We start from the raw sequence: 54,459 nt of genomic DNA, 5'->3' as shown, positions 1-54,459 counted from the left end.
CCCCACCTGGCTGGGCCCTTCCTTTGCTGACAGCTCTGCCTCCTGCCTGCCCCTGCCTGCCCACACAGAGCCTTGGGCTGCTCCAGGCTCCTGCTGGGGGACGTGCTGCACCACAGTCCTGCCCTGGGAGAGAAATTTCACTCTCTTCATGTTGCATCTGTGCCTCTCCAGCTGCCCTTGGTGCCATTATTCCTTTCTTTGGCTGTTTCACACAAAGAAGAAAAGCTCCAGCCTCTCTGAAACCACCCTTCCATCCCTCCCAGGCTATTCCTGTTCTGTCCTGTCTCCACACAACTGACCACAGAGCCCTCAGCCTCTACCTGCTGTTTATGTGATGAGGCCTCCAAACCCCATCCTAGGAGATTTTTGGGTCCTCTCCAAGAGTTGTGAAATGGAAAAAAGTGATCAAAGTCATTTTCTCCCAAGTCCTGCTACGACAGAAGAAATGTCAATATTTGTAAACTTAATGAGGGTGGATTTACATTTGTTAGGAGAAGTAAGTATTTTACAATTATGAAAGTGGCAAAAAATGGCAAGTGTTTTTCCAGAGAAGTGGATTCCCCATCCCAGGAATTGTCCAAGAGCAGGAGCGTTGTCCAACCTGACCCAGTGAAACCCTCTCATTCCCAGTGACAGAATTCCTGTAGTGTGGGGTCTCTGATGTGCTGGGTGCCCTCACAAGGCTTCTGGCCAGAATGTCTGCTGAGGGTAGCCAGGCTGCTGCAGGGGCAGTGACCTCACAGCCATCACCATGGCAGCCCTGTCCCCTGGGCCTGGCTCTCCCTTTCCTCTGTCCCTGCCTTGGCTCTGCTGGCATGAAGAGTTTTGTCATTAATATCTTGTCCCCAAAGTGCTGGGGCCAATGGCTTCCCAGTCAGGCTCCTGGAGCAGAAGTGGCTTTTCAGAGCCCAGCCAGGAATGAGCCCTGAGGCAGCAGCTCTGCAGTGGTGGCCACCAGGCCGGGCTGCCAAGGGAGGCTTCTGGCCATGGCCTGCAAGCAGCTGCTGCTGCCAAGGTGCCTTTGGTGCCTCAGGCTCTCCCTGGCACAGCTCCCAGCACGGCACTCTGCCCTTGTGCCCGAGCCTTTCCCTGTGCTGGGGCTGGCCTGGGGCTTTTCCTGCAGCGGGACCTGCCCTGCTGATGGCACAGGAAAGGCAGTTCCTGCTGGAGCAGGAGGCTCTGCCTGCAATGGCCTCCAACAACTCCAGCGAGGCCCTGTTGACTTCAAAACTGCTTCCTAGAGCACTGTATTCTAATAATTGTTATAGCTCCTGAACTGTGGAGGAAATAACTCTGGTTAAGTTCTTTCTTCTAATCATGATTAGAATCAATCAGAGTAATATTTATATAAATCTATCGGGTATCCCATCATTAATTCTGTGGGACAAATTGGGTTAAAGGTTCAATTCCACCTCTCCAATCCTTTACACCTTTGACAAAGTCTGGGGCTGGGATTGGATGCAGCCGCTCCCAGTCTCCTCTCTTTGAAGGAATTTTAGAAGTCTGGGAGCCCTGCAGGGGTTTGAGGATCCATGGTGGCTGTTCAGTGTCATTTCTCCACCTCATGATTTAGCAGGAGTTTTTCCAATAAAGAAATAAAGCCTTTGCCTGAAGCTCCCTCTGTGTTGCAGAGAAAAAAAAATGTGGGCCTTTGCCGGGGATCGAGCCATTTGTCAGTGAGGGGAGACTCAGACACTCAATATGAGTGATAAGCAAATTCCGTTTATTGAAGAGAGCATCAGACACTTATACAGCGAGTAATAAGCTTATGAATATTCTGTAAGCTAAGCAATCTATTGGTTAAACTGTACCATCAACTCTTCCTCATTCCTTAGGGGTTACATCTCTTTTTTCTCATGTCTCTTTCACTGCTTGTTATCCTACCACAGCTAGGCCCAAGGACACTGTTATCTTGCAGGTGCCAGACTTGGAATTAGCTATGGTTTTGTACTTTTCTATTCTCTAGCAGCTAGATTCCCAACATCTCCCCTGTTTTTATTTTTTAAAGAAAAAAGGAAAAGTTCTATGGGCTAACTGTCACACTCTTTGTAACACAAAAATAGGTAATTCTAACAATTATTACACTATAAGCAATATTCTCAGCTAGCAAGGCCTAAATGCCTATCATAAAAGCATAAATCTATCTAACATTACTTAAACTTAATAGCACTTAAAACACTTAAACTTAAAGTATTTAAATTTAACAGAACTTAACCTTAATAGAACTTAACTGACTTTAAATTTTATACAACTTAAACCCAATATAATTCAAACTTAACAGAATCTAACTTAACTTAAACCTAATATAATTTAATCTTAACAGAAAACTTAACAAAACTTAACCTCAACAGTATTTAACATCTAATGGCACTTAATACACAACTCAACTTAAACTACTTAGTAACAAATAAAACTTACTATAAAAATAGAATATAGCATTCACTATAACTTACTTACAGGCCTGATTCTAAAATACTAAACTAAAACAACTTTCTTCACGTGTTTGCTGCAGCATTTTTATACTTGAATGCACTTATACATAAGAAGTTTGTTTAAGGTATACCTGTAAAAGATTCTTTTAAATTCAGTGTTTGCTTTTACCTTTACCACATTTAAACAAAGCTTAAAAAACACAAAAACATACTCAATACTCATTACATCTTACTTATACAATTACCTTAACACAAATTTAACATTTTCAAATTTTTCAAAACATAATTTCAGAGTTTGATGTTCTACCGATTAAAGACTGTGCTTCTAGTATTTAGAGTCTATGTCAATACCGGTGACCCCAAGACGGCACAACGAATACTTGTGAGCCAAATCGGCCGAAATTTGACTCCCGCATTCACTTATGCTAATTTCTCTTTCACAGTCTCTGCTAAGAAAAACAAAAGGGTTCTTCTAACTTAGGTGATAAACGCTGGCGCAATAGTATTTGGTGTTGTTTGTTTACCATCACTGGTCTCTTAATTGCAGCAGGAATCTTTTCCCTTTGTTGACAAGAGTTACAATTATTACGGCTGTAAAGGTCTCACACCGAAGCCCTTGCCCGCTGCGGGTCAGAGGGAGAAGCACTCCGCTGGAAAAAGCGCTCCGGTCCCGCGGCGCCTGTGTCGGAGGGGGCACCCCCCCGCGTTGGGCTCTTTGCTGCGTGCACTGCAGACTCCGCTGCACCCGTGGCCGCGTGGGTCGCTTTCCCCGCAGCCGCCGTTGCTCCCCCCGCGGCCGCCGTCGCTCCCGCCGCTGCGCCCATGCCGAGATTGGAGTGGCACAGCCCTGCAGGCGTCCTGAGCCACGGCTGCTGCCGCCATCGCAGCAGGGTCACTGATATATTGTGCATATGTATGCTTGCAGCAATCTCGGGAATTCTCTTCCCAAGTCAACAGTCTATAGTCCCCGCTTTTCTAAAAAGCATTTAAAAGGATTATATGCCGTTTGTCCCTGTATTAACTTTTAACTTGCCATTCATTTAGCACGCTGCAGCCTTTCCAAGCCTTTCCAGGATTTCGACGGCATTTGGTCAGCTGGGCTCTCCTGTGAGGTCGCCAGGGCACTGAAGTCCACTCTTTCGCCTTTCTCTAGGTCTCCTGTATAGGGTCGCCTAAGGCAGGGCCGCTTTTTGTGCCTCCCGGGCTGCGTCGGGACTGACACCCAAATACTGCACCCACCGTGACTTGCAGGGGTCCATAGGGTCGCTGTTCGGGCACCATTTGTCGCAGAAACAAGGCCTTTGTCGGGGATGAGCCATTTGTCAGGGAGGGGAGACTCAGACACTCAATATGAGTGATAAGCAAATTCCGTATATTGAAGAGAGCATCAGACACTTATACAACGAGTAATAAGCTTGTGAATATTCTGTAAGCTAAGCAATCTATTGGTTAAACTATACCATCAACTCTTCCTCATTCCTTAGGGGTTACATCTCTCTTTTCTCATGTCTTTTTCACTGTTATTATACCACAGCTAGTCCCAAGGAAACACTATCTACACAGGTGCAGGACTTGGAATTAGCCATGGTTTTGTACTTTTCCATTTTCTAGCAGCTAAATTCCCAACAACACTCAGTGCCATGGTCAGGGTGACAAGGTAGTATTGGGTCCCAGGTTGGACTTGATGCTCTCCAAGGCCTTTTCCAGCCTGGTTGATTCTCTGATGATTGTGACACTGCAGGGCACTGGGGAAGCAAGGGGCCATTGTGACACTGAAGGCCTGGTGGCACTAAGAGGACCAGGGTGACACTGTGTATGACATGGCAGCACAAAACCAAGGGGCCATTGTGACACTGTGGGGCTGAATTGAAGCAAGGAGTCCATGGTGACAGTCTGGGTCCTGGTAGAACCACAGAGGCCACTGTGACACTGCATGGCCTTGTGGAACCAAGGGGCCTTTGTGCCACTGGAGAACCAAGGAGACCCTTGGGAGAGCTTGGGGGCAATGGAATCAAGGGGCCATTGCTCCATTTCATGGACTCTGGGAAATGAGGGAACAATTGTGACACTGTGGTGCGCCATGGAACCAAGGGTCCCTGGTGACACTGCAGGATCTTGTGTCACCAAGGTTCCATTGTGGCACTGCAGCACCAAGGAATTCATTGTGGAACTATGAGGCCTCATGGAACCAAGAGGCCACTGTGACCCTGCAGGCCCTTGTGGGACCATGCAGAGAATTGTGACAGAGCAGGACCTGGTGTCAGGATGGGGCCATTGTGACACTGCAGGGCACCATGGAACCCAGGGGCCAGTGCTGCTCCTCAGGGACTCCTGGAATGAAGGAAACATGTTGGACATCGTGGTGGCCCTTGGGACCGAGATGCCATTGTGACATTTGTGAACCAAGGAGAGCATTGCTGCACTGCCAGACCTCACAGAACCAAGGATCCATTGTGACACTGCAGGGCTTTGGGGGACGACGGCGCCATTATGACACTGCAGGGCCCAAGGATCCAAGGGACTTTGTGACATCAAGAGGCTCTATGGAACCAAAGGGACATTGTGACACTGGGAGGCCTCATGGAAACATGGAGACCATTGGGACACTCTGGGGCCCAATGGAACCATGGAGACACCAAGTTGTCTGGGAGTGTGGATCTGCTGGAGGGTAGGAGGGCTCTGCACAGGGCCCTGGACAGGCTGGATCCAGGGCCCAAATCCAACAAGGTGAGGTTGAACAACTCCAACTACCGGGTCCTGCACTTTGGCCACAACAACCCCTGCAGCACTACAGGCTGGGCACAGAGTGGCTGGACAGCAGCCAGGCAGAAAGGGACCTGCAGGGACTGATGGACAGCAGGCTGGACATGAGCCAGCAGTGTGCCCAGGTGGGCAATAAGGCCAATGGCTCCTGGCCTGGATCAGGAATGGTGTGGCCAGAAGGAGCAGGGCAGTGTTTCTTCCCCTGTGCTCAGCACTGGTTGGGCAGCCCCTCAAATGCTGTTTGCAGCTCTGAGCCCCAAATTTAGGAAGGACTTTGAGGGGCAGGAGCATGTCCAGAGAAGGGCAACAAGGCTGGTGATGGGTCTGGAACACAAGTCCTGTGAGGAGATGCTGAGGGAGCAGCTGAGGTTGTTTATCCAGGAGAAGAGGACGTCCAGGGCAGACAAGGCGGTGTCAGGACACAGATTGGACTTGATGATCTCCAAAGACTTTTCCAACCTTGCTGATTCTGGGATTCTCTGGAACGAGCCTTGGAGCAGTCACAGGAGGAGCCCTGGCCTTCCCCTTCAGAAGCTCCAGCAGCCCAGGTCCCTCAGCTTCTCCTGCCAGCTCCAAAGCCCATCCTGTCAGTCCTGCTGAGCCTCTGCAGCTCCTCTTCATTGCCCAGAACAGGGAGCCCCAGAGCCAGACACAGCAGCCCAGATGTGCCCCCCTGTTCTGGGGTGCTTCTGGCAAGGGAGCAGCACCAGGCACTGCAGGAGCCTGCAGACAATTCCTGCAGCATTTGCAGGATGATCCTGCTGCCCAAGGGACATTCCCATGGTGCCAAGTAAGGAACTGCAATGGGGAGTGGGGCCAGAGAGGAAAGGGCAAACAGGGGTGGGCTGTTTGCCGGACAGAGGAAAGGCTTGGGCAATAGGAAGAAATCTAGTAGTAAAGAAAGCAAAGGTGAAGCAAAGGAAATGCTCAGGGCACTTTGGGGCTGGCTGCAAGGCAGGCCTGGCTCTGAGCAACAGCGTCTGCAGTGGGACAGGAAACTCCCAGCTGATGGGAACAAACTTTCTGGCTGACTGCAGAGGCCAGGACAAAGCTGAGTGGTTTCGCTGGTGTCCCCCAGCCCTTGCTGGCCCCAGGGACTGATGGCATTTGTGCTCCCTCAGGTTCATGTCCCCACAGCAACAGCATGGGGGTGCTCCCCCTGCTGTGGGCAATGCAAACAGGGGCTGCTGAGCCAGTGCTGCCATGTCTGTGCCTGCAAGGATGGGGCACCTGTGTGAGCTGGGGGAGAGGCCAGGGCTGCAGAGGGGGGATGTTGTTGGCAGCTCCATGAGGACGCTCTGGGACGCTGCTCTGGGCTGTGCAGCGCACTGGGGATGGATCAGCCCCTGCTCTGCTGCTCCTTCCCGTCTCCCCCAGGGCCCTTGCAGAGCCCCAGCCATGCTGTTTGCCCCCAGCCTGCCCACGGCCAGCCTGGGGCTGCTCACGGGGTTTTTCTGTGCTGAGCATTGGCCTGGGTGTGTTCTTGAGAGAGCCTGGGCAAGGAGCCTGGAGCCCCCAGGGCCTGGCCTGAGGCGTCAGCGCTGCCCCAGCAGTGCCCATGGCCTGTCCCTGCTGCAGCCCCGGCACTGCCACCCCCAGGGCTGTGCCCGGCCCCGAGAGCACTCAGGCTCTGCAGCAACACCAGGGCCACCAGGGCAGCGGGGCAGGGCCACGGCAGCAGCACTGGCAACACCAAGTGCTGCTACTGCTGCTGGGCACAGCTGCTGGGTCAGCACTGATCTGCCCCCAGCTCTGAACACAGACATTGCCACTGCAGCTCCAGAGAAGGCAACAAAAGGGCATCTCTGCAGAAAACTCTGCTGGGAAATTCTTCAGTTTTTTCAAAGCCACAGAGAGCACAGCCCCTCATTGAAACAGTCTGTGGCCACAGGGAAGATGGAGAGAAAAAAATGAGACATGGCACGAAAAATGACTTTTTTTTTTTGACAAAATTTAAAAATTAAAACAGAGGAAAAGAAATTCCAAACTGAAAGAAACAAGAAGTTTCAAAGATTATTGTTACTACGAGTGACTTGCAGAAACTGGCCAGCATTTTAATGCTTCTGAAAGCATCCAGTCATCAGTTTCCTCACTGCAGCCTTCAGCTCCTGATTCCTCAGGCTGTAGACGAGGGGGTTCAGGGCTGGAGCCACCACCGAGTAAAGAACTGACAGGGCCAAATCCAGAGATGGGGAAGAGATGGAGGAAGGTTTCAGGTGAGCAGTTGCTGCAGTGCTGATGAACAGGGAGACCACAGCCAGGTGAGGGAGGCAGGTGGAAAAGGCTTTGTGCCGTCCATGCTCAGAGGGGATCCTCAGCACAGCCCTGAAGATCTGCACATAGGAGAAAACAATGAACACAAAACAACCAAATGATAAACAGGCACTAACAACAATGAGCCCCAGTTCCCTGAAATAGGATTTGGCACAGGAAAGCTTGAGGATCTGTGGGATTTCACAGAAGAACTGGCCCAGGACATTGCCCTGGCACAGGGGCAAGGAAAATGTATTGGCTGTGTGCAGCAGAGCATGGAGAAAGCCACTGGCCCAGGCAGCTGCTGCCATGTGGGCACAAGCTCTGCTGCCCAGCAGGGTCCCGTAGTGCAGGGGTTTGCAGATGGACACGTAGCGGTCATAGCACATGACTGTCAGGAGGGAAAACTCTGCTGAGATGAAGAACATAAAGAAAAAGAGTTGTGTGGCACATCCTGAGTAGGAGATGTTCCTGGTGTCCCAGAGGGAATTGTGCATGGCTTTTGGGACAGTGGTGCAGATGGAGCCCAGGTCGCTGAGGGCCAGGTTGAGCAGGAAGAAGAACATGGGCGTGTGCAGGTGGTGGCCGCAGGCTACGGCGCTGATGATGAGGCCGTTGCCCAGGAGGGCAGCCAGGGAGATGCCCAGCAAGAGGCAGAAGTGCAGGAGCTGCAGCTGCCACGTGTCTGCCAATGGCAGCAGGAGGAAGTGCTTTATGAAGCTGCTGTTGGACATTTCTTCTGTCTTGGCATGGGGACCTGCAGAAAAAGTAATCATGGAATAGTTGGGTTTGGAGAGGACTTGAAATATCCCAGCACAGCTTGGGGGCACTTTCTCCCCACTGCCTGCCCATCCCTGGGGGCTCAGCTCTGCCCTGTAGACCCCTCCCAGCTCAGGCACTGCTCAGGGGCAGCTCTGGCTCTGCAGGTTCTGATAGGAATGTCAGAGCAACCCTGAGGAGGCTGGAAAAGCAACACTGATGCTGCCTCTAAGGGGCCTGGTGCTGATTTCTGTCACTGCCTGATTTGTTTAGATCAGAGATTTTTTTTTTATTTGCCTCAAGCTGAACTGAAATGAGTATTTATGGTCAATATCCCATTCAGGTAACCCAAAACAATAGATTAAAAAGCAGGACTTTGCCTTTCCTGCAGCCCCTGCCTTGCTCTGCTCCCTGTATAATCTACTGATTATGTTCTGCTGTTTAATGCCACGCTGCGAGCAGTCCTGAACAATGCAGCATCCTTACCACACCATGAGAACACTTCCAAGCCTTACCAGCTGTCTCCTCCCACCCACATCTTGTCCCCCAGTGCTGGGAGCAGCTGCCAGGGCTGGTTGAGAGCTGTCCCTGGCAGGCAGCAGAATCCCTGCCCTAGCACAGCACCTTGGGCTGCAGGACCCTGCTCTGTACGACAGCCCTGGGCACCCCTGGCTGCTCTGCACAAGAGACAATCAGAGAATGTACTCACAGGGTCTGTAGGCATTGGGATGTTCCAGCTTTAGGAGATCACTCCAGGAGCTGCAGCTGCATTGTCCTGCAGCCAGAGGTTCCTGTGCCAAGGGCTGGCAGTGATTCTGCCCCAGGCCCCAGGTACTGAGACTGCCCCAGGAAGGGCTGTCTCAGCACCTTCCTAGCCCTGACTGATTGAAGCTCTCTGTGCCTCTGTGCTGTGCCCGGGCTGGCTGCAGGCAGTGCCCCAGCCCTGCTGGGCTGGCAGAAAAGCTGCTCATCAAGAGAAATGTGCTTTTGAAGCTCTTCTTGGTTACCAGGAGCTGTCTCTGTGCCAGGAGCCCAGCCCAGCTCAGCAGCACAGACACAGCACCAGGACTTTAATGAGCCTCTGGGGCTTTGTGCTCAGGCCCTGAACATCAGTCCCTGAGAGGGAGCTGAAGAAACCTCTCCAGAACTCCAAGTCAGAATCCAACTCCAAAGTTTCTTGGACTTTTAATGGGTCCCACTGAGGGACACAACTGAGAAAGTGTCCCCAGGCCCCAGGCAGAGCAGAGAACTGCAGGCAGTGATGACAGGTGGGGACAAAGAGGAGCCAAGTCTTGGTGCCCTGGGCCACAGCAGGGTCTGTGCCACCAAGGACTGTGAGGAGACACCTTGTCCTGAGGCCGTGAGGCCTCCTGGCACAGCCCCAGCCAGGCTGGGCACTCTCAGCCCCTTGTCCTGCCCTCAGCATCTCCCCCTAGCCCACATCCCAGTAGCCTCAAGGATCTGCTGGAAGGAGTCCCTGGGGAGCCTTGCTCAGGAATGGCCCTGGGGGCTCCTGAATGCTCCCAGGGACTGCAGGATTTTCAAAGGACTTTGGCTTTGGCTTTGGCCTTGGAGTCTCTGAGAGGTTTGGGCAATCATGGTCTGAAATTATCTGCTTTAATGAGTCCTTTGAGAGCTTTTGTCAGTAACAATACTCAGTGGGCTCATTAATGCTTCAAGGTACTTCAGTTATTTTAAGGTACTTGGTGTTTCACTTTTCATACAAACTCTATGAGAAGTTTGTGCAATCATGGCCCCAATTATCTACTTTAATGAGTCCCTTGATAGCTCTGTACTGACACTCAGTGGGGCACATTAATACTTTGAGATACTCAAGATTTTTAATGTACTTTGGATTTTCCTTTCCACACTGAGTCTCTGAGAGCATTTAGTGCCATCCTGGCCTCCAATTCTTTCCTCCAAGCAGTCCAGGAGTAGCCTGTGTTGGGAATGACCTCAGTGGGACCCATTTATGCCTCGAGACACTTTGGGTGTTTCTTCTGACTTTGACTCCTGGAAACATTTGTGCAGCCTCTTCTCAGGCCCTGAGGTTGTAGGGCTCAGCTCCAAATGCACCACAGGGCTCATTAGGATCAAGCAAGTCCTGACAAACTATGGTTCTGCCTTTATTTCCATCTGCTCTTGTGGAGTTCATCAGAAATGTTTCTGTAGTGGTTTTGGTTCACCATTTTGAGATTTCTCAAAATCAGTTTCGGTTCAGTGTTGGCTAATTACTAGTGCACTCACTAGAATGCCCTTACTCATTTCTTGCTGCAAGATAGGATTAGGAGAAAGGAAAAGCAGGCTCAAAGCTTTAAAAGGGTATAAATTAGAGCTTATAAGTAGTAATTAAAGAACGAGAAATAAGAATCAGAACAAAACTTTCAGAACACTTCGCCCCTCCATACAACCTTCTCTTTCTTACTGAGAATACAAAGAGACAAACCCCAAACAATTCAGTCACTTTACCACCTCTAGAATAGCCTTTTTTCAGTTCACTTAAGGAGAGAAGCTCCTCTTGTTAATGTTATGGAGACTTCCATCTAAGAAAACAGTTCTCTTGTGGCTTTTTATTTCCACTAATAGCAGCGACCCAGAAAAATCTGTAATTGTGAAGTCCCTCCAACTTCTACACAGCTTTTCCCACAGTTGTCTTTATGGGCCATGTCAACTAACAGGGTATTAGTTTAAAGATAAGCTGTTTAAGAGCAAAAGTTCTCTTCATCTATCTCTGAAATCATCTTCATCTGACTATGACAGAGCTGTCAATCACACAGCAGGGGCAGTGCTAACCCAGGTCTTATTGACTGAGCTGTCAATCACACATCAGGCACTGTTGGTACCTATGTGTGTGTCTTTCTACAGATTTGTGTCTTGCTGTTGTTTTCTATTTCTTCTTCAAATCCTACTTACCTGTAACATTTTTGAGTAAATTAACATCTTCAGAATTAAAGGTTTTAAGGTTAAATGGGCTAAGTTATTCAAGTTTATGTTATGATGAGAGGTTTATGTTGAAATAGATGTTGTATTAAAACCTTTGCCAAATTTCCTGGATTGTCTATATTTTGTCAGTAAAATTTTGTGCCATTTTGACCTCTGAGCTCAGTTGGTTAGAGCATGGTACTGGTATTACTGAGGCTATGGGTTCAATCCCTGTGTGGGCCATTCATTTAAGAGCTGGACTTGATGATCCTTGTGGGTCCCTTCCTAGCAAGAATATTCTTTGCATCTGCCCATGTTGACAATATCTGGTTGGTGTTTCTCCTGTGCACCAAACTCAAGTCAAGGAACTTTTGGTCACCCCCAGCATTTCAGTGTTCTGGGTACACACTACAAGCTCACAATAGCCTCTCGTTTTCATGAAGCTCCACAGTGTCACACTGGCCCCTTGCTTCCATGGGCCCCAACAGTGCCACAATGATCTCCTTGGTTCCACAACTTCCCACAGTGTCCCACTGGCCCCTTGGTTCCATGAGGATCTGCAGTGTCACACAGGTTGATGCCATTTGTCCTTGCTGCCCCTCACATCCCAGTGCCCCACAAACAGCCCCGAGCCACCCATGAGGGACAGGCCCTGCTGTCCCAGGCTGGGCTCAGGGCTTGGCCTTTCTGCTTCCCCCAACCCGCCCAGGCCTTGCTCAGAGTTGCAGTTCCCTGCTCAGAGCTTGTGGCTGCCTGCAATCCTGGCCTCAAGGATCTGCTCTCAGCAGTCCCTGGGGAGCCTTTGGCAGTCCCTGCCCTCAGGGGGGCCCAGTGATGCTCCAGGGGACTTGGAGTTTTGCTTCTGATTTCTTGAGCAGCTTCTTCAGCCTTCTCTCAGTGCCTGAGGGTCCTGGACTCAGCCCTAAATCTACTTTGTGGCTCAATAAAATACAGAAAGCCCTCATGGTCTCCTTCTTCCTTCAGTTCGCCAGGGCTTGTGCAGCTGATTGGAGTCAGTTTGGAGTTCCATTAATAATGATTTCAAAGTGCACTTCATGACTTGCTTTCTTTAATCAAGTGAGTATTTTTAATTTTCAGTTTAAAGAAGAGCTGATAGAAGCATTCCTCAGGTGATCCTAATGCTGAATGTCTCCTTAGGAGGTCTGGGCACAGAGAAGAATGAGCCCCTTGAAGGCTGACCCTGTTTGGACAAGCTGCTCCTCACCCCCAGCCTCACCATGTCTGACATGGCCCACCTGGCACTGACATCCCTGTGCCCTGCAGCAGAACCTTGTCCCCTGAGCTGTGCAGCTCCATGTCCCAGCCCAGTTCACCATGTCCCACCTGCTCTCCTCAGGGCTCTACCTGCACACAGGCTCAGGAGAAGTTTTCCTTTTGGGAAGGATGGAATGGAAAAGCCTGAGCTGGTTTCCTGAACAACAAACCCCACTCAGGAACCACCTGCTCAGTCCAGGCTGCCTGGAATGGTGTCACCTTTTCCCAAGGGACAGTGTGAGCAGAAATGATCTCTGGAAGCAGAATTCTCTGAGTCTTGCAGATGAATTTTCTGTCCTTGTCCTTTCCCTGGATCTCTGTTGCTGATGGAAGCTGCTGGTACCATCCTCACCTTTAACCTCTCTCTTGAATGCAAACAGATGTTCCCAGCTGTGTTAAGCAGGATTTGCTAAATGTTTCTATAAAAATGTTGTGTTCCTCATGGAGTAAAGGGGCCATTTTGGCACTGAGAGGGTGACGTAGAAGCAAGGAATCAATTGTGACCCTGGGGTCCCATGGAACCAAGGAGTCATGGTGACCCAGCAGGGCCAGGTGGATCCAGTGGTCCATTGTGACACTGTGGATCCAAGGAGACCATGGTGACCCAGCAGGGCTGCATGGAGCCAATGGTCCATGGTGACACTGCCCATCCAAGGAGGCCATTGTGACGCTGTGGAAGCTCATGGAGCGAGGGAGGCCATTGTGACACTGAAGAACTTCATGGCACCAAATATCCATGGTGACACAACAGGGCATCATGGGAACCAAGGAACCGCTGCTGGCAGTAGGGAAACACATGGAACCAGGGGCCGTTGTGGCACTGCATAACCAACAGAGCTGCTGGACCTTGTCCCCTGGCCCTGCACAGCTCCTTGGGAGGCACGGCAGGAGCAGCGCCCTGGGAGCCTCGGGAATGGCTCTCTGGGATCCACGGCACACACTGCCAGGGGCTGGAATTCCAGTTCTCAGCTATGAAAATATGTTCCTGCCCTGGAAGGCAAAGCTCTCAAGAAGGAGCCAAAAGCCAAGTGGAACAAGATCCTACAGTGACATTTCACTGCCAGCCTTCATTACTTCACACGTTACATGTTGTAGGTCATGGATTGGGAATTAAATCAGGGCAAGGTGTTTGGTGGGAGCGGCCTTAGGTCAAGAGCAGAGAGGGACAGAGCAGGCAAAGAGAGGCAGGTGAGAAAGGAGGGCACAAACACAATCAGCTGAGAAGGTGGCACTCTGAAAACAGAACTGCAACTGACTGAAAATGAATGGGACAGAAAGAAATAATTTGGCACCTTTTATTTCCTATCAAAATACAATTTCTTCCCTTTCTCACAAACCTCCTCCCAGTGTCATTCAGCAGGGCTGTCAGAAAGTCCTTCATTCTGAGTGGATGTTCCAGGCTGGAGCCACAATGAAACAGGGAATGGGGATTTTTCTGCTCCTGGGGAGTTTGACATCCTCAGCTGAGGAGAGGAGGAGGCACCAGAAGAAAACGGCAGCTGGGCTTCACTGTTCCTCAGGAATTAGGGTGGGGGGGACTCTCCCATCCTGTCTGTAGCCGCTCCCACAGGGATATGAGGGCTGATCCCAGAGCCCTAAATGGTCACTGTCAGGGCTACCCTCAGGGAATGCTCATCTGGTATTGAGGGGCAGGGTGGGAGCACCTGGATCTTGGGACACCCAGCGGCCCCTCATGTTTGGAGGTGCCTGAGGAGGGCTGGGATGATGCCAGGGACATCCTGCAGTGACATCCCCCCTGTCCTGCTCTGGGTGAGCTCAGTCCCAAACCTGACCCTGGTCTCAATCTCACTCCATGTTTAGGCACACTCACTGTTCTGTATTTTATCTCATCTCAGTGCCAGATTCATCTAGCCCCAGACCCAACCCCAACTCCAGCCCTAAAGCCAATCCCATGTCTCGCCTTAACCTCAATCCCAGCTCTAATCCAAATCGCAGCCCCAGCTCCAAACCCAGCCCCAGTTCCAGCCCCTTCCTAAATCCTCGGCCCCAAGCCAAATCCCAGGTTCAGCCCTTCTGGGGGTTTGGGGGTGTCTCTGTCCCTCTGACCCCGATGATGTTTGGGTGGGGTCACAGCAGGGCTGAGAGGGACAGAGACCCCCCTGGCCTCCCCAGATGTGAGAAGGTCAGAGAGCCCCCCCAGCCCCGAGCACCCTCAGCGGTGAGAGGGACACAGAGCCCCTGGTCCCCAGCCCTGCACAGGCATTGCCTGAGGCCAGAGGGACGGAGACCCCCGAGCATCCCCCAGGGTGAGGAGACAGAGACCCCCGAGCATCCCCTGCGCTGAGAGGGACAGAGACTGCCCTGAGCACCCCCCAGCACAGGGGTGAGAGGGAGGGAGACCGCCCAGGCATTCCCTGGGGTGAGAATGATGGAGACCCCCTGGGGAATGGCCTGGGGTGACAGGGGCAGGGACACCCCTGGGGAACGGCCTGGGGTGACAGGCACAGCCCCTGGGGAATGGTCTGGGGTGACAGGGACAGGGACAACCCTCCCAAGCTCCTCTCCCAAGCATAACCCAGGGCGAGAGGCACAGGGACCCCTTAAGCATCCTCTGTGCACTGGAAAAAATAAACTTGGTAGAAATCAAACTTAACTCTGCATAAAATACTTTGATGAATATTAGATTTTCCCTCAATGTAGGTGCCAGGGGTCACGCACAGTAGGGACGGACGGAGACGAGATCTCTTTGAAGCTAAGTCGTATAACTTGTAGTTTATTACAAAGGGCGTGGGTGCAGGGCCCTGTTGCGAGCTGCCAGCCGCAGCTCAGAGCAGGGCCGAGAGAAGAGAGGCTTAAAGTGTAAGAGAGTCAACGGCAAAGGTTTAAGTGCGGAGAGCATGTAGAAAGGAGGGGGTGAAGAAGTGCAGAGGTGAGTGCGAAAAAAGAAGAGAAGAGGAAGAGGAAGAGCGGAGGAAGGGCAGTGGAAGAGCGAGGAAAGAGAACAGAGAGAGAGAAGTGGAAGAGAGTGAAGTTCCCGTTACAACACAATAAATCATCTTCAGTGTTGAATATTCAGATTCTCTTCAGCCAATCTACTACAGCATGCATATCCTATAACATTTCCATACAACCTATACGAATCACTAAATTACCATACTGTTTTACATTTTAAACTCTAAATCTTACTCTTTGGGCCCTATCTGCCAAGCTGCAGGGTCTGCTCTGGCCCTTGGACCTGCCTGCTTGCAGAGGGTATTGTTTCATCGAGAGGGGATTACCTTCGGCTGGCCACACCATTGTTTTCCAGTTGTTCAGTAACTAAGGGATCTCAAAACTTGCTTCCATTTCAATCTCGCTTATAGTTTCTATATTCTCAAAATCTTTTGCCAGGCAATCATATTTATAAGGTTTTCCTGTTCCATCCTCACCAACACCTGAAGTCACATGTGATGCAAACACAAACAAATTCTAAACATGAAGAAACTGACAAGAGAATCAGTGATGGGGCAGTTCCAAGTTTCATTGGTTTCTGCACAGCTCCAGCTCAGCTGCTGGCAGGTTTCAATAAAAGAAAGAGGAAATTAGGCCAAATACAGATTATTAAAAGGAAAGGGAAACTCTGTGTAGCTGTCAAAATGTGACAGGGATGAAGAAAATAACGATTCTCACATTTGGCAAAGAACCCAAGCCTGGGAATTCAGGAGTTATTCCAGAATTGGCTACTTGAGCTGGGCTTCTTGTGGGACTTTTAGCAGCCTTGTGTTCCTCACCTTGGAGTAAATGAACCTTATCAGTCTTGCTGGTAACATTTCCCCCTTTCCTCCAGTGATTTTAACAAACTTTTCAAGGAAAGACAACAAAATATTTTCTTTTTGACTGGTCACTGACAACAGCCATTTTCCTCATCAGTTCTCCCATAAGTTGCTCAGAGGAAGCTGTGTCCAATTTTCCAAGAGTTCCTCCAGAGAGAACCACAACCTCCTCAGAGGAAGGATCCATGCTGTTGTCAAAGGCACTTGTCATCAGACAAGAGTGCCCTGAACCCGCTGTGCCAAAATAATGTCACAATCTGGTTAAGAAAATTGTTAGACAGAATCCTCTGCCTCAATTAAGGTGCTAACAAGACCAAATCCAAAATTGATTTTATTGAACAGTAAATGTGAGGTAGAGAGAGAGATGGAAAGAAAGAGAAAAGGGGGGAGAGCAAGGGAGTGACAGGGACAGAGACCTCCCCTGGAGCAGGGCAAGTGTGACATTGTCCCCTGTGTGTGTGGCCTTCCCAGGATGGATGTTTTACACCTGAGCCAGTTTGGGTAAGGGGGGTGGTGTTCACCCCCTGAGCAGGGATTACCCCACTGTTTCAGGTTGCCATGCAAGATGTAACCAAATGCATGTTTTCAATCCCCATCTTCATCAACTGCTATAAAAAGGCAGGGCAGGGTTCTTTATCTCTTTCATGACTCAGCCCTGATAACGCCCTCCAGGGGAGATATCTTCTGCTAATGGGCCATTGAGTGTCACTGCAGGACTGATAAAATTCCATCATCCCATTGTGGGATGCTCCACCCAGGGGGAGGATCTAAACATTCCTACCTGGATATAAGCTGAGGCTTTTAACACCAGGAGCAGCTTGCCTACTGGATTCCCAGAGGACAAGAGCTCCATAACCACCGCTGGACCTTCAGAGGAAGACCAGACCTTTCTGCAGGATCACTGCTCTGACAGAATCACCTTCATCACTCCAATAGAATTGCAGCCACCATTTAATGGGACTGCAGCCAACACCCTTACCAACAGGGTGTCAGGTTATATCCTGACTCTGTCAGTTTAAGGCAGTGTTTCTGTATCATTTGCATCTTTGATCTTAATTTTCTTTTAAATTGTAATTCTGACTTTGACTCTCCCCCAGGTTTGCCTTAAAACCAGTAGAAAATACACTGTACGCCCTTTCTTTTCTTCCCAGAACAGGATTTCCCATTCCCAAGACTTTACTTGATGGAGGAGGAGGCTGCCCGGAACAGGAAGGAACCTCAGGACACCCGGGCAGGTGAGGAGGAAGTCAGTGCCCCTTTCCCCCTCTCTCCAGCTCCATCTCCCAGCCCAGCACAGACCCTGGCTGCAGGACAACCCTGCTGCCAACCCCGTCCTGCCGGGCATGCACTGGTGGGATCTCCTTCCCCTTTCCCTGTGGCACGGAGGCGAATCCCATCCTTTCCTTGTCCTTCCTTCCCCAGGGAAGGAACTGAGAATGGAATCTATGGAGGAAAAATCTCCATGGCAGAACCTCATGGAAAAGGCCATTTTGAGTGACTCCACAGTGCAGAATTCCAATGGGGAGGAAAATCCCCAGAGATCCTGCAGGAGGAGGGGCTCCAAACCCAGCTCAGTGTTCTCTGAAGAGGAAACACCCACCCTGAGCCAGGAAGGTGGACAGAGCTCAAGCCAGGGCTCGGAGCTGGTGGTCCATAAGCAGCTTCATGATGGGGAGAAGCCCTACAAATTCTTGGAGTGTGGGAAGAGCTTCAGGCAGAGCAGCACCCTGCTCTGCCACCAGATGATCCACACTGGGGAATAGGCCTACGAGTGTCAGGAAAGTGGGAAGGGCTTCAGCTCCAGCCCTGCCCTTGTCATACACCAATGCATCCACACTGGGGAGAGGCCCTACGAGTGTCCTGAGTGTCAGAAGAGGTTTCAGACCAGCTCTGATCTCCTCCTGCACCAGCGCATTCACACAGAGGAGAGGCCCTTCCACTGCCCCGACTGTAGGATGGGCTTCAAGCGCAACTTCACCCTCATCACCCACCAGCGCATCCACACAGGGGAGAGGCCCTACGAGTGTCCCCGGTGTGGGAAGAGCTTCACGCAGATCTCTGTCTTAACCAGACACCAACAGAGGCACCTGTAAGGGAAGGCCTGGCAATGCCCCAATGCAAGAGGACTTTTGTGCACTTTTTGTGACTTGTGCAATGCTTTTTGGATTCATAATGTCTATTGGGGTGAAGGTTTGCATGCATTTCTGGTCCCTAGGGTTTTTTGAGATTTTAATACCTCTCTGGTCCCTAGGTTTATTTTCTTATTCAGAAATAGCTTTAGTATTGCCCCTAATAAGTAGTTTTTACATCAGAGGGGCAGTGACCAGAATAGCTATCCTGCTGGGTTTGGTGGCAATAATGTGCAAGAAGTTTATAAACATGCTAGGGTCTGCTCCAGGTATGAATGGTTCATGGCTATGGTTATGCATCCAGTTTGTTGCAGGAGGAGCAGGAGGGAATGAGGTTTTTCAGCCTCTGCTTTCCTCCTTCTCCTATGAATCAGTTGTATCACTAGTGAAGGATGTTCAGTTTCCCCTGAATGTTAAAGAAACCATCTTCCTGGTATTCAATCTGGTAACCTTCCTCTACACAGCCTGCTGCTTCTCTAGAATGAGGGCTGAGATTTCTAGACGGGCTGATGAGACCCCTGACTCAGGAGTAAACCCTGGCGTTGAAAATCCTAAGTGGGAAATGGGAGGATATGGGCCAAATCCTGAAGGAATTCTCTGACCCTATAGTGTGGGATTTTCCCCATGAACAAATTCAGAACCCAGCTGAGGTGGGGAAATATCTGAAAGAGAAGTACCAGGATGAGCCTAAGGAGAGGAAGGTCATTGCAGTGAGCTGGGCCCTGGCATATGCTTATCGCACACTGCTAGATACTCTAGGGCAGCAGACAGAGGCAGGGGGGCAGGGAGATAAATCAGCAACTGTCCCGGTGACTCAGGCTGCAGCTAACACTCCAGGCTTGAAGCCAGCAGCTAAACCCATGGCTGTTGCTACCAGCACTAGAAGTGGGAAATGCACAGACAAGACCAATCGACCAGTGGATGATGATGATGATGATAATGATGATGATGATGATGAAGGAGAAGGAGAAGGAACCTCAGTGCCTCCTGACGTAAAGTCAGGAGTCAAAGCAGCAGGTGCAAGATCAGATTCCAGTATTGAGTCCTTTTCCCTGAAGGACCTTCGTGGCCTACGGAAGGATTACACTCGAAGGTCTGATGAATCCATAATTAGTTGGCTGGTCCGTCTCTGGGATGCTGCAGGCGAGGCTACAATTTTGGATGGCACTGAAGCCAGGCATTTGGGATCCCTGTCACAGGATCCTGTCATAGACCAAGGAATGATGAGGGGGGCTAACTCTCACAGCCTCTGGGAACGGGTCCTAAGAAGTGTAGCAGAAAGATACCTGTGTGCAGACGATCTCTATATGCAGCAGACTCAGTGGAAGACAATAGAGCAAGGGATCCAATGCCTGAGAGAAATGGCCGTGGCAGAGATCATCTTCTCAGATGATGTAATAACTAGGAACCCAGACTTAGTACCATGCACGTCTGTGATGTGGCGAAAACTCGTACGACTCGGGTCACATGAATATGCTTCTGCCTTAGCCATCATGAAGAGGGATGAGAGGGGTGAGACTGTGCTTGACATGGCAAGGAAGCTCCGAGCATATGCAGATGCTGTACATGGCCCGACACATGCCAGAATCGCAGCGGTAGAAACACGTCTGCAGAACTTAGAGGATAAGATAGAGGAGAACCATAAGAAGCTTAGAGAGGAGTTTAAAGAAGACCTTCTCCAAATTTCAGCAGTACAGATCCAAGGTTCCGGTATCCAAGGCAGACATTTCCCAGATGGTGAGAGAAGATACACCCCACGAGCTGAGCTGTGGTTCTACCTGCGTGATTGTGGGGAAAACATGAGAAGGTGGGATAGGAAACCTACTGCTGTTCTGGCACGACGGGTGCGTGAACTGAAGGAAGCCACCAGAAGGAAAGCAGCTCCAGTTGCCTGTAGCGAAACGGCCAGGTATGATGATGATGACCTGTCTGATCCCCTCAAAGAAACATGCAAAACATACAGCCTGGGAAAGAATGACAACCAGGCTTAGAGGGGTCCTGCCGCTAGCCAGGTAGAGGCCAGGGAAAATCGTGTCTTCTGGTCTGTGTGGATTCGTTGGCCCGGCACATCGGAACCACAAGAGTACAAAGCTTTCGTCGATACTGGTGCGCAATGCACATTAATCCCATCAAGACATGTGGGGACAGAGTCTGTTTCTATTGCTGGTGTGACAGGGGGATCCCAGGATTTCACTTTGGTGGAAGCTGATGTGAGCCTAACGGGAAATGAGTGGAAGAAGCATCCTATTGTGACTGGCCCAGAGGCCCCATGTATTTTGGGCATAGACTACCTTCGAAGTGGGTACTTCAAAGACCCAAAAGGACTCAGATGGGCATTTGGAATAGCTGCTGTAGAGACAGAGGGCATCCAGCAATTGCATACCTTGCCTGGGTTGTCTGACAATCCATCTACAGTAGGATGCCTGACGGGAGAAGAGCAACGAGTGCCAATTGCCACTTCCATAGTACATTGACGGCAGCATAGGACCACTCGAGATGCTGTGATCCCCATCCATAAGATGATCCGAGAGCTGGAGAGCCAAGGAGTGGTCAGCAAGACCCACTCGCCTTTCAACAGCCCCATTTGGCCTGTGCGAAAATCTGAAGGAGAATGGAGATTGACTGTGGACTATCGTGCATTGAATGAAGTGACTCCACCCCTGAGTGCTGCCGTGCCAGACATATTAGAGCTCCAGTATGAGCTTGAGTCCAATGCAGCAAGGTGGTACGCCACTATAGACATAGCCAATGCATTTTTCTCCATCCTGCTGGCAGCAGAATGCAGGCCTCAGTTTGCCTTCACATGGAGGGGAGTGCAGTACACCTGGAACCGATTGCCCCAGGGGTGGAAGCACAGCCCCACCATCTGCCATGGACTGATCCAGGCTGCACTAGAAAGGGGTGAGGCTCCAGAACATCTGCAGTATATTGATACCATCATTGTGTGGGGGAACACAGCTGCGGAAGTGTTCGAGAAAGGGAAGGAAATCATCCAGATCCTCCTGGGAGCTGGTTTCCCCATTAAAAGGAGCAAAGTAAAGGGACCAGGTCCTGAGATTCAGTTCCTGGGAGTGAAGTGGCAAGATGGACGGTGTCAGATTCCTACAGATGTCATCAACAAGATCACAGCAATGTCTCCACCCACCAATAAGAAAGAGACACAAGCTTTCTTGGGTGCAATAGGTTTTTGGAGGATGCGTATTCCTGAGTACAGTCAGATCGTGAGCCCTCTCTACCTGGTCACCCGCACGAAGAACAATTTCCAGTGGGGCCCTGAGCAGCAACAGGCCTTTGTCCAGATCAAGCAGGAGATTGCTCATGCAGTAGCCCTTGGCCCAGTCAGGACAGGACCAGAAGTGAAGAATGTGCACTACTCTGCAGCCGGGAACCATGGCTTGTCCTGGAGCCTTTGGCAGAAGGTGCCTGGGGAGACTCGAGACCGACCACTGGGATTTTGGCGTCAAAGCTACAGAGGGTCTGAAGCCAACTACACTCCCACAGAGAAGGAAATCTTAACTGCCTGTGAAGGAGTCCAGGCTGCCTCGGAGGTAATAGGCACTGAAGCGCAACTCCTCCTGGCACCCCGACTACCGGTGCTGGGGTGGATGTTCAAAGGCAAGGTTCCTTCCACTCACCATGCCACCAGTGCTACATGGAGCAAGTGGATTGCTCTCATCACTCAGAGCACCCGTATAGGTAAACTGAATCGCCCTGGGATTTTGGAGGTCATTACAAATTGGCCTGAAGGTGAGAATTTTGGTGTCACAGATGAAGAGGAACAAGAACCAGTGGCATGTGCTGAAGTGGTTCCTCCCTATAACCAGCTGCCCCCAGAAGAAACACGCTACACTCTTTTCACTGACGGTTCCTGTCGCATCGTAGGGATGAACCGGAAGTGGAAAGCAGCCATATGGAGCCCCACACCACAGGTTGCATAAGCTACCAAAGGAGAAGGTGAATCACATCAATTTGCTGAACTCAAAGCTGTTCAGCTGGCCATGGACATTGCTGAGAGAGAGAAGTGGCCAAAGCTCTACCTCTACACTGATTCATGGATGGTAGCCAATGCTCTGTGGGGATGGCTGGAGAGGTGGAAAAAGGCTAACTGGCAACGTAGAGGAAAACCAATTTGGGCTGCTGATGAGTGGAAAGACATTGCTACCAGGGTAGGGAGGCTACCTGTGAAAGGCCCCCATGTAGATGCCCATGTACCCAAGAGCAGAGCCAATGAGGAGCACCAAAACAATGAGCAGGTAGACCAAGCTGCAAAGATAAGGGTGTCCAAAATAGATCTAGATTGGGAACATAAGGGAGAGTTATTCCTAGATTGATGGGCCCATGATGCCTCAGGCTACCAGGGCAGAGATGCCACCTGTAAGTGGGCACGAGACCGAGGGGTGGATCTAACCATGGACAGTATTTCTCAGGTTATCCGTGACTGTGAGACATGTGCTGCCATCAAGCAGGCCAAGCGAGTGAAGCCCCTGTGGTACGGTGGGCGGTAGTCCAAGTACAAGTATGGGGAGGCCTGGCAGATTGACTCCATCACACTGCCCGAGACACGCCAGGGCAAGCACTACGTGCTGACCATGGTGGAGGCCACCACTGGATGGTTAGAAACCTACCCTGTGTCTCATGCTATGGCCCAGAACACCATCCTGGGCCTGGAAAAGCAAGTTCTGTGGAGAAGTGGCACCCTGAGAGGATCGAGTCAGACAATGGGACTCATTTCAAGAACAGCCTTATCAACACCTGGGCTAGGGAACATGGCATTGAGTGAGTGTACCATATCCCCTACCATGCACCAGCTGCAGGGAAAGTGGAGAGGTACAATGGACTACTAAAAACTCAGTTGAAAGCTTTGGGTGGGGAATCTTTCAAAAATTGGGAGCAGCATTTAGCAAAGGCCACCTGGTTAGTTAACACCCGAGGTTCCACCAGCCGAGCAGGTCCTGCCCAGTCTGAGTCCCTGAATATAATAGAAGGAGACAAAGTCCCAGTGGTATATATCAGAGGTTTATTAGGGAAGATTGTGTGGATCAATTCTGCCTTGAGTACAGGCAAACCCATTCGTGGGGTTGTCTTTGCTCAGGGACCAGGTTGCACGTGGTGGATAATGCAAAGAGATGGAACAACACGATGTGTACCTCAGGGAGATCTGATTGTGGGGTAAGAATGATATGCAATATCACTGTTCATTGGATGTTACTGCCATTGTCTGTACATACAGACATGAGATAGAAGGAAATGTGTAAGTGTTGAATGTCTGGGCAAGTGGAAGATGGAGAAGGAAATGTGTAAGTGTCGAAGGTCTGAGCAAGTGATAGATGGAGCTTTAAGTGAGTAAAGTGAAAAGGGGGAATCCTGCAGCTCTGTAATATAGGGCCTGGATTCAGTGGTCCAGTGTGGGGATGTGATGAAGGCATGATGGGTATTGCTTGTAATTTTGGGGGAACCGATGGAAATTTTTATGAATAATGCATGATGTGTTGTAGTATGTTGATGATATGGGGATAAGGGGTGGAATGTCCTGGGGTGACGTTATGATGCTTGTATCCCCATTCATCTGTTCTGTGCCTTTAAGACCGGCTCTGAAGTGTGGAAGTTTTGTTTGGGTTTCTCTTATCAGGGACACAGAGACAAGCGGTACATAGGGCTGTTTTCACTTCTTGCTTTCGGCTTGCTGCTTTGCTTGCTCTCTTTTCTGCTCTCGTTTCTGCTCTGCTTTGGCTTCTGCTTATTAGCTAGTTCTAGCTAAACAGTCCACATCCCTTCCTGGACTGTTTCTCCTCTCCTGTTTCTGTGACCATCTCGAACCTGCTTCGGACTGGGACCCGGGAACACCAAAGGTTTGGCTGCAGCAGCTGCCCCAGCACTGGAGGGATTGAGAACAGAGCAACCACCCCTGAAAGAGACTTTCTGATTTTGCCATCTTTCTCAGAGTGGTGTCATCCGGTATTGTTCATTTTGTGTGCTGGGGGATGCTGTGCCAGTCAAATAAACAGGTTCTTTCCACCTCTCTCTGAGGAATTCTTCCCGAACCAGTTGGAGGGGAGAGGCAGTGTGGGTTTGCTTTCTGGAGGGGCCCTCCTTTGCAGATTCTTTAACAAACTTGCCCTAAACCAGGACAACAGGAAAGGCAGTTTCTGCTGGAGCAGGAGGGTCTGCCTGCAATGGGCTCCAACAACTCCAGTAAGGCCATGCTGACTTCAAAATTGCTTCCTAGAGCACTATATTCTAATAATTGTTATAGCTCCTGAAATGTGGAGTAAATAACTGTGCTGGTGATCTTTCCATCTGATCATGATCAGAATAAGCCAGAGACACACTTATATAAATTCATCTGGTATTCTATCATGAATCCTGCAGGACAAATTCTGTTAGTCGAATTCCACCTGTTCAATCTTTTACACATTTGACAAATTCTGGGGCTGAGATTGGATCCCAGTCTCCTCTCTTGGAAGGAATTTTAGAAATCTAGGGGTCCTGCAAAGGTTTGAGGATCCATGGAGGCTGTTGGAAGTCATTTCTCCACCTCATGTCTCAGAAGGAGTTTCTCCAATTAAGAAATGAGGCTTTTGCCTGAAGCTGCCACTGTGCCCATGACAGAAACCCCTGTGAGTGTCTGGGACATCCTGGCTCTTTGGGAGCCTGGGGACTCCTGGGATGTCACCGTGGAGCCCCTGTGAGTGCCTGTTCAAGATGGGTGCCTTTGCAGCACAAGGTCCCCTGGGATGTCACCACGGAATGGCTGTGACTGCCTCTGACCACAGGGGTCTTTAACATCCCCAGAAAGCCCTGGGAGGTGTCCATGGGGCCTCTGTCTCTGCCTGTGGCATTCCAGCTCTGGAACAGCCTGGGGACTCTTGGAAAGTTCCCATGGAACCCCTCTGAGTGTCTGTGACAAATCTGATCCTTAGCAGGACACCATCACCAGCCTCCTGTTGCTATGGTCAGTTTCCATGGCAAGCCTCAACAGACGCTGTTGCTATGGTCAGTTTCCATGGCAGCTCCATGGAGACCCCATGCCGGTGTGGTTGCCATGGACACCAGCTCAGGCCTGCAGCCAGAGCCCATTGCCATGGCAACCATTGGCAGCCCCATCCCCAGGCTCATGGGATCCCAGAACCACAGAACTGGCTGAGCTGGGAGGGACCCATCAGGATCCTCCAGTCCAACTGCTAGCCCTGCACAGGACACCCCAACAATGCCAGCCTGGGCCTGGCAGCGCTGTCCAAACGCTGCTGCAGCTCAGAGAGCCCTGGAGCTGGGACCCTTCCCTGGGGAGCCTGGGCAGGGCCCCAGCAGCCTCTGGGCAAAAACCTTTTCCTGACATCCAACCTGAGCCTGCCCCGACTCAGCTGCAGCCGTTCCCTCCACTCCTGTCCCTGGGCACCAGAGGGAAGAGGTTCCCACAGCCCCAGCCAGGGACCCACTCCCAAGGCTGTTGCCATGGCCATCAGGGCTGGGACCAGCTGGGATGCTCAGTTTCCGGGGCCCAGGGTTCAGGAATGGGATTCCCCAATTTCCTGCTCCTGCTAAAACTACACTGCCCTCACTGCCATCCCGCCTCCCATGGAAAGCACAAAAGGCAAAGATCCTGGGCTGGGATAAGAACAATTTACTGAGAACACCAACGAGATAAGGAACAAACGAAAACAGAAACAATATTGATAACAGAAGGGACTGTTTACAGGAAAAACTACAACACAACTTTCTGGGTCTTCCTGGCCACAATTTCCCCTTCCTGGAAATTTCACTCTTCTCATCAGGGAGACAGAGAGTCCATTTCCTGCCCCTGGCAATGATCTGTTGTGGGAGTGAATGTAATGACAGGGCCATGGCCAGACCTTCCTGTTTTTCCATCCCACATCATGTCATTGGCAGGGACAGGAAAAGGTAAAGGTGTCTTCCCAGCATGGATCATGGGAACATGGATCATCAGGGCTCTTCCCAACATGGATACTCCAATGATTGGAGTTGGGGCAGTGCATAATATTCTCCTGCACTTGGGGCATTGGAGGCCTTCCCTTTCCAGTGCCTCCGTTGGTGACTGGTCAAGTGAGAGCTCTGGGTGAAGCTCTTCCCACACTGGGGACACTCGTAGGGCCTCTCCCCAGTGTGGATGCGCCGGTGCCTGATGAGAGTGGAGTTGTGCTTGAAGCCCTTCCCGCACTCAGGGCAGCGGAAGGGCCGCTCATCCGTGTGAATCCGCTCATGCAGGAGGAGATTGGAGCTGGTGTGAAACCTCTTCCCACAGGTTGGGCACTTTGTAGGGCCTCTCCCCAGTGTGGGTGCGCCTGTGCCTGATGAGGGTGGAGTTTTGCTTGAAGCCCTTCCCACACTCAGGGCAGTGTAAGGGCCTCTCCTCTGTGTGAATCTGCTTTTGCAGGAGGAGATTGGAGCTGCTCTGAAACCTCTTCTGACACTGGGGACACTCGTAGGGCCTCTCCCCAGTGTGGATGCGTTGGTGCCTGATGAGTTCTGACCTGTAGCTGCAGCCCTTCCCACACTCCCCACACTCGTAGGCCCATTCCCCAGTGTGGATCATCTGGTGGCTGATCAGGGTGCTCCTCTGCCTGAAGCTCTTCCCACACTCCAGGCACTTGTAGCGCTTCTCTCCATCATGAAGCTGCTCATGGACCACCAGCTCTGAGCTCTGGCTGAAGCTCTGTCCACCTTCCTGGCTAAACGAGGGTCTTTCCTCCTCAGAGCACACTGGGCTGGGTTTGCAGCCCCTCTTCCTGTGGAATCTCTGGGGATTTTCCTCCCCGTTGGATTCCTGTGCTCTGGAGTCACTCATAACAGCCTCTTCCTACAGGTTCTTCCGCAGGGATTTTTCCTCCATTGTCTCCATCCTCTGCTTTTTGTCTGGAGGAAAAAAGACAAGGTGAGGATGGGATTTGCCTCCGTGCCAGAGGGAAGGGTAAGGAGATCCCCCCCAGTGCATCCCCGGTAGGACAGCATTGGCACCTAGATTGTCCTGCAGCCGGGGGCCATGTTGGGCTGGGAGATGGAGCAGGAGAGAGGGGGAAATGGGCACTGACTTCCTCCTCACCTGCCCGGGTGTCCCGGGGATCCTTCCTGTTCCTCACAGCCTCCTTTAACATCTGGCAAAGGTTTGGAAATGGAAAATCCAGTTTTGGGCGAATAACAAGGGATGACCACATTGAGTTTTGTACTGGTTTGAAGGGAAAACAGGGAAAGGGTCTAAACCAAAATTGCAATTCTAAACCAAAATGAAGATCAAGGCAATGATACAGAAACACTGCCTTAAACTGACAGATTCAGGATATAACCTGACACCCTGTTGGTCAGGGTTGTGGCAGCCGTCTCAATAAATGGTGGCTGCAGTCCTGTGGGAAAGGTGAACGTAGTTCTGTCAGAGCAGTGATCCTGCAGAAAGGTCTGGTCTTCCTCTGAATGTCCAGTGGTGGTTATGGAGCTCTTATCCTCTGGGAATCCAGTAGGCAAGCTGCTCCTGGTGTTGCAAGCTTCAGCTTATATCCAGGTAGGAATGCTTGGATCCTCCCCCTGGGCACAGCATTCCACAATGGGATGATGGAATTTTATCAGTCCTGCAGTGACACTCAATGGCCCATTAGCAGAAGATATCTCCCCTGGAGGGCGTTATCAGGGCTGAGTCATGGAAGAGATAAAGAACCCTGCCCTGCCTTTTTATAGCAGTTGATGAAGATGGGGATTGAAAACATGCATTTGGTTACATCTTGCATGGCAACCTGAAACAGTGGGGTAATCCCTGCTCAGGGGGGTGAACACCACCCCCCTTACCCAAACTGGCTCAGATGTAAAACCCCCACCCTGGGAAGGGCACACACAGGGGACAATGTCACACTTGCTCTGCTCCAGGGGAGGTCTCTGTCCCTTGTCACTCCCTTGTCATGCCCCACTTTTTTCTTTCTTTTAACTCTCTCTACTTGACATTTACTGTTCAATAAAATCCACATTAGATTTGGTCTCATTAGCACCTTAATTGGGGCAGAGGCATCTCTCTAGTAAGTTTTTTAACCAGATTGAGACATTATTTTGGCACAGTGAGTTCAGGGCACTGTTGCCTGACCCCAAGTGCCTTTGACAACAGGACGGTTCCCTCCTCTGAGGAGGGTGTGGTTCTCTCAAGAACTCTTGGAACTTGGACGCAGCTTCCTCTGAGTCACTTATGGAAGAACTGATGAGGAAAATGGCTGTTGTTGGTCTGGATTGTAAAGAAAATATTTTGTTGTCCTTCCTTGAAAAGTTTGTAAAAATCACTGGAGGAGAGGGAGCAAATTATACCAGCGAGATTGAAAAGGTTCGTTCACTCCAACATGAAAAACACAAGGCTGCTGAAAGTCCCAGAAGAAGCCCAGTTCAAGTAGCTAAATTCCCAAATAACTCCAGACAGGTGTCTCCGGGAGGATTCTTTTGAGGAGCGTTCAGAACCAGCAGATCCCGGACTCAAGCCCCGGATATCTCCAGGCTCCCCAAGAGGAGCTTTTTCTGGGGGAGAGGAGCCCCGATCGCCCCTCAGGAGGGTCCCGGGGGGTCCACGTGGGGATGGCTCGGTACCGACGGGGCGGGACATTGGTTTTGGGGATCCCCGTGAGAGCCGGGGCTGTGGAACGGGGGTGCCCCGGGGCGGGGAGAGGGGAAGGGGCGATACCAGAGCTGGGGGACCCCCGGCAGCCCGGAGATGAGGCGGGGACGGGACCCCCTGACCCTGACAGGGGTGTCCTGGGGTGACTTCATGATGCTCGTACCCCCATCGGTCTGTCTAGCCCTGAATGAGTTCTGCACCTTTAAGGCTGGTTCTGAGAGCGAAGGGAGGAGGAAGAAGCTACAGTTTGTTTTCAGAAACTGCACTCACTCCTCTACATTCCAGCTCCTTGATCGACAGACAGCAGGACAGAGCTCTCCTTTGCTTTTAATCAGTTTTTAGGTCTCTGAGGCAGAGAAGTTCCCTAGACTTTGATTTTTCTTTTTCTTTGGAGCTGTTTAAACCTGCTCTGGACTGAACAACCAGAACACCACCGGCAGGTCCCGCCTGAGGCCCACTGTGATGGACCTGGGCCGAGGCATTTCCAGCGCTGGACGGACTGATAAGAGACTGATAATAGACTGATAAGTCACTGATAAGACACTGATAAGACACTGAGTGGGCCGAGCTACAACCCAAGGAGGGACTTTCGGAGTTTGTCATCAATTTTGGAGAAGCAGGAGGTTTTATTGCTTAATATTGTTCAATTTTTGTGCTGGTGAATGCTTTTCCTGTAAAATAAAGATTTTTCATACTTTTCTCCCAGGAAATATTTTCCCGGACTGGCTGAGGGTGGGGCTGCTGAATCGGCATTCTAGAGGAAACTCTTTTTGGAGGGTTTCAGCCAAATTTGACCTAAACCAGGACAGAGTGGTGGAAAGAAGGGGGAATCCCAAGTGGCTGGATTGAGGGGAGGCTGGAGATGGGGACCTTGGGACCCCAGAACCTCCCAGAATCCCTAAGCAGGACCCTGGATAGGGGGAAACCCCAGGACCCATGGGATCCCCAGCAGCCCTGAGAGAGGGGACCACCAGAACCCCAGAGGGATGAGACTGGAAATGGGAAACTCCTTGTGGGTTTTTTTCATTCACTCTTGATTTTTGGAGGTTTTTATGCACAGCAGGTGACTTCTAGAGATAGACTTGGGTGGGAGGAATCCCCAATCCAAGGCATTCACACCTTGTTTTTCCTCAAACCAGGATTTTCCCCAAACCTTCCCACCGTGACACACCCCCGTCCCACTCTGGGTGAGCTCAATCCCAAACCTGACCCCAATCCTGGTCTCAGTCTCACTCCATGTTTAGACACACTCAGTTGTGTATTTATTCTCATCCCAGTCGCAAACTCATCTATCCCAAGCCCAGCCCGAAAGGTAATCCCATGTCTAGCCCTAACCCAATCCCAGCTCTAATCCGAATCTCAGCTCCAACTCCAAGCCCAGCCCCAATTCCAGCCCCTTCCTAAATCCTCAGCCCCAAGCCAAATCCCAGGTTCAGCCCTTCTGGGGGTTTGGGGGTGTCTCTGTCCCTCTGACCCCGATGATGTTTGGGTGGGGTCACAGCAGGGCTGAGAGGGACAGAGACCCCCCCGGCCTCCCCAGGGGTGAGAAGGTCGGAGAGCCCCCCCAGCCCCGAGCACCCCCAGCGGTGAGAGGGACACAGAGCCCCTGGTCCCCAGCCCTGCACAGGCATTGCCTGAGGCCAGAGGGATGGAGACCCCCTGAGCATCCCCCAGGGTGAGGGGACAGAGACCCCTGAGCATCCCCTGGCACAGGGTGAGAGGGAGGGAGACCCCCCAGGCGTTCCCTGGTGTGAGAATGATGGAGAACCCCTGAGGAATGGCCTGGGGTGACAGGGACAGGGGCAGGGACACCCCTTGGGGAATGGCCTGGGGTGACAGGGACATGAAAAACACCCCCAAACCCCTCCCAAGCATCCCCCAGTGCGAGAGGCACAGAGACCCCTTGAGCATCCTCTGGGCACTGGACAAAATAAACTTGGCAGAAATCAAACTTGACTCTGCAAAATCACTTTGAAGAATATATGGTCTTCCCACAAGTAACTTGTGATGAAAGCGCAAACAAATCCCAAACATGAATAAACTGACAATCCAAGCAGTGATGTGGCAATTCCAATATTCATTGCTTCCTGCACATCTCCAGCTCAGCTGCTGGCAGGTTCCGATAAAAGGAAAGTGGAAATTTGGCCCAATACAGACTATTAAAAGGAATGGAAATCTCTGTGTAGCAGTCACAAAGGTGACAGGGATAAAGAGAAAAATGATTCTCACATTTGCTAAAGCCCCCAAGCCTGGGAATTCAGGACTTATTCCGAAATTTATCAACTTGAGCTGGGCTTCTTCTGGGACTTTTAGCCGCCTTGCGTTCCTCACTGTGGGGTGAATGAACCCTGTCAGTCTCACTGGTAAGATTTGCTCCATTTCCTCCAGTGATTTTAACAACCTTTAAGGAAAGACAGCAAATTATTTTCTTTACACTGGCCACTCATAAAAGCCATTTTCCTCATCATTTCTCCCATAAAGAAATAAAATTTCTATAAGCTCCATTAGCTCCCCAGGAGGAAGGAGGGACTGTGCCCAAGTTTCCAAGAGTTCTTCCAGAGAGAACCACAACCTTGTCAGTGGAGGGAACCATGCTGTTGCCAAAGGCACTTGGGGTCAGAGAACAGTGCCTAAACACACTGTGCAAAAATAATGTCACAGTCTGGTTATGTAAATTGTTAGAGAGATTCCTCTGCCCCAATTAAGGTGCTAACAATACCAAATGCAAAATGGATTTTATTGAACAGTAAATGTGAGGAAGAGAGATGGAAAGAAAGAGAAAAGATGAGTGACAAGGGACAGAGACCTCCCCTGGAGCAGGGCAAGTGTGACATTGTCCCCTGTGTGTGGGGGTTTTATAGCTGAGCCAGTTTGGGTAAGGGGGGTGGTGTTCACCCCCTGAGCAGGGATTACCCCACTGTTTCAGGTTGCCATGCAAGATGTAACCAAATGCATGTTTTCAATCTCCATCTTTATCAACTGCTATAAACAGGTGAGGCAGTGTTCTTTATCTCTTGCATGACTCAGCCCTGATAATGCCCTCCAGGGGCGATATCTTCTGTGAATGGGCCATTGTGTGTCACTGCAGGACTGATAAAATTCCATCATCCCATTGTGGGATGCTCCGCCCAGGGGGAGGAACCAAGTGTTCCTGCCTGGATATAAGCTGAGCCTTGCAACACCAGGAGCAGCTTGCCTGCTGGATTCCCAGAGGACAAGAGCTCCATAACCTCCACTGGACCTCCAGAGGAAGACCAGACCCTTCTACGGGATCACTGCTTCGACAGAATCACGTTGATCACTCCAACAGCCACCACCCTGACCAACAGGGTGTCAGGTTATATCCCGACTCTGTGAGTTTAAGGCAGGGTTTCTGTATCATTGCCTTGGTCTTCAATTTCTTATTAAATTGTATTCTGACGTACACTCTCCCCCAGGTTTGCCTTCAAACCAGTACAAAAGACAATGTGCGCACCCTTTGTTTTCTTCCCAGAACAGGATTTCCCACTCCCAGATCTTGACTGGATGGAGGAGGAGGCTGCGAGGAAGAGGAAGGATCCCTGGGATAAGCAGGAAGGTGAGGAGGAAGTCAGTCCCTATTTCCCCCTCTCTCCTGCTCCATCTCCCAGCCCAGCACAGCCCACAGCTGCAGGACAATCCCGCTGCCAACACAATCCCGCCGGGGATGCACGGGGGGGATCTCCTTCCCCTTCCCTGTGGCACGGAGGCAAATCCCATCCTTTCCTTGTCCTTCCTTCCCCAGGGAAGGAACTGAGGATGGAGACCAGGGAGGAAAAATCTGCATGGCAGAACCTTGTGAAAGAGGCCGTTTTGAGTGATTCTAGTGCACAGGAATCCAACAGGGAAGAAAAACCTCAGACATCCCACATGAGGAGGGGCTCCAAACCCAGCCCAGGGTGCTCTGAGGAAGAAAGACCCTCCCTGAGCCAGGAAGGTGGACAGAGCTTCAGCCAGAGTTCCGAGCTGGTGGCCCATGAGCAGCTTCCTGATAAGGAGAAGCCCCACAAGGGCTTGGAGTGTGGGAAGAGCTTCAGACAGAGCAGCACCCTGATCCGCCACCAACGCATCCACACTGGGGAGAGGCCCTACGAGTGTGGGGAATGTGGGAAGGGCTTCAGCCGCAGATCCGCCCTCATCACCCACCAACGCATCCACACTGGGGAGAGGCCCTACCAGTGCCCCACATGTGGGAAGAGGTTTCAGAGCAGCTCAAATCTCCGTCTACATGAGCGGATTCACACAGAGGAGAGGTCCTTCCGCTGCCCTGACTGTGGGAAGGGCTTCAAGCACAACTCCACCCTCATTACCCACCGGCGCATCCACACTGGGGAATGGCCCTACGAGTGTGGGGAATGTGGGAAGGGCTTCAGCTGCAGCTCCGCCCTCGTTACCCACCAACGCATCCACACTGGGGACAGGCCCTACCAGTGTCCCACATGTGGGAAGAGGTTTCAGACCAGCTCCAATCTCCTCCTGCATGAGCGGATTCACACAGAGGAGAGGCCCTTCCCCTGCCCTGACTGTGGGAAGGGTTTCAAGCAAAAGTCCCACCTCATCACCCACCGGTGCATCCACACTGGGGAGAGGCCCTTCGAGTGTTCCCAGTGTGGGAAGAGCTTCACCTGCAGCTCTGCCTTGAGCAGACATCAATGGAGGCACCGGTAAGGGAAGCCCTGCAAATGCCACAAATGCAGGAACAGCTTCATCCCAGCACCACTCCAGCTTCATCCCCCATAGGAGGGCCCACATTGGGAAGAGCCCTGGTCATCCGTTTTCCCTGTGATCCATCTGGGAAGACACCTGTCCCTTTACCTGCCCTTGCCAAAGACATGATGTGGGATGGAAGAACATGAGAGTCTGGCCATGGCCATGTCATTACATTTACTCCCACCTCAGGTCATTGCCAGGGGCAGGAAAGGGACTCTCTCTCTCTCCCTCTGAGGAGAAGGGTATCCTTTCCAGGCAGGGGAAATGCATGGCCAGGAAGAGCCTGTTGTTGATGTATTAGTTTTCCCTGTAAACAGTTTTTCTTATCCCTTCTGTTATCAATACTATTTCTGTTTCTGTTTGTTCCTTATCTCGTTGCTGTTCCGAATAAATTGTTCTTATCCCAGGCCGGGATCTTTGCCTTTTGTGCTTTCCATGGGAGGCAGAAGGGCAGCGAGGGCAGTGCGGTTTTAGAAGGAGCAGGAAATTGGGGAATCCCATCCCTGAACCCCGGCCCGTGGAAACCGAGTATCCCAGCTGGTCCCAGCCCTGGTGGCCATGGCAACAGCCTTGGGAGTGGGTCCCTGGCTGGCGCTGTGGGAACCTCTTCCCTCTGGTGCCCAGGGACAGGAGTGGAGGGAACGGCTGCAGCTGAGTCGGGGCAGGCTCAGGTTGGATGTCAGGAAAAGGTTTTTGCCCAGAGGCTGCTGGGGCCCTGCCCAGGCTCTCCAGGGAAGGGTCCCAGCTCCAGGGCTCTCTGAGCTGCAGCAGCGTTTGGACAGCGCTGCCAGGCCCAGGCTGGCATTGTTGGGGTGTCCTGTGCAGGGCCAGCAGTTGGACTGGAGGATCCTGATGGGTCTCTCCCAGCTCAGCCAATTCTGTGGTTCTGGGATCCCATGAGCCTGGGGATGGGACTGCCAATGGTTGCCATGGCAATGGGATCTGGCTGCAGGCCTGAGCTGGTTTCCCTGGCAACCACCCCTGGCATGGGGTCTCCATGGATCTCCTGAGGGACTGAGCATAGTAACAGGGGGCTGGGGATGGTTGCTATGGGAACCAACCATAGCAACAGTGGGCTGCTGATGGCTGCCATGGAAACTGACCATAGCAACAGGGTCCTGGTAATGGTTGCTGTGGAAACTGAACAGAACAACAGGAGGCTGGTGATGGTTGCCTGCTAAGGATCAGATTTGTCACAGGCCCTTAGAGAGGTTCCATGGGGACTTTCCAAGAGTCTCCAGGCTGTTCCAGAGCTGGAATGTCACAGGCAGAGACAGCGGCCCCATGGAGACCTCCCAGGCCTTTCTCAGGATGTTAAAGAGCCCTGTGGTCAGAGGCAGTCACAGCCATTCCATGGTTGCTGTAGTGTGTTCTTAAGTTTGTCAGTTTGCTCCCCCATTTTCTGTATTAAATGGTTTCTTCCTTCCCTGTTAGTTCCCGCCGCTGCTACCCTGTCAGTTAGGTTGCTATGGAAACCTCGCTGTTCTTAGTTGCCGATATGAAACTGCTCCTCCCCTGGTTTCCCTTATAAGTGAAAGTTGTCTCCTCCCTGGGCCCAGTCAATCACCCCCTTCTCCTCCCAGATTTCGAGAATTTTCTTTTCTCTGGGAGTTATGGTTGGCTGTAGCCCCGGAGCCCCTCCTATGCTTCATAACAGTTGGTTTCTTTGGTATATCAATTATGTTTCGCACCTCCAAATATGTATTACTATTGGTTAGCTGGGTTTCCCTGCCTTTTTCCCCCCTTTTCCCTTAAAACCCTCTCCTGCCCCCTGTTCGGGGCCATTTGCTGGGTGGTTCCCCTCCTCGTTGGTGCTTCTGCAATAAACCGACAGTTTACCCCCCGCAAGTGGTCGCCTCCTAATTCGTCTCACATCGCGCCGCTCCGAGCTATCACCCAGCTCAGCCCGAGGCTAAGATGCCGAGGGGGGCTGGCTTCAGATGCGCAGGGGCACCGGCCTTCGCCCCCCACCAGCTAGCCGGATCCAGGGCCGTGTACACCCACGCGCAGTGTTGGCGACCAACGTCGGGGCTGGAATAGTGGATAGCTGACCACGAAACAGACCCCTCGGAAGTGGACTTTTTAGTTCCAGTGGATGCCGCACTACCCCAGGTGGGAGCAGGCTCCGTTTTAGGAGCGGCGCTACCTGGGGATCGGGATCGGGAATCCTCGCACCCAGAGAGGACGGTTCCGGAGACGGATTCTTCTGCCTGATTCATTGCTTGCTGCTACCACCGGATTGGGTAAGGTCGGGCCCTGCTTTGGGGACCTTTCCGACTTTCCCCCTTGCCTTTTTAAAATTTCCCTGGGAGTGCATGCCCTGCCTTGGGGACCCACCCTCCCACCCTCTTTCCTTGAATTTTTTTTCCTTTTACTGAAGCCCCAGACTTGGGGACAGTAGGGGGAGCAGGGGCTGGTGGAAAGTGCCTTGTTGTTTCGGTTTCTGTTGTTTTCAGGCGGGGGGTGGTACCATTAGAGGAAATTCCCCCCTTTCTAGTATCAGCAGTTCCTGTGCTAGAAAGGTACTATGGGTGCTAGTTTGAGAAAATCCCAGAAGGTGGTTTATTATATTGTTAAGGGTTTACTGCTTGGAGGTGGCCAGAAGGCCCCCAAGCAAGAATTAAAATTTTTAACTAAGTGGGTCTTTTCTAAGTTCCCTGAAATTTCCCCAGAACTTGCAAAACAGCCACGACTTTGGGCAGCCGTTTTTGCAAAATTAGAAGAAGCAGTAAATTCCGGGGAGACAAAATTAGCGACCGTGGCATTTTGGGTGAACAGAGTGCTCACAACACTCTCCTCGTCCGGGGAACTGAAGAAAAGCCCTGCTCGTCCCCGTTCCCCGCGTTCGGCTCCCGTTACCCCACAACCCTCTCCCTCTTCCCATAGGCAGGAGCCCTCGAGAGGGATTTTGAAGGCCGGCAAAAAGCAGGGCTTCCATCCTGCCCCTGCTCCCTCTCTACCGGCTCAGCCTCCCCATTCGAGGAGCCCTGGCCAAGCTCCTCCTCCATCCCCACCCTCTACCCCAGTTCCTAAGTCCCCGGTTGTAACCCCCAAGTCTGTTCAGTTTAGTACCATCCAAGATGGCGAGGACCACGTGGTCGCTGCTGTCAGAGCTCCTTCTTCTTCCACTACCCCTTTTCTCTCAAGCGGCAACCCTTTCCTTTACCCTGAACACAGCCCTTGCCCAATCCCCCCTCCCTCATATCCTCCCCCTGTCCCGCTCGCTCCTCCGTACTCCGACACACCTTCAGCTCCCCCTCAAACTCCTCCCCCGGTTCAGCCTCCCGTTCCCTCCTCCCCCGCTCCACTTTCGTTTTCCCCTCCGCCTCCGAACGCCGCCCAGGGGGGGGAGAGGGGTGGGTGGCCTTGCACACTCCCTCGCCTTGCGTCATCGCCAAACCCCGCCTCAACCTCCTCCAGTTTCGGTTCCAACACCCTTCCCCCCGATTCCCACGGTTTGTTTTCGGAGGGGGGAGGGGTGCCTAGCCACAAGCCGCAGCAAATGCCTTTGCTAGAAGCAGCCCCGATACCTACCACCTAGGCGGGGAGGGGACCCCTCAGGCTCAGTGGGTGCCCCTAGCAGAGGCACGGATTAAAGAACTGTGCAAGGCACAGAAAGACAACTCTCGAAGGTCAGAATACTTCCGGGGTTTGCTACATAATACCCTTTCCTAGGGAGATTTAGTGCCGGCAGATCTGAGGGCACTCTTCTCCAGCCTTATAAGGCCTATGGAATTCAGAGTCTGGGTGAGGGAATGGGGGAGGGAAATATCGGAGGTTCTCCCAAGTTTTTGGGGGAATCCAGCAGTCTCACGACGCAGATGGTATGATAATTACCCCAGAACATCTTTTGGGTGAAGGACAGTGGGCAGAAGGGGCAAATCAAGCTAAGGCCTTATTCCCCTCCCAGCTGGTGGAGACGGCCCGAGCAGCTGAACGGGCTTTCTTCAAGCTGGAAGTAGTTACTTCCCAATGGGAGGATGATGAGGTTTTGCAAGGAGAGCATGAACCATCCATGGAATTTATGGAGCGCCTCTACAGATATGTGGAAGCACAGGCGCTCGGGGATGACGATAGGGAAGTTATGCTCCAGAGAATGGCATATAGCAATGCAAACGCTGATTGCCGCAAAGCTATAAAGACTCTCCCTCGCAGTCCTCGGCCCACAGTAGAGGCCATGATAGATGTCGTGGTGCGTCAGGTCTCCCTGTCATCACGGCCTAAGAGGGCTTCCGTGGTTTTTGCTGAATGCCCCGTGCAGGACTGCATAGAGGCAGAAGCTGCCCCCGTTGCTGGCCCTCCAACACCTGAGGCGGGCAAGAGAACATCGGCAACCCACCCCTGTCATCTCTGTGGTAAAGTGGGACATTGGATGCCCCAGTGCCCTATGCGCCAAGACTACATGGAATGGAGGCGGAAGCGGGAAAAGGAGGAGAATCAAAAGAAAAAAAACTAGGATTGGAGCGCAGTCCCTCCCTGCGTGTGGATAGAAATGTGGCGGGCTGTTAATCATCATCCGGGGAGAGAAGAAACGAGGGAGAACCGCCGCACACCTTGCCAGATTTGACGTACTTATCGGCTTCGAAACACTTTACCTGTGATATTCTGCCCAAACCTGTACTTAACACCATGTCCTCTGTTTCCCCTTACAGGCTGCAGCTAACTAGGAGCATTTACCTCCCTAGCAATAATTTGCAGCTGGTGTCTGTCGACTTGCAACACCCGGGTCGCTGGAGGAAACTGGGACGATGCAGGTGGACCGTTGTCGGAGACACAAAGCACACACCGCGAGACATCCACATAGTCCCTGGTCTGGTAACTACCGACCGGGACCGCTTCGCGGTAGGGCTGTATTGTGTCAGACCCCCACTTTTCCTCCCTAAGGGACAGGTCATTGCTCAGGCCATTCCTGTGCCAGATAAAGACCATTGGTCAAGCCCGACGGAGAAGGACTCGCCTCCGACCGTGGCCTGGACACAGTTGGTAGGGAAGGAGGAGCCCCGCCTGACATGTCAACTTTCATTGGGCGGGGACAAGAAATTAGTGAGGGGTCTTTTGGACACGGGTGCAGATGTGACGATCATTCCCTCCCGGGAATGGCCGTCGCATTAGGGCCTGCAAAGCGCAGCGGGCACGATTTCTGGTGTTGGGGGCCTCCAATTGGCAAACCAATCGAAGAGCATTGTGCAAATTAAGGGGCCCCACGGGCAATTGGCTTCTATATGCCCGTTCGTTCTAGATTATACAGAGCCCCTCTGGGGAAGGAACCTTTTAGCCCAGTGGGGAGCCAAAATCGATCTCCCGACGGCTCCCCAGGTTTTTCGGGCAGTGGCCACTGAGGAGTGCCGGACCTGGAAACTGAATTGGCTTTCAGAAAAACCAGTACAGGTCAAGCAGTGGCCACTTAACAAGCAAAAACTAAAGGCACTCAACGAGCTCGTTCAGGAGCAGTTATTGAAAGGCCACCTGGAAGAGACCATGTCACCCTGGAACTCCCCAGTGTTTGTCATCAAAAAGCCTAATAAGGATAAGTGGCGGCTCCTGACCGACCTTCGCCAAATTAATAAATTAATAATTGACATGGGTTCCCTTCAGCCAGGGATGCCCTCCCCAGCAATGCTCCCCCAAGACTGGGAATTAGCTGTGATTGATATAAAAGATTGCTTTTTCCAAATTCCCCTTCACCCAGATGATGCCCCGCGAATCGCATTCACGGTTCCGTCCATCAACCGTGAGTCCCCAGCCAAGCGCTATCATTGGCGAGTGCTTCCACAGGGCATGAAGAACAGCCCTGTGATCTGCCAGTGGTATGTCGCTTCGCTGCTGTCACCCATACGTACAGCCCTCGGGGATGCCGTCATTGTCCATCATTATATGGACGACATCCTTGTGTGTGCGCCCGACCACAGTCTGCTTGCCCATGCACTTGACCTGACAACCAATGCGTTGGCTGCTGCAGGGTTCGAGCTCCAGCAGGACAAAATTCAGCGGGTGCCACCTTGGAAGTACCTGGGCCTTGAAATTACAAAGCGGACAATTGTGCCGCAAAAATTGGCAATTCGGACAAAGGTCCAGACCCTAGCAGATGCCCATCAACTGTGTGGATCTTTAAATTGGGTGAGACCGTGGTTGGGCATTTCAACTGAAGATTTAGCCCCTCTTTTCGATTTGTTGAAAGGGGGAGAGGAGCTTAGTTCTCCTAGGACTTTTACCCCAGAGGCACAGGTAGCTGTGGAGAAAATACAAGAGGCTATTTCGGCCAGGCAGGCCCACCGATACCATCCGGGCCTGCCTTTCAAATTTATTATACTGGGAAAATTGCCACACCTTCATGGCATAATACATCAATGGGATGTTAGTCTGAAGGAGCAAGGATCAGGAGACAAGCTCTTAATTATAGAGTGGGTCTTTCTGAGCCACCATAGGTCCAAAAGAATGACACGGCCACAGGAGTTGATAGCAGAACTGATTCTCAAAGCAAGATCGAGGATCAGAGAGCTTGCAGGCTGTGATTTCTCATGCATACAGATCCCAATTAAATTGGAATCGGGCCAATTTAAACTAAAGACCTTTGAAGAACTGCTGCAAACTAATGAATACCTTCAGTTTGCACTCGACAGCTACACTGGGCGCATCGCAGTAAACCAGCCGGCCCACAAATTATTCAATTCGGAGTTTAAATTCTCGTTGAAAAAGGTTCAGAGCAAGAAGCCACTGGATGCTGTGACAGTTTTTACTGACGCGTCTGGAGCATCCCACAGGTCAGTGATGACTTGGAAGGATCCTCAGACTCAGCAGTGGGAGACCGATGTTGCTGTTGTAGAGGGCTCTCCACAAGTTGCTGAGTTGGACGCAGTCGTCAGGGCATTTCAGAAATTCCCTGGACCTTTCAATTTGGTCACAGATTCTGCGTATGTCGCAGGTGTAGTGTCTCGAGCTGAGTCAGCTGTTCTTCAAGAGATCACTAATAAGAGATTATTTGAATTGCTGAATAGGCTCGTCGAGTTAGTTTCCAACCGCGAGCATCCATTCTATGTCATGCATGTGAGATCACACACCGATCTACCTGGGTTCATTGCAGAGGGTAACCGTCGCGCCGATTCTTTAGCGGCGGCTGCTGTTTCGCAGGCCCCCCTCCCAGATGTGTTCAGTCAGGCTAAAATCAGCCACCAACTGTTCCATCAAAATGCCCCTGGCCTGGTTCGTCAATTCAATCTGACGCAGGAGCAGGCCAAGGCGATAGTGGCCACATGTCCCCAATGCCAGCAAGATCAAATGCCTACCGTAGCCTCGGGGGCTAATCCCCGAGGTTTGGCAAGCTGCGAGCTGTGGCAGATGGATGTAACGCACATTCCATCTTTTGGTCGATTGTGTTATGTCCACGTCTCAGTGGATACCTTCTCCGGGGCGATCTATGCTTCTGCCCACACAGGTGAGAGGGCAGCGGATGTCCAGAGGCATCTGCTCCAGGCATTCGCTGTCTTGGGCATCCCTAGGACCTTAAAAACAGAAAACGGCCCTGCGTATGCTTCCAAGGAGCTGCGGAGCTTTCTGCAGCAATGGGGAATAGTGCATAAAACCGCACCCCTATTCCCCGACAGGCCAAGCCATGGTGGAAAGAGCCCACCAGAGCCTTAAGAAAATCCTATCCCGGCAACAACCGGCGATGAAGGCAGAGACCCCCCAAGTCCGGCTATCAAGGGCATTGTATACACTCAACTTCCTGAATTGCTCTTTTGACAGCCAAAACCCTCCAATAGTCCGACATTTCGGCAGTCACCAGCAGCTGCAGCCTAAAACCAAGCCACCGGTTCTTGTAAAAGATCCGGAGACCTGGCGGACAGAGAGCCCCTTTGACCTGGTAACTTCGGGGAGGGGATATGCCTGCGTGTCCACTCCCTCGGGTCCCAAGTGGGTACCATCTAAGTGGGTCAGGCCCTTCGTCCCGAAGCAGGGGATCAAGAAGGAGGCAGTACCACAGGTCCGGCAAGCATGTTGGCGTCGGCGGAAGAAACTATCCCATCAATCCTCCTCATTCTCTCCAGATCTCACTCCAGTTACTGAAGAACCCTCTCCCCCAGCTTCTCCTCCACCCCTTGATCTTTTATACCACCTTTCCTCCTTTTTCCCCCTGGCTCCAACCATTACCCCTCGTGAGTTTTACTTAAATTGGTTGTTTGGGGAGGAACCATATCTGTGAATCCTGCATACTTTTACGGCTCTCCTTTCATTTCAGTTTTATCTCCCCGAATGGTCTTCGAATTGACAACGCTGGCTCTCAACCCTTGTTTGTTGTTGACCGTGCTGATGACCTGGGATTCCTTCTGCCACCTGCGGAGCCGTGGGTCATCCCCCAGCCAAAAATCAACGTCTGGCGTGCCTTGGCCGAATCATTAGGACAGGACAGTATATGCCTCGACACCGGCGCAGCAGAGGACCCGATGTCGTCTTGCCTTGTGGGGATCCCTTTCTCCCCAGGCGAGTTCCCCTCTGCCTTCCAGTCTGCCCTTTCCCCTGTTTTGGCCCAGAGCCTAACTTTCCTCCCCGGTTTTGAACCCAGAAACGCCTGGAGAAACGGAGTAGCTAGGCTGAGTCTTGCGCCTTCCGAGCCCACAGAGCTGCACCTACTCAGTTCCGCTAACTCTTCAATTTGCTTTCAGTTCGAATATACTTATGCCCCCATAGATAAGGGCAGTGAGGTGGTCCGGCAGACAAAGAAACAATATCAAGCGAGCCAGTGGTGCCGTGCTGTTCTAAAAATCATCGGCCCCACCACTACCAAGCGGACCCCTTACGCCCTTCCCAGGGGGGTGTTCTTGATTTGTGGCGACCGAGCGTGGGCAGGCATCCCCTCTGGTCTGATCGGAGGCCCGTGCACATTTGGCCGGCTGACGCTGTTTACCCCCAACATCACCCAAATTATCAATTGGAAAAAGACTAACATCACATCCGATTTGGCCAGATCTAAAAGAGATCTTAATGATCTCACTGAAGATTGTGATGATAAAGTTACCCATTGGTCTCATTCTAAATCCGTCGCCTTTACCATTTTATTGCCATGGTTATTGGTGGCGAAATCTCTGGGTGAATTGGGCCGCCTGGAGTGTTGGGTGGTTAAACAAGCCAATTATACTTCAGCCGCGTTATACAACCTCCTTAAAGACGAGGAAATTACAAGGAAGGCAACGCTCCAAAACAGAGCAGCAATAGATTTTCTATTGTTACTCCATCACCATCACTGTGAGGAGTTTGAGGGCCTCTGCTGTCTGAACCTGTCCTCTCGGGCCGAGGACGCCAGACACTCCATCAAAAAACTCCAAGACCTCGTCCATCATGTCAGGCAAGAGACATCAGACTGGCTGGGGGACATATTCAAGGATTGGGGTCTTAGTGGGTGGGCCAGTTCGGTGTTAGAATCAGTTTGTAAAGTGGTTTTGAGTTTGATTGTATTTTGCATTTTGATCGTACTGATCCGTAGTTTGATCCAAAGACTAATAGCTAAAGCCACCTCAATGACTGTCAATCATGCCGCACTCCCTCTGGAGGAACATTTCGAGCTGGAGGACCTCTCCTCAGAAGCCGGAGGAGATTCAGATGAAGAGGGATCCACTGAGCTGCCTCAAGAACATAAGTGGGCTAGCGAACTCCAGCTCGAAGAAAGCGAAGATTGGCAGGGCAAGCCGCAGACACCTTCCTTTTGAGTTGCATAGACGGTCTAGAATTTTTAATTTGTTTGATAAGAAACAGGGAGATGCTGTAGTGTGTTCTTAAGTTTGTCAGTTTGCTCCCCCGTTTTCTGTATTAAATGGTTTCTTCCTTCCCTGTTAGTTCCCGCCGCTGCTACCCTGTCAGTTAGGTTGCTATGGAAACCTCGCTGTTCTTAGTTGCCGATATGAAACTGCTCCTCCCATAGTTTCCCTTATAAGTGAAAGTTGTCTCCTCCTTGGGCCCAGTCAATCACCCCCTTCTCCTCCCAGGTTTCGAGAATTTTCTTTTCTCTGGGAGTTATGGTTGGCTGTAGCCCTGGAGCCCCTCCTATGCTTCATAACAGTTGGTTTCTTTGGTATATCAATTATGTTTCGCACCTCCAAATATGTATTACTATTGGTTAGCTGGGTTTCCCTGCCTTTTTCCCCCCTTTTCCCTTAAAACCCTCTCCCGCCCCCTGTTCGGGGCCATTTGCTGAGTGGTTCCCCTCCTCGTTGGTGCTTCTGTAATAAACCGACAGTTTACCTCCCGCAAGTGGTCGCCTCCTAATTCATCTCACATCGCGCCGCACCGAGCTATCACCCAGCTCAGTCCGAGACCAAGACGCCGAGGGGGGCTGGCTTCAGATGCGCAGGGGCACCGGCCTTTGCCCCTCACCAGCTAGCCGGATCCAGGGCTGTGTACGCCCACGTGCAGGCAACAAAAGGGCATCTCTGTAGAAAATTTGCTGGGACATCATTTGGTTCCTTTAAAGTCACCAAGAGTGCAGCCCCTCATTGACACAGTCAGAGGGAAGGTGGAGAGAAACAAAGTGAAAAATGGCACAAATACTGACATTTCTATGTGGACAAGATTAAAAAAAAAAAAACAAAGGAAAAAAACTCTGCAAACTAACAAGAAGTTTTAAATATTAATTTTATTACAAGTAATTTGCCAAAATTGGCCAGCAGTTTAATATTCCTGAAGCCGTCCAGTCATGAGTGTCCTCACTGCAGCCTTGAGCTCCTGGTTCCTCAGGCTGTAGATGAGGGAGTTCAGGGCTGGAGGCATGTCCTGGGGTGACGTTATGATGCTTGTATATCCCCATTCATCTGTTCTGTACCTTTAAGACCGGCACTGAAGAGTGGAAGTTTTGTTTGGGTTTCTCTTATCAGGACACAGAGACAAGCCGTAGACAGAGCTGTTTTTTTTTACTTCCAGCTTTGGGGCTTGCTGCTTTTGCTTGCTCTCTTTTTCTGCTCTTGCTTCTGCTCTGCTTTCTGCCTCTGCTTATTAGCTAGTTCTAGCTAAACAGTCCACATTGCTTCCTGGACTGTTTCTCCTCTCCTGTTCCTGTGACCATCTCGAACCTGCTCCGGACTGGGACCCGGGAACACCAAGGGTTCGGCTGCAGCGGCTGGCCCAGCGCCGGAGGGACTGAGAACAGAGCAACCACCCCCGAAAGAGACTTTCTGATTTTGCCATCTTTCTCAGAGCGGTGTCATCGGGTATTGTTCATTTTGTGTGCTGGGGGGTGCGGGGCCAGTCAAATAAACAGGTTCTTTCCACCTCTCTCCGAGGAATTTTTTCCCGAACCGGTTGGGGGGAGGGGCCGTGTGGGTTTCGCTTTCTGGAGGGGCCCTCCTTTGCAGATTCTTTAACAAATTTGCCCTAAACCAGTACAAGGCACCACTGAGTACAGAACTGACAGGGCCAGATCCAGGGATGGGGAGGAGATGGAGGAGGGCTTAAGGTGAGAAAATGTGCCAGTGCTGAGGAACAGGGAGACAACGCCCAGGTGAGGGAGGCAGGTGGAAAAGGCTTTGTGCCGTCCATGCTCAGAAGGGATCTTGAGTACAGCCCTGAAGATCTGTACATAGGAGAAAACAATGAACACAAAACAGGCTAATGATAAAAGGGAACTGACAGTCATGTGCCCCAGTACCCTGAGTTTGGAGTGTAAGCAGGAGAGCTTGAGGATCTGAGGGAGTTCACAGAAGAACTGGCCCAGGACATTGCCATGGCACAGGGGCAGGGAAAATGTATTGGCCGTGAGCATGAGAGCATTGAGAAAGCCACTGGCCCAGGCAGCTGCTGCCATGTGGGCACAAGCTCCGCTGCCCAGGAGGGTCCCGTAGTGCAGGGGTTTGCAGATGGACACGTAGCGGTCGTAGCACATGACTGTCAGCAGATAAAATTCTGCTGAGATAAAGAAGAGAAAGAAAAAGAGTTGAGCAGCACATCCTGAGTAGGAGATGTTCCTGCTGTCCCAGAGGGAATTGTGCATGGCTTTGGGGACAGTGGTGCAGATGCAGCCCACGTCACTGAGGGCCAGGTTGAGCAGGAAGAAGAACATGGGCGTGTGCAGGTGGTGGCCACAGGCTACGGCGCTGATGATGAGGCCGTTGCCCAGGAGGGCAGCCAGGGAGATGCCCAGCAAGAGGCAGAAGTGCAGGAGCTGCAGCTGCCGCGTGTCTGCCAGTGCCAGCAGGAGGAAATGCCTGATGGAGCTGCTGTTGGACATTTTTGGTGCCTTAGCATAGGGTTCTGTAAAAAAAGCAATCATAGGATAGCTGAGTTTGGAGAGGACTTGAAATATCCCAGCACAGCCTGGGGGCACTTTCCCCCCACTTCCTGCCCAGGGCTCTGCTGCCTGGAGCTGTCCCTGCCAGCAGCTGCTTCCCTGTGCCCAGAGCTGGGCCCTGCCAGTGCTGCCAGAGCCCAGCCCAGCCCTGGGGGCTCAGCTCTGCCCTGCAGACCCCTCCCAGCTCTGACACTGCCCAGGGGTAGCTCTGGCTCTGCAGGCTCTGATGGCAACATCAGAGTAACCCTGAAGAGGCTAGAAAAGCAACACTGATGCTCCCTGTGAGGGGTCCTGTGCTGATTTCTGTCACTGCCTGCTATATTCAATCTGTGATTTTTTTTTTTTTTATTCTCAACCTGAATTAGGAGATCAATATCTATGTGCAATTTACCATCCAGGCAACCCAGAACAGTTTATTAAAAAAGCAAGATTTGCCCTTTTATGCAGCCCCTGTCTTGCTGTGGTCCCTGTATAATCTACTTGGAAATGTTCTGCAGTAAAATGCCATGCTGGGAGCAGTCCTGAACAATACAGCATCCTCCCCACACAAGGAGAACACTTCCAAGCCTTACCAGCTGTCTCCTCCCACCCAGATCTTGTCCCCCAGTGCTGGGAGCAGCTGCCAGGGCTGGCTGAGAGCTGTCCCTGGCAGGCAGCAGAGTCCTTACCCCAGCACAGCGCCCTGGGCTGCAGGACCCTGCTCTGCAGGACAGCCCTGGGCACCCCTGCCTGCTCTGCACAAGAGACAATCAGAGAATGTACTCACAAGGTCTGTAGGCATTGGGATGTTCCAGCTTGAGGAGATGGCTCCAGGAGCTGCAGCTGCATTGTCCTGCAGCCAGAGGTTCCTGTGCCAAGGACTGGCAGCGATTGTGCCCCAGGCACTTCTCAGCACCTTCCCAGCCCTGACAGATTGAAGCTCTCTGTGTCTCTGTGCTGTGTGCGGGGTGGCTGCAGGCAGTGCCCCAGCCCTGCTGGGCTGGCAGAAGAGCTGCTCATCAAGAGAAATGTGCTTTTGAAGCTCTTCTTGGTTACCAGGAGCTGCCTCTGTGCCAGGAGCCCAGCCCAGCTCAGCAGCACAGACACAGCACAAGGACTTTAATGAGCCTCTGGGGCTTTGTGCTCAGGCCCTGAACATCAGTCCCTGAGAGGGAGCTGAAGAAACCTCTCCAGAGCTCCAAGTCAGAATCCATCTCCAAACTTTTTTGGACTTTTAATGCGTCCCACTGAGGGACACGACTGAGAAAGTGTCCCCAGGCCCCAGGCAGAGCAGAGAACTGGAGGCAGTGATGACAGGTGGGGACAAAGAGAAGCCAAGTCTTGGTGCCCTGGAGCACAGCAGCAGGCTCTGTGCCACCAAGGGCTGGGAGGAGACACCTTGTCCTGAGGCCCTGGGGCCTCCTGGCACAGCCCCAGCCAGGTTGGGCATTGTCAGCCCCTTGTCCTGCCCTCAACATCCCCCCCTAGCCCACATCCCAGTGGCCTCAAGGATCTGCTGGAAGGAGTCCCTGGGGAGCCTCGCTCAGCAATGGCCCTGGGGGCTCCTTAATGCTCCCTGCAGGGACTGCAGGTTTTTCAAAGGACTTTGGGTTTGGCTTTGGCCTTGGAGTCTCTGAGAGGTTTGTGCAATCATGGCCTCCAATTATCTGCTGTAATTGGTCCCTGGAGAGGCTTTGTCAGTAACAACACTCAGTGGGGCTCATTAACATATCTGGATACTCAGTTATTTTAAGGTACTTGGTGTTTCCCTTTTGATACAGACTCTGTGAAAGGTTTGTGCAATCATGGCCCCAGTGATCTGCCTTAATGAGTACCTTTAAAGCTTTGTACTGACACTCAGCGGGGTTCATTAATGCTTTTAGATACTCAAGATTTTTAAGGTACCTTGGATTTTCCTTTCTACACTGAGTGTCCAAGTGGTTTTTGTGCCATCCTGGCCTCCAATTCTCTCCTTCAAGGAGTCCATGAGGAGCCTGTGTAGGGGATAGACTGTCACCCTGGTTTTTTAAGATTTTCTAAGCCTTCTGATGTTGACATTCTTGTAGTGAACTTTCTCACACACTTTCTGTAAATAACTCATTGTTTTGCATTCCTTTATGGAGGAGGAGAGAGTTGATGCACTTTGGTTTAACCAATGACATTGCAGAGGTGTCACTGTCACCTTCCAATCCACTGTCACTTTTGTAAAAATATAAATATTGGAGTCAGAGAATAAAATTTCCCTTTTTTCCTTCACCTTGAGAGCGGTAGTGTGTTTGTGTTCTTTTGTGTCCTTCAGCAACATCTGGTGACCGCTGATGTGTATTGCAGCCTAGACTGAGACACGGACAGCGGATCGCGGTGAGGTTTTCTCCCCTTTTCTTTTTGGTGCTTTGCCTGCTGTTCTTGGGGCAATGGAAACCTCTGTGGTTTTCCGGGATGATTCCCTCATTTTGGATCTCTGGAGGGGGGTCCTGGAGTGGAAACAGGCGTCTGTTTCCTGGGATGATTTGGAGAGATTGATTCTGTGGGCCCAAGAGCGAGGCTTTTTTTGGACCCTGCGAAGGCGTTCGATAAGCAGGAGTGGTCTCTCATGGGGGTCCACCTCATGGACACCCTCTTCGATGATTGCACTGTAGACATGGGACCGCTGCTGGTGCAGTGGAAGAAATGTGAGGAGCTTTGGCGGGGGTCTGGTTCTTGTACCCCTCGGAGTTCCCAGGGAAGCCCTTCTATCTCGGATATGGATGAGGAGATTGAGCTCCTGTGTGATGTGGAGTCCCCCTCCCCACCCCACGACGGTGTGCTGGGGAGTGGCCATTATCCGCCCGGGGGTGGATTGGGCTCACAGCCAGCGGGTCCCAGGTCCGGGGGGCTCTCTACATTCCGTGCGCCGTCTTCGCCCCGCCTCGCCCTGTGCGGGTGGCGGGGCGGGGAACGGGTTGCCCTCTCTGTGTGCCTTCCCGGCCTTTAAGAGTCAGCCTCCGCCCCGACTTGAGGCTGCTGCGGTGACGACCTGTTGTCGGAACTGCGGCGTGTCCACCACGTTCCCCCTGAGCGCGGTGGGGGTGGGCTCTCCCGCCCCCGAGTCGGGTTCCTCAGCGGGGGGAGCGAATTCGCCCTCCTCCGGGTCTGTGCAGCCTGCTGGGCATGCGCAGTCGGTGGAGGCAATCGGGGGCGGGACGTTGCCCGCCTCTGGGTCTGCGCAGCCTACTGGGCATGCGCAGCCGGTGGAGGCAGCCGGGGGCGGGGCGTCGGTCGATGCCCCGCCCGGCCCCGCTCCGGTGGGCGGGCAGCCCGTCCCTCTCCGCTCGGTGGGGGCGGTGCCCGCTGCGGGACCTTGCGACTTGGGGCGGGCTCTCATAGGGGGCGTACCCGGCTCCCTTGTGCCGCCCCGCAGTGACGCGGCTCCGCGGGCCGTGCCTCCCTCAGCATCCCAGCCTGCCCCCGTATCGGGGGATGGGGGCCTCGCACCGGTCTCGTCCTTGGCCGCCCCGGTTTCGTCCAGCGCCGTGCCAGATTTGCGGGCCGTGCCGGCAGCTGCGGCCGCCGAGGTGACCCACGGCGGGGCTGCAGCTCAGCAGGGGACTGGGGTGTTTACCTTTAGTGCAACTGCTGACACGGCCGGCGGGAGGCCGGTGGGTGCCCGGGGCCATGGCGCTTTCCTGTCAGGTCTTTGGACGCTTCCTGCGTGCCAGGTGACCGTGCGTCCGAGGTACCCTGAACGTTTCTGGCCAGAGGCGAAAACCGTGACTGACGAGATGAATGACCTTGTCTCCTCCTGGCATCTGCAGGGTCGCTGGGCGGATTCCTTTGGCTCTGCCGGTGCTGCAGGGGGCGCAGGGACGAGTGGTGTTGCCCCGGTTCCAGTCAATCCCTCCCTCTTGTCTCTGGGGGGCCCAAGGCTCGGGACACAGCAGGTGCGGTGGCTTTGCCAGGGGGTCCCCAGGCTTTCCCTGTGCTCAGGGGCATCACTCATAACACCTATGAACCCCTTGCATATAAGCTGGAGAAGGAACTCCGTGAAGCGGTTGCTCAGCATGGTTTGGGGTCTGCTGAGGTTATGCACATTCTTTGGAGGCTTGATCAGGACGTGCTGACACCTCACGATGTCCGTTGTGTGGCACATTCTCTTTTTGACCCTGTGCAATTTGGTGTTTTTGAGACCAAGTGGGCTTGTCTGGCGGCCCAAGTGGTGAGGCGGAATGCTGCGCTGGCGCCGGAGGACCCCAGGCGTGGAGTTGTTGCTGACATGCTGATGGGGACGGAGCGTTATGAGGATGGTCAGGGTCAGGTTGGATACGATCCTCTTGTGCTTCAGCAATGCAAACCGCTGGGCATAGGGGCGATTGTGCAGACCCTGGAAATGGCTGCTCTGAAGCAGCCGTTTTCAACCGTTTTCCAGGGGGATGATGAGCCTTTTATGGTATTTGTGGGAAGGTTGATTGCGTCCGTGGAGAGGCAGGTGCCTGATCCTGTGGCAAGGGAAGTTACGATTGCAAACCTTGTCAAGTGCAATTGTAATGAAGCCTGTAATAAGGTTATAGCAGCTATGCCTGGTGATCCTAGTATCTGGGAGATGGCAGAAGCCTGTGCAAACATCATTCCCTCGAGTCAGAAGTTGGCTGCTGTGGCTGCCGCTGTGCAGCTGGTCTGGGCAGCACCGGAGGGTGGGCGGCCACAGCAGGGGAATGCGCAGGCCAGCAGGAAGCGGGGGAAGAAGGTGCAGAAGGTCAAATTCCCCATGTTCCTGTGCGGTCGGTGTGGTAGGCCGAATCACATGTCTAACGTTTGTAAGGTGACTGTTCATGTTAATGGCCAGGCTTTACTGGACTCGGGAAACGTGAAGTGGAGCGCGCAGCAGGAGGGGCGTGTTCAGACACAAGCTTCCCTCCAGACCCAGGTGCCGATGGAGGTCTCCTTTGCCGGCTTGCAGCCAGCACCCGTGGATCAGCAGGTGTGGATGTCTGCACCGCAGCAACAGTTGTCTTAGACTCGTCTGAGATACGCAAGGTTCCCCTGGATGCCTTTGGTCCCTTGGGTGGGAGCATGAGTGCTCTCCTTATGGGGAGGTCCAGTGCCACCCTTCAGGGCCTCATTGTGCACCTGGGGCTCATTGATGCAGATTTTACAGGACAGATTTGTGCCATGGTCTCCACACCCACTCCCCCTGTCACAATCCCAAAAGGGACACGGCTTGCTCAACTTCTGCCTTTTAAGTCTTCTGTTCACAGGACAGCTGACCGGTCACGTGGAGCTGGTGGTTTTGGATCCACCGGGCCGCCTCAGGTTCACTGGACTGCTGTCCTGACCAAGGACTGTCCCGAGATGCTGTGTACCCTGTCCGTTCCTGGTGCAACACGGTCGGAAATCCACCTCTGTGGGCTTCTCGACAGCGGTGCTGACGTCACTGTTCTCTCCCTTGCCGCCTGGCCCTCGGAGTGGCCCCTGGATCTGGTGGGGACATCTGTCGCGGGCCTGGGAGGGACGGCGCAATGTTACGTGGCCCAGCAGCCCGTGCTGGTCACGAACTCAGAGGGACAGATGGCCTGGGTTAGGCCTCATGTTACTTCCACTCCTGCCAACCTCTGGGGCAGGGATGTTCTGTCTGCCTGGGGGGTGCGTATCGGGACAGATTTTTAATGGGGGCCACTGCAGTGAAGGGCACAGAGTGTCCTACGCCTCCTATATGGTGGCTGGTGGACAAACCTGTTTGGGAGAAGCAGTGGTCCCTCCCTGATGATAAATTAGTCGCCCTTCAGAATTTGGTGCAGGAGCAGTTGGACCAGGGTCATCTGGAGCCTTCTAACAGTCCTTGGAACACTCCCGTCTTCTGTATCAGAAAGAAATCTGGGAAATGGAGGTTGTTGCAAGACCTCCGGAAGGTCAATGCCGTGATGGAAAGCATGGGACCATTGCAGGCGGGCATGCCATCGCCTACCATGCTTCCTGCAGGCTGGCCGGTCCTCATTGTGGATCTGAAGGATTGTTTCTTTTCGATTCCTTTGCATCCCGATGATAGACCGAAGTTTGCCTTCTCGGTGCCAGCGATTAACGAGGCTGAGCCTGCACAGAGATATCAATGGAGGACATTGCCTCAGGGCATGCGTAATTCTCCTGCCATATGCCAATGGTATGTGGCCCGTGCCTTGTCTTGAGTTCGCAAGCAGTTTCCTGATGCGCGTCTGTATCATTATATGGACGACATTTTGGTGGCCGCATCCACCCAGGATGAGCTACTGAGGATTCAGCCTCGGTTGCTCGATGCTTTGCATGCTCATGGACTGCAGGTGGCTCCAGAAAAGGTCCAACAGAAACCACCTTGGAAGTACTTGGGGGTCAAGATTCTGGAATGGACAATCTGTCACCAGGAGGTGCAATTTGTGCATTCTGTGAAGACACTGAATGATGCTCAGAAATTGGTAGATGTCATCACTTGGTTACGTCCGTATTTGGGATTAACCAATGCACAGTTGTCTCCTCTGTATGATTTGTTGAAAGGAGACTCTGATCTAAAGTCGCCTCGCACACTGACCCCTGAGGCATGTAAGGCATTGGAGGTGGTTCAGCAAGCTGTTTCGGCTTGTCAGGCTTATCACATTGATCCCTCCGTTGATGTCACTGTGTTCATCACCACTCCAGATTTGCATCCCACAGGTATCATTGGTCAATGGAGTGACAAATGGTCTGATTCTGGAATGGGTTTTCCTGCCCCATCAGCCGCAGAAGACGGCAACTACATTGCTTGAGCTAATTGCTCGCTTGATAATCAAATGCCGACAACGGTGTTTGCAGTTGATGGGTGCGGATCCTGCAGAGATCATACTCCCGGTGCAACGGAAGGATTTTGACTGGAGCTTTGCAAACAGTGTGTCCCTGCAGAGTGCTCTGGAAAATTTTTCAGGGCAGATCACTTATCATCTGCCCAGCCATAGGCTGTTGCATATGGCGAAATCCACACAGATTTCTTTGCAGCCCAAGAATAGTCAGGAACCCGTCAGGAACCACCGTCTTCACTGACGGTTCAGGGAGAACGGGAAAGGCCACTGTCACCTGGAGGGATGGATCTGAGTGGCAGGTTCTGGAAGGCCATGAGGATGGGTCAGCCCAATTGGTTGAACTGAGGGCTGCTGTCATGCATTTGAGAAATTTTCCCAGGAACCTTTCAACTTGGTCACGGATTCCGCCTATGTGGCTGACATCGCACAGCGGTTGGGTCGCACATTCGGTTTTGAAGGAGGTCAGTAATCCTGCCTTGTTTCGTTTACTGAAGACCTTGTGGTGTGCCATTCAGGCCCGAGTTCATCCATTTTATGTTCTGCATGTGAGGAGTCACACCAATTTGCCAGTTTTTATAGTAGAAGGTAACGCGAGGGCTGACAAGTTGGCTAACCCAGCGTGGGTAGCACCTCAGCCTGATACATTCACGCAGTCCAAGGCATCCTGTGGGTTTTTCCACCAGAATGCACATACCCTGCAGAAGCAGTTTCAGCTGACGCCAACTGAGGCTCGTGACATTGTCGAGTCATGTGATGACTGCCATACACTTGCTCTGCCTTTGCTGGCAGGGGTAAACCCCAGAGGTCTTAGGGCCTTGGAGCTTCGGCAGACCGATGTCATCCAGATTGCCAAGTTTGGCCAGCTCAAGTATGTGCATGTCACTGTGGACACGTTCTCCTCTGCGATGTGGGCTTCGGCTCACACTGGGGAGAAGGCCCGTGATGTCCTTGCCCACTGGAGGCAGGCCTTTGCTGTTCTGGGCATACCTTCTGCTGTGAAAACCGACAATGGTCCTGCTTACGCATCGCAAAAGGTGCAGCAGTTCCTGCAGTTGTGGGGTGTCTTGCACAAGTTTGGTATCCTTCATTCTCCAACTGGTAAAGCTCTTGTAGAATGCGCTCATGGTACTCTGAAGCAGGTTCTTCAAAAACAAAAACGGGGAATGCAGGGTGAAACCCCGCACAGTCGGTTGGCAAAAGCTTTGTGCACAATCAGTCATCTCACTGTGCCACAGAACTCAAATAATCCTGTCATTTTGAATCACCATCTCTTGTTGCAGGCTGCAGACGATGCACATCAGCCTCAAGCGAAGGTTCGGGTGTGGAATTTAGTCAACAAACAGTGGGAAGGTCCCTATGACCTATGGTGTTCAGTCTGGGCCTCCCCAGCTGCCCTTGGTGCCATTTTTTTCTTCTCATGCTTATATCCTCTATGAAGAAAAGCTCCAGAATCTCACCCTTCCATGCCTCCCAGGCTACTCCTGTTCTGTCCTCAGTCTCTGCCCCACTGACCCCAGGGCTATCAGCTTCTACATCCTGATTATGTGATGAGGCCTCCATCCTGGAAGATTTTGTGTCCTCTCCAAAGTCTGTGAAAATGGAAAAATAGTGATCAAAGTTATTTTCTCCCAAATCTTGCAGTGACGGAAGAAAGGTCAATATCTTTAAACTGAATGAGGGTGGATTTACATTTGTAAGAAGGAGGAAATATTTTACAATTATAAGAATGGCACAAAACTGCAACAGTTATTCCAGAGAAGTGGATTTCCCATCACAGGAATTCCCATTCTAGGAGCAGG

At 52.0% G+C, this 54,459-nt stretch overlaps 2 protein-coding genes across 2 annotated transcripts; one reads left to right on the top strand and one right to left on the bottom strand.

The window, feature by feature from the left end:
- Positions 1-7,249: 7,249 nt before the first annotated feature.
- LOC135441573 (olfactory receptor 14C36-like) lies at positions 7,250-8,197 on the bottom strand. Its single transcript, XM_064701129.1, has one exon. The coding sequence runs from the start codon at positions 8,180-8,182 to the stop codon at positions 7,250-7,252; it is 933 nt and encodes a 310-aa protein (XP_064557199.1). The 5' UTR covers positions 8,183-8,197.
- Positions 8,198-32,138: 23,941 nt separating this feature from the next.
- Positions 32,139-33,626, top strand: LOC135441572 (zinc finger protein 239-like). The gene is made up of 3 exons (XM_064701128.1): positions 32,139-32,256; positions 32,397-32,480; positions 32,667-33,626. Exons 2-3 carry the CDS (start codon positions 32,429-32,431, stop codon positions 33,587-33,589), a joined length of 975 nt encoding a protein of 324 aa, XP_064557198.1. The 5' UTR covers positions 32,139-32,256; positions 32,397-32,428; the 3' UTR covers positions 33,590-33,626.
- Positions 33,627-54,459: the final 20,833 nt, after the last annotated feature.

The sequence above is a fragment of the Zonotrichia leucophrys genome, unplaced genomic scaffold, assembly GCF_028769735.1.
Source record: "Zonotrichia leucophrys gambelii isolate GWCS_2022_RI unplaced genomic scaffold, RI_Zleu_2.0 Scaffold_347_54459, whole genome shotgun sequence".
NCBI lineage: Eukaryota > Metazoa > Chordata > Aves > Passeriformes > Passerellidae > Zonotrichia > Zonotrichia leucophrys.
Note: the sequence above shows the minus strand (reverse complement) of the source record. Positions and strands in the feature narration are given on the sequence as shown.

Coding starts and splice junctions, on each gene's coding strand:
- LOC135441573 (XM_064701129.1), bottom strand. CDS start 8,182: ATGTCCAACAGCAGCTTCATAAAGCACTTCCTCCTGCTGCCATTGGCA.
- LOC135441572 (XM_064701128.1), top strand. CDS start 32,429: ATGGAGGAGGAGGCTGCGAGGAAGAGGAAGGATCCCTGGGATAAGCAG. Junction 32,481..32,666: donor TCCCTGGGATAAGCAGGAAG/GTGAGGAGGAAG, acceptor TTCCTTCCCCAG/GGAAGGAACTGAGGATGGAG.